This window comes from Conger conger, chromosome 5 (genome assembly GCF_963514075.1).
Source record: "Conger conger chromosome 5, fConCon1.1, whole genome shotgun sequence".
Lineage (NCBI taxonomy): Eukaryota > Metazoa > Chordata > Actinopteri > Anguilliformes > Congridae > Conger > Conger conger.
Window position 1 is genome coordinate 41,979,847 of NC_083764.1, and position 71,361 is coordinate 42,051,207.

A 71,361-nucleotide genomic window follows, 5' to 3' on the forward strand; every position below is an offset into this window, starting at 1 on the left:
CTGCTGCTTTATAAGCTGGCGAAATTTTAGTTTTGTACCGTGGTAGCTGTGTCCCACTGCACAGTACTAATGTTACTGCTTATATTTTCGGGGGATTCTACCAGTTTATTTCCTATCCTGGGCAGGGAGCTCATGTCTATATCCAAAAGACTCCCAGACTTGAGATCTCTTTATAAAAATTAAATAAATAATGAATTGATGCGTTTGTAAATGTGTGTGCTTATGATACAGAATTGTGCAGGCAGGCTAACCATTAGAACAGACTGAAATCAACTGGAAACACAAGTGATGTCACTTAAATAGCTAACTAAATGTCCTGTGTAGACTACTAAAGCTTATGTTTTACGAAACATATTAGACTGCGGTTTCTCGGCTCATTGCTATCACAACACACGATCGTCTGCAACAAAGAGGCGGGGTTGGGGTTGGTGCATAGGAATATTTTGTATACAAACGCATGAGGGAGAAATCTTACATAGTACATCTTTAAAGGTACAATAGGTAATTTCGGACTCCTAGTGGTCAAGAGAAATTTCAGCAACAAACGCACTCAAACCACAACATGCACTGTTTTATATCTAAGAATATATATAAGAATATATATCTGGTTCTAAAACGATACCAGTTTGTTATCGGTAACAACAAGCAAATTACCTATTAGTTAGCTTTCCGAATTTACAAATATCCAACGCTTCAATTATGCTCGCAACACTCGCTACTATGTTCGTATTGCCTCAGGTGGATATTTCTAAATTCATGGAGCTAATTTGCTTGTTGCCACCAATAGCGAACAAGTATTGGTATTTTTAGTTGGCTAGGTAAGCAGTATTTGGATAGTTAAGTTTGGTCACTTTTGCTTTGTTTATTTGTTTAAAAAAAAAGTATGCACTTTGTTGTACGTCGCTCTGGATAAGAGCGTCTGCCAAATGCCAATAATGTAATGTATTGTTTTATAACTAGATATGTAGTCTTTGCTTGGATAATAAGCAATAGTATACAGTTTCCGTGATTGTCTGGAGTGCAATTTGGGCAGCTACGAGCGAACAATCAGAATAAGCCCTCACGCCATTGGCTGAACCAATTTTCAACCAATGAGCTTGAATTATTGTACAGCTGTACAATGTTTTGGTGACGGCCTGTCAACTGTATGTTTTGAAACCGAAATTTAAGGACTATAAACTCAGGCAGAGGGTGAGTCAATATGTCAGTGAGCCTTTTTCAACGATAGGAGTGGTCTTGTAACAATGTTTTAACACAAAAATCTTTACCTATTGTACCTTTAAGCATGAATTTTACTTTTCATTAGAGTAGATTTTCATTCCCTTTGGATACTTATAATTAGTTGGCTATTAACAAATACATTAACTGTTTTATTCATTCCTATTCAAATTGGCAAGAACTAATTAGTAGTTGTAAACATGAATTAAAGATGTACAAATGCATAAACACAGCTGTACAGATTGACCTCTCCATAATTAGTTGGTTAACAACTACATTAGTTCATGAAAATTCATGTAAGTCATACCTAGTGGATAAGGTACATGACTGCAATCCGGGAGGTTGGTGGTTCAAGCCGCAGTGTAGCCGCGATAAAGTCTGCACAGCTGTTGGGACCCTTGAGCATGGCCTTTAATCCCACATTGCTCCAGGGGGGATTGTCCCATGCTTAGTCTAATCAACACTTTTATCTGATGTTTTGGATAAAAGTGTCAGCTGCAATGAAAAAAGCGTAACCTGCAATGTAACTGTAAAGTAAAGTGTTAATGTACAGGACTGGAATGGTAATGCCGATGGGGCCGGTGTTTCCCTCAGGCTCAGCACGGCGTGGCGCGAGCGCAGCACGATCGCTTCGACCGGTGGCACCAGGGCTGGCTGTCTGAGCATGTGCCCCCCTCTGCCGAGCGTGCCGTGCAGGACTGGCTCATGGGCGAGGAGGAGGAAGACATGATCCCCTGTAAGACCACCTGCCTGGTGAGGCAGGTCAACGGTTTACCTGTCAACAGGTACCAGGTCCGCTACAGCAGCAAGCCCCCTGCCTCGCCCTGAACACCACCACCACCCACACCCACCCCACCCCACCCTCCTCATACACGTACAGACAAGTGCGCGCACACAAAACCGACACACAGACACACACGCACAAGACTGGACTAGGAGAAACTGGTGTGGAGAGGCGCGGCCAAAGCGGAGACGCAGAGCCGGACCGGGAGTGAAACTCAGAAGGAAGGCAAAAGCTCCAGCTTTCAGGAAGTCCTCATCTTCTGCCCCACCGCTACTCTCATCTCTTCGGAAAAATCGACCTGCGAACAGCCGCACAAAAAACTCATTCAGTTTGTTCGAGGAATGTGAAGAATCTTTTTAAATGTAGTTTTTAGCTTCACGAGCCTGAGTGTGTGTTGTTTATATTTGTATATGTTTCTACTGGAAGAGACTGATAAGATGAAAGAGTACAGCTGGTGTTTGTACAGGATACTAATTCAAGCATACTTATATAAATATATGTATACATGCATATATACAGTATAGATACATGAGGAAATAACGTGATACTGTGGCATTTTTGCTGGCAGCCAGTTCCTTAATACATCCATTACTTTGTTTTCCTTGTAACTAAATGATCATATCCCCAGGCTGTGTCCATCATGTGACAACTTTTCAAGACATTTGTTTGTACTTCAGCTGTGTTAAACCAACAAATTATGTACATCAGTGATTTCACCAGGTCCTGCTTGAAGGATGCTGTCATTTTTACACATTAAAGCTGAAAATGAACAAAAAAATCAGTGGTGGAAAAGAATGTAAACCATTTCCTTACCCTGTTGAAGTTTATCATGAAATAAACCACATAGTTGTAAACTTCTAAACAAGGCATTGTCGTTCTTTGACTTTGATCTCGTAAATGTTTGAGATTCTGTCTTAGCAGTTCTCAAAAAGTCAACGTAGGTCATAAAATACAGTATGTCGAGAAATATACTGCTTACATGGCAATGCAAGTCTGTCTTTCGTTGACTGTACTATCTTGCAATTTTAAGGTTAATGATTTTACTCGATTGTCCCGGATGTAGGTCTGCTGATTGGAGACTTCCCGTGGGCGGAGTTCCTGTCACTCACATTTCGGTTCGACCAATTAGAAGGCTATTATCAAATATTAACCCAACTAGTCATAGTAAAATCAGTTGTCAATCACTTTCTAACCGGCGAAGTTTCACAACGGAGGAGGGTTCATTGTTTTGCTGTTTTCGTCGTATTGTTGTATTAGCGTAGCGTTGTACTTTCTGTTATATCAATCATTTTCTAAACCAGGAGGGTTTATTGTTTATTGTTGATTCTTCAGTCGACTTATGCTCCTGTATTTTAAAAGCCGCTGGGATCTAAATGGGATTTGGATTCAACATTTGCAACGCTTCTTCGCTAAATTTGTTATGCCTTTTGTCCTTGCCTTCGTTTGAGTATCTATTCTTAAATACCAGGATTTCCCACGATATGGCATTTTGGGATTCGGGAAAACTTCATCAGATTTAATTAATCCAACATTTCATATGCAACGCTTCTTCGCTAGGTTTCTGTTCCGACTTTGTCCTCGTCATCGTTGTAATTTAATGATCGATATTTAATAAGGATTTCGCACGATATGGTATTACATACCTCTATGATATGTGCGATATGTGAACTGGGGAAAATATGACAATAGCAGTAAATAAAGTGGCCTACATTATTCCATACATTCATAATTTAATAAGTGCTTTTAATATCCGTTACCAAATAACCTATTCTGCAGAATCAGTCTATGCATGTAATGCTATGCTATGACACTGAATGTGGATTCATGTAATCATCGGTCTCTTGGGCTGAGAAGCTGTCTGTGCAGGAAACTCAACTCTTTTCAGCGTATGCGTTGATGAGTCAATCACAGCCTCACACTCGTTAATGCGCGGGTGTGCCCGTGAACAGGTGCCTGCAGTGTGACGTAAAACCATGCGGACCAAATTGGAATTAAATAACTCCTATATCTTCTGCACTATAGCTCAGAAAAGAAATCGGGTCACTGGAGTGTAATTAGTTAGTCTGAAAACATTTTCCAGTTCAAAAGTATAGTCCAAAATAATATTTTGGCCAGGGTAAACTCAACTTTTGACTGGACTTCAATGTGGAAATTTGCTTTTTGGCACCAGAGGCTTACACAACTGCAATACCTCAAGTAACCACTGGAGTTTGCGAGCTTCTCAGAGAATGGCAAACCCTGGCCCCATCTATACATAGCCAAGATATCTGTCTGCATAAAAGTACAAAACTAGTATCTGTGCTTCAGGTGCTGTTTGGAACACAGTGAGCTAGGTTTTCAGAACACAGGGAATTTATGTCGTCATTTGTCGTTTTATCAATAAGTATTGGTCCAATTCATATAAATCAAATTGTTTTAGCGTCTGGGATAGCCAATAAGCAACCATAATCATAAACCGCATTCTGCATAAAACGGCCGTTAACTTAAGCAGCAGATTCCCCGTGTTCTGTTCGTAACAGAGTAAGTACGTTATCTCTAGCAGATACAAGCACATGTTGGCTACTGATGTCTGGTACCAGAAGCGCTGTTTAGTTTCATTTAAACCTTGGGGGAAGACACACTGTTGGACCACCTGGTCTCGCGTAATTAGACTGTCCTGTCTAGCACTTCATACGAAAATATCGGGGGTGACATGTCCCTGTCTCACCTGGGCGTATAAGTAGGGCACACACGGGTCCTAATCGCAACGCAGATCGGTGCCTCCGTTTGCAAGCTAGGTAGCCAGCTAACTAGCTAACGTTAAACCCGGCCAAAATACCAAGCGAAACGGTAACTGTTAAATTATAGGCTAAGTATAAAGTGTTGTTATTAGCTGTTTATTGTAAAGGTGACGGTAGGTTCAGTCACCGTTTTAAAAGTACCCTAAAGCACCCATTATGGTAGTTAGCAGCTTGCTAGGGTTCGCGACTGTTTTAATTACCGTTTTAACAGTTAACGTTAGTTCCAATGGCCAAGCTAGAATGTTTCTGTGCTACACGTTCTTTATCTGGAGTTAGGATAGGATCATTACCAAATTAACTTTTCCCCCGACCCGGTGTATACCGGCTTTTGTTTCCCACCACTTATTCTGGCTAAATAACCGGATTCGACGGTCATTCATGCACTTGTGAAGAAATGTTGCTGAAATGCCCAGAAACAGATAGGACACTCGTCGTCCACCTGATTTACCTAGTATTTGCTTAGCGAGGAGCTAACGCACGCGGATATCATCCAGTAACAGCGCGTCAAATGTTGAACGTAAACTAGTCATGAAGACAATGTAAACAAAGATGGTATTTGCAAGAAATGTACAGGTCGTTGATAGCTTGCCATCCACGCGTGGATTTACTATTTCGATAACTAGTATGTTTCACGAACTAAAATGTGCAATCAGTTGACTGAAAATTCAAACTATTAACAGCTGTTTGTTCTTGAAAATAGGCCGTTACGGTTTAAAATATCAAACACGTGTATCGCCCAAAATGTGAGATGTGTGTTGCTGCGCATGAAGATTTCAGTGTAGATTCTCCATTTTGTGCAAGTGTTTGAGTGTTTTCTGTGTATCTGGGAGGTTTTTCTTAACATGGTCGGTCTAATGTTGGAATCTTCTGTACGGTTCTGCGGTTTCCGTCGAGCGTTGGTGGTATAGTGGATAGCATAGCTGCCTTCCACCACTGTCAAAGCTCTGCTGTAAAATAGACATTGCAATAAATGTTCAAAGTCAGCAGCAGTAAGCAGTAGTACATATTAAACAAAGTTAGTTCATTAATATAGTGACAGAACAAACAAGATAGTAGAGTACCTGTGAGGTGTCTGTGTCCCTGACATCTTCAAAGGTGGGGGGAACAGGTGGGAAATGAAGCACCACAGGGGGTGCAGCAGACAATGGCTGGGTGGTGGAAGGCAGCTGTGTTTCCACAGGAGTGCCAGATATTTCACATGCCCCATTACCTTCTCAGAAGTTTTGTTTAAATCGCAAATTAAAACTGGGTCAAAGACTGCTGGCAGCACCACTTCGGGCTGCTTCAAGTCCGCGGCTGGAAATTCCACCTTGCCACTCCAGTCAAGCCCTGAGCCTGGAATAGCTTGTTGGAGACCAGATTACCAGTCACCCAGTGGGCCTGGTGAAAGTAGAAGCCCTCCTGCTGGGAAGTACCCCTGACAGGGATCCACACTGGAACAGTGGCTCCTTCACCCTGCACATGGTTCAGCTGCAGAGTGCCTCTGTACCTGTACAGGACCCCATCCTCCACCTCTGGGTCACTGAGACAACCTCTCAAAATGTGGACTCGCTGGATCCTCCAAACCTTGAGCATGGAGGGCTTGTACAGCAGGGTGCCATTAGGGTCCTTGGCCAGATGGAAATGACGAAGGACGTCCTCCACTCTGCAGCAGCTCTCTTGGACATGGCACCTTCATCCTGCAGTGCTCCCTGATGTGCTGCTTGGTGGGTTCAGCAGGCGCAATCCCACAGAAGGTGTCGGCCTCTTTCAGCCTCTGCAGGTCTCCCTGGTCCACAACTGTAAATGCCGCAGACAGGAACTTGCAGAATGTGCTGTGCAGTGGATGGTGCGCATGTAGTGAAACAAGTCCAGCTTGACCACAATGTCTTGGTTGAACTTTCTCCATGACACGCATGTGTTATGCAGGTTCCCAGAGGTAGCCTCTGTCAATATGGCATCAGTAGTATAGACAATAATTAGCCTGACAAGTTTATTATTGTGCTGTTTATTATATAAAATAACATACCCTGCTCCTGTCACTCTGCCCAGGGTATTGGAGGAAGGGATGAAGCCAATGCCAGCAGCTCAGGTGGAACTGGCAATGGCAGCTTTTCTGTTGTCGAAGCAGCTAAATTAAAACATTGACCTGAAGTAATACTTGAATTAAATAAAGACAGGTTTGTATTTCTACATGTATATTTACAGGCAGAAGCAGTCCCACAGGAATTGTTGGCTGGCCTGGAGAGTGGACTAGGCTCAGTAGGCTCAGTAGGTTTATCTGTTTGATAGCTACCTGTGAACAAACCCACACCAGTCATTCTCAAGGACAAAGCTGCTGGTCATTCTGAGGGGTGGAAACACCTCAAAAACAATCATAGGCTAGGCTTCTTCCAGTCAATCTGCACATGGTCACAGTATAGACAATTCAGATCAACTCCTGCATTTCTGTCTCATTTTTAAAAAAGAATTATTGTTTACTGTATGAGTTGAACTATTTACTTAATTCACAGGGGTTTAGGAGTCTAAGTGTACCATGATAGCATGGACTCCCAGTAAGGAAAATATATTTTACCTGACAGTTCAATAGTTTAAAAGTAACCGATTTTATCGGTTTGAGGTGGGACTAGATTCAGCTGCAAATTATGCTGATACAATATGACACATTTGTTGGCTAAATGGCTAAATCATCAAGGGTCCCAGGTATAAAATGAGCCTCAAACCGCCATGTTGCTGCCAAATATGTAGTATATACAAAAATAATTGTTTCTCCAAAATATTTTTTCCAGAGTTCAACAAAACAAAGAGAAACAATTATTTTCGTATCAATTTACGTGCAAAAACTAAAGGGGTCTGAATACTTTATGAATCCACTGTATCTGTCTGCACTATGTATAACACTGTATAAGCCATTTACCCATGCCTGCCTCCTGAATATAGTGTTTCTGATCTGTCGGATACAGTTAGCTAGAACAGATCAGTAGTAAGATACATGCAGAGCAGTTATGCTGTCAAATGACCCAAGGCAGAAGGGCTTTCCTGATCCGCTTCCGTCCTGAAACGGAGCTGTATATAACACACTTTTCATTTCCATGTAATGAAAAAACAGGGCTCGTCCGGGATTTGAACCCGGGACCTCTCGCACCCAAAGCGAGAATCATACCCCTAGACCAACGAGCCTATATATTGCTTTCTGTAACCTGTTACAATAATTTCTTAACAACCAATAATTGTGAGAAATATTAATAACCATTACTCAAGAGTTATTTTGACCAAAACAACCACAATTTAACCTGCTGCAGTACCCCATGATTTTAAGTAAACCTCAATCAGAACCTCGAAGTAACAATACTCTGAGCTATACTCATAACTTCCTCGTTAGTATAGTGGTCAGTATCCCCGCCTGTCACGCGGCGGCCAGCCGTGTGTAGGTGTAGAGCCCTACGATGGTCACCACGGCTCGAATCTGCCCTTTGCCCAACCATGACATAAATAATGGAAACTATTTCCTTGTAGAATTGTCCCATAATCATGTTTGTCGTGTCATTATATCTCCAGCTCGATTTCACTATGGATAGGAAATCCTTTCTGCCATCATTCTACTTAATAGTTATCTCAAATACAATTAAGGTATTTGGCTCTGTCCCCCACTGTTCACTCTGAACAATATGGGATATGCAATTTGTTTAAAGTACATTGTTTTTAATGGCTGTTATTGTAACTCTGAGAATGTTTTTTAAATTTCTTAATTTTATTGTTTTATAATTTTAACAATTGTTAAAATTAGGGATATGTTACGGCCCCCTGCTCTGTGCTACTTATTCTGGCGTTACTTCACAGGTGCCTTGTTGGTGGAGTACCAGGTCATTTGCGCAATTGGGAGCACCTGTGACCAGATGTTAAAATGTACCTGACTCTTGCCTGAAGGAGGGAACTCTCTTCCCACGTACCTGTTGGTTCTTTTTGGGTTTGCATGAGACAACATTGCTTCAGCATACTTTTCACACATCTACTCACTCACACTACTGATGCAACTGACTTTCACACTACACATTTTTGTTAACTGGTTATTTCAAATAAATTTGACCTTGTTTTTTAAATGCGTCAGTGTGCGTCTCCCTCTTTGTCACGGCCAATGAGCCAGGTCGTGACCGATAATGAAGTACATAATAATATCAAGCAGGAAATAAAATGAAAGGTAGGCAGCTGGTTGGATGTTGGGTAAAAGTTTTTATGGCAACTGAAGGACAACAATATTTACAACTTGTCTACTATCCATGCACACAGGTACAGACAATTGCCAAAATATCCACTCACTGAGAACTTTATTAGGAACACCTGTACACCTACTTAGTCATGCGATTACCTAATCGTGGCAGCAGTGCAATGCACAAAATCATGCAGATATGGGTCAGGAGCTCCAGTTCATGTTCATATCCACCAATAGTGATTTTGACTGTGGCATGATTGTTGGTGCAAGGTACGAGTATTCCTGTAACTGCTGATCTCCTGGGATTTTCATCCACAACAGTCTTTTGAGTTTACTCAGAATGGTGCGAAAAACAAACAAACATTCAGTGATCGGCAGTTCTGCAGACGGAAATGGCTTGAGGATGAGTGAGGTAATGGAGAAGGGCCAGACTGGTCTAAGCTGACAGGAAGGTGACAGTAATGCAAATAACTGCACATATCAGTGAACAGATCTCTGAACACACAATGCGTCAAACCTCTAAGTGGATAGACTACAGCAGCAGAAGACCTAATACGTCTAATAAATACCCAATAAAGTGAGTGTATATTTTCAAATAGAACATGCAAAATATGTAACTGAGGTGAAGGGTATAGCTTATTAAAGTACAGAACCGTATGAACATATTTACACTTACACAATGAGGCAACATAAAAGTAGTACAGTAGTATGTATGTGAAAATAGCAGTGTATAACAATATGTGGAAAGTTCCACATTAGATGTAGAACTGACATTACATCACTACTGACATTAGATCAATGATTGCAATTTATTACATACACAAAAAAAGATTACAATGTTATATACAGTGCCATCTGTAATGTTTAGGACAAAGACATATTTTTATTTGGCTCTGTTCTCCACAATTTTAGATTTGTAATCAAAAATGCATATTCTCAGCAAATATTGAAGGGCATGTTTACAGACTTTGGTTTCACCATATTGAAATTACAGTGTGTTTTATATATAGTAACAATAAACATCATATTTTTCTCTGCTTTTTCTTGCCTTTGGTTTGTATTATTGTTGGCATTAAACATGAGGGCCAGAATGTCCAAATTCCAATGAATGTCAAGGAAGCCATTATGAGACTGAAAAATTAAAATAAAAAGTCTGTAATGTCTGCTTTGTTATGCCAAACCTTAGGTGTAACAAAATCAACTGTTTGGAACAGCATTAAGGAGAGAGAACATGTAATGGGGCATAGGGCATGGCAAGCCAAGTAAGACCTCTACAGCTGATAGCTGAAGAATTCTCATCATAATGAAGAAAAATCCCAAACATGTGTCCAACCGATCAGAAACACCCTTCAGGAGGCAGGCGTGGATGTGTCAGAGACTACTGTCCACAAAAGACCACAGTCATGTCTCAGTGGGTCACAGACTTCAACCAGTCATGCAGACAGAAAATATGCAGTAAACATGACTGTAATTTACATCACATAAATATGTCCCAAACATTATGGTGCCCTGAAATGGGGGATTATGTATAAAAAGTGCTGTCATGTCTACATGGTGAAACCAGAATGCATAAAAATACCCTTTAATAAAATATGAGAACTTGCACTTTGAATCGTTTGTTTATGAATATAAAATTGTGGTGTACTGAGCTAAATTAATGTTTTTATCCCAAGCATTACGGAGGGCATTGCATATTACAATTCTTATGAACATATAAACACAACAACAGCAACAAAAATATCAACGAATAACTATATATTGTTGTTTGTAACAATATTAGCATGGTGGATATGCATAGGTATTAAAGGAGACTGGGCTTGGGACTGGGGCAGTTGGAATAGCCAGGGCAGGAGGGAAGGTGAAGGCTGGGTCTCCTGAAGTACTGGTATTGTTCCGATTTTGCCAAGGACTTCACAGACCTCTTCGGAAGTACATCTGCGCCTACCTGGGAGAAAATATAGACGCCTCCACATGCTGATCACCTGGAGATATCAAAGTAACATTAGTTATCAAATGTATGAAAGTAACCAAGAGACCTGTATTAATTATACTGTGTGCCTAATTATACTGCAATGCCTGGCATTACAGTCATTGTTGTACTAAACAAAGAAAAAACAGAACAAAAAGTATATGTATTTACTGTACATTCATATAATTTAAGGTAACATGGGTGTAAATATTGTATAATATAATAATTGTGGAAACTGCTCTATTATTTAAGTACTTAGCCGGGCAACTACATAACATTAACAACAACAACAACAATAATAATAATAATAATATATTAATGGAAAATAAAGGAACATATACCAAGATGTCTGAATGACAGTAAGTTAGGCCAATGTCAATAAACAATTGCCAGTGAAATACGAGCAACAATAATACATTTTATGTCTAAACCTTCACGAATCAAACGTGTATACAAATTGTCAATACTATTAATGACGGTGATATTTTAAAACCGTAATGTGATAGCATGTTAATGTAGCTGGCTACGACGTTGAGAAGCAGACATGCAGAGACATTATCCCGTTTACCTGTAATTTTCCCACATAAAAAAACGAACAATTGGAACATTCAAAATAGCAATACAACATCGGGAATACCTCAACAACATGAATATCATTCGATGACCCGTTAATGCCAAAATAATTATCTAAATAAGACTTACCAAAAGGAGCCCATGGATAATTTTCCGTTGAAAATGAATGGGAAAAGTTAAGGAATCCGCGCTGTAAGGACGTCATTGGTTTTTCTCGGAACAGCGCCGCGATATCAACGTGCGGGCCAGGGACCGGGGTTCAATTCCCCGACGGGGAGGAAAAAGCTTTTCCCACCCCCTGATTTATTTCATTTGTTAACAACAGAGCCAGCTACATCACAGATATCACTTTACCACTTGATAAGAAATGATGGTAATAATACATTTCATTTGCAAATGACTATTCAAAACTAGGTTTGCAAAGTGCTATCAAAGAATACTGAAGGAAAGCAAAAGACACTCATAAAGATCCAGTGTTCATGATACCATTATAGTTCTTAGTCCCCCTTCCTATTCATGTGCTCATTAATTATTTAAGAACTCCTACAAAAATATATCACCTCTTCCATATCAAAGCGCACAGGTATTTTTGGAATTCCCCCCTTGTTTCAATTCCCCCCTTGAAACAAGGGAAGGGAACAGCTGGGGCTTGTAAATCATTCACTCACTCCCTTTTTGCAGGCTGAATATTCTCCACAAGGGGGAGCCATTAGCATTCATGGCGCTTCACATCAATAACACTGGATCAAGGGGCCAGCTTTTGGGCTATCGATTCTGCCAACTGATGTGAAGTTGCCGCCTAGTGATACCTATACCTGAGCTCATTCCCCATTGGACACTCATGTTGACAGCAAATCATAAATACTTCCACTCATATATTGATGTTCAATCTATGCTACATATTTTGTCATTATTGCGTGTGGATAAGCATGTGACCAAGGACACAAATGAGATGAGCAGTGAGCAAAATTATTACACTCCCTGGTGCCCTGTGCGGCAGAATTTTTCCCTGTAGGTTTCTATTGGTGTTGCTGTCTGTATATACAGTAGGCTCCAGAATTATTAAAATAAAAATAATTATTAGAATTAAAATAAAGGGTGCCAATTCTGGAACTCACTGTATTATATATACACTTAAGCACTGGATGTCCTTGTTAGCCAAGTAAATAAATATGAATATTAAATATAAATTCACTGAATCTAACAATCAAAATAAATACAAATAAACATTAAATAATCAACAAATAACAACAGCTGTGTCTATAAGGCTGTCCATGGCCTTTCTTAATCACGTCGGTATCAGCTTGTTTGTTCAGACAAATTAATTAGGCCTAGGTTCACAGTAACATAGCTTTTTAACAAATATGAAGACATAACTCTTTACAACAGGCTATTATTTTGCGCTGTATATATATATTTTACATTTTTGAATGTATTATGATGTGAAAGCTAAATATATCCCAAATGTATCCCATGTTGTGACAAAGCTGTGACGCAGGTAATGTCATGACATTGCTAATATGAATACAGTTAAGATAAGATTTTCAGATAAGCTTTGAAACAGTAGATTAAGTTGAAGTAGTGCGCTACAATTGCACATTTGCCTACCTTCACAGCTAACATTCTACACAAAGTCATAGCCTGATTCATATGAGAATTACAGTTCGAACAACAGTTCCCAGACCAGCGTATAAATGGGGACTATAACACCAGGGACGTAGGCCTATATCATGTAGTTAGCAGGATAAGTTCACCTGCTGATTTTACTTCAATCCATATTCCAGGTTTGGAAGGGCTCCATGTATTACTTGATGAACTTATGCAGCAAAGTTAGCTAAGTAGCCCTGCTCCGTGACATTCGTAAACTACCCCCCACTGCAATTGCAAGTCTAATTCTAAATCGCTACAGACACAAAATATATTGATAATAGTTGCATTTGAGGAAACTGGTTTGGTGTGACACTATGTATGTTATCACTTTTTTTGAGCTTTGTTTTACAATTTTATTGAGCAAATAATAAGAAATTCACTTAACTTACTGGTGCTGTTGCATCAGCCAAGATGATTACTTGCTTAAAGTTACTTAACTATCTTATACAATTGAAACAGATTAAGATTATGCTCCTGTTTGGTTTTTGCCAAAATAAAACGAGAAAAGTTCACGAGTTGTGTAAATTAAACGTTTAGTTATACCGTCTTCTTACATAACGTTAGTTATACGTTAGCTAGCCACCCCTATGGCGTTCTGAATATAAATTTATGCTAGCCTAGCTATAGTGAGCTATAATTCGGGAACAGATAATTTAGCTATAATTAACTGGTCAAATCTTGGCAAAGCACCGAAGCATACAAATTGATTTTATAAACCAGTGTGTTTATGATATAACTACGTTCGTACGTTCGTAGTTATCTAGTAATGAATACAAGTAACTTCGTCGCTAAGATAGTTAGCTAACGTTAGCTAGCTATCAAGCTAGCTAGTCTAGCTAAGTAACGGTAAAGCCAAGCACTGCAGCAAAAACGCTAGACTGGCAAGCCCTTCTTCTCGACTAGCACACTTGAGTCATTTTATGAAGGTTAAACTAAATAAATAATAAATATTGAACGTTAAATAAATATATCACTTACCGGTAAATTGCATGCTCACTGGACGCGTAACCCACTCACTGTGAAAACGGTTCCTGCTGAGCTGCAGCCTGTAACGTTAGGGCTTCGTCGCCCCCTTGTGGCGAACACATAGCCTAATAATACTACGAACTGAGGAGCCCGATCAAGGCCGCCGCCGTAAGTATGGCCAGTATAGCCTTCGCCATACTATTTTTCATTTTAGTATGGAAATACGTTCACAAGTAAAACATTTCTGTCATTGGTAAATTATGTGAATGAGTGGTCGTTCGACTAGTATTCCTCTTCCACTGTTCACTTCTGGTCCACACCCTGTACTTTCCGACAGACCTGTGAAGTGGCGGGATCGTTCTCTTTCGGAGTGCCAACTCCGCCAAGAACGCAGTGTGTAACTATTGCCTAAAGTTAGCTATTTGCGGTCCAAGTTTGATAACATATTTAAGTATTCTATACTTAGAGAAGTAAAGTATGATTACGACTGTAAGGCATCAGCTGCTCTGGTCCGTCCACGGGTTCAGCTCAGCCAACAATAGGTGATGTGTAGCCTATACGTCTTCGCAGGCAGTTTTTATTTTATGTATTTTGATCAAATCTATCTGTAGCTACATTATTATGATAAGCTAGTTTGCTAATCTGTCGCCATTGGTTCTCTAGTTCTAAAATAAACTGCCGTCTAGTCGTCACTGAGGGAAGGAATTTAAGTAGCCTACCTTGGGCCAGTAACACAAGTCTGGTGCATTCAGTAAGGTGCTCTCGGTAATTTTATCGTCAATACCTGCGGTTATAATCCTGTGGTTTATGCTAGTCTCAAATTGCAAGGGTAATTTCCAGTAGCCAATTAAAATTAAATATTTGTGACAGAGAAAGGCGGTGGGGTTTGGAAGTAAATTACAGCAAATTGGCAATTTTGCATATTAAAGTGAGAGGCAATATACTAATGTTGCATTTTTCTAAAGCATTCTTTATTTCCAACATGCCCATGTGTCATTGTGGTGTGCTTTGTAATGCACATGAATGAAGAACTCGGAAACGGAGACAGGATACTCTTGAAGTGAGAGGTCTTTTACTTCTTCCTTCAGGCAGTACAACCTAAGTGCACGCAGGCACGCAATAATGCAACGGCAGTCCCGCCCACCAATATCCTGCCTAGCCTCCAACCTACAGGCTATTGTGATTGGCTGAACTGCCTAGTCCCATATACTACATCCCCCTTCTTAGCTAGAGCTACTTGTAAACAAAGCACTTCAAATTTATTACTGTGCTCTTCCTTTGTAGACATGTTAACATGAACAACATTCGGCCCTACATGGTAATAACACTGCCACAGAGTCATATTGAACTGTGACCCTAACATCACTCAAAATGTGTGGACGTACCACTGACTACTCAAGTACATAGTCCTCAAGTATATAGTCCTGTAGCCTAGCTGGCAGCCTTGTGCTCCTGCCTGCTCTGGTTGTCTGACCACCTTGAGTCTCTGTGACCAGGTCTGGTTCCGGTCTGTCATTTGACTCATTTGTCACGTCTTGTGCTTGCCCAATCTCCTGGTCGGAATCAGAGCCAGTGATTTCCTCATTGTCTTCATACCTGGCTACTCTGTCAGGTCTGAGATGTTTCCTGTTCCTCCTGTACCGTGTCCCTGCAGGTGTGATGATGTCATACGATCTCGGCTCATCCCTGACTCTCTCCACTGTTGCTGGCTGCCATCCTCTTGCTGTCTCCATGCACACTCTCTCACCCTCCCGGAATGAAGGCAGCGGTAATGCCGACTTGTCATAGCTCTGCTTTTGCTGAAACTGTCTGTGTCTCAGGCCCTGCTGGACATTCTCTGGTGTCACAGGTTTAAGTGCTGCTTTGCTTGCAGGTAGGTCAGAACGGAGGACACGTCCCATGAGTAGTTGTGCAGGTGAGTATCGTAGTCCTGTAATCGGTGTGTTTCGCAGGTGCAGGAGAGCCAGGTGAGGGTCAACACCTGTCTGTGCTGTGGACTTGAGCATGTTCTTCACTGACTGAATGGTTCTCTCAGCCAATCCATTTGACTGAGGAAAGGCTGGGCTGGAATGTGTTATCTTAAAGCCCCACTCCTTTGCAAACAGAGACATTTCAACACTAGCAAAGGGGACATGATCTGCAATTAGCTCAGTGGGAATACCATGTCTCGCAAAGACCGCCTTAAACTTTGCTATGACAGTACCTGATGTCTTGTCGGACAGCCTCAGCACCTCTGGATATTTGGAGAGATAATCCACTATCAGGAGGAATGGGCGTCCCTGGAACTCAAATATATCAGCAGCTATTTTCTGCCATGGGGTATCAGGCACCTCATGAGGAAGGAGGGGTTCCTTCTGGTTGGCGGGCAGCTTTTCTTGACATGAAGGGCATGATTCAACCTTCATCCTGACATCTTCAGAGAGCCCGGGCCAGTACATGAGGGCTCTAGCATGTGCCAGGGATCGCTGGATGCCCTGGTGGGCGGTGTGGAGTCGCCTTAGTACCTCAGCTCTGAAGCCTCTTGGGATTATCATGCGGCGGTTGACCATGAGTAGGCCATCTTCAATATAGATATTGTCTCTGGCGTGCCAGAAAGGCTGTGCTGCTAGTGGCACGCTCCTCTTTCTGTCTGGCCACCCCTCTTTGTGCAGTTTAATTAACAGCTGCATCTCACTGTCTCTCTCTATCGCTGCTTTCAGCTGCTCCATGACAGCACAGTCCAGTGGCTCTCTCGTTGTGACTGCATAAATGACCTTTTTGTGTCCAAGATCACAGTCCTCGTGTGTGGTTGTTGGGAGCACGGCCCTGGAGAGCGTGTCGGCCACCATCATGTCCTTGCCAGGGGTGTAGACTATGTGAATGTCATACTTCTGTATCTGGAGAAGCATTCTCTGTAGGCGTGCGGGTGCCTTCCCGATGGGCTTGGTGATTATAGCCTCAAGTGGTTTGTGGTCAGACTGAACTCTGACTCTGACACCGTAGACATACTGGTGAAATTTCTTCAGTGCAAACACAATCGCCAGAAGCTCTTTCTCTATCTGGGCGTAGTTCTGTTCAGCACCAGAGAGAGCTCTGGATGCAAAGGCTATTGGGCGTTTACCCTGCATCAGGACTGCTCCGAGCCCATCTTTGGATGAGTCTGCCTGTATTTCAATCTCCTCCTGTGGGTTGAAGAACTTCAGCAGTGGCGCACTGGAGATCGCTGCTTTCAGTCTGTCTAGTGCAGCTTGGTGTTCTGGGTGCCACTGCCATATGACATCCTTTCTGAGTAGTGTCCTCAATGGTGCAGTGAGTGTGGCCTCGTCTGGGATGTACTGGGCTAGGAACCGCGTCATGCCCAGCAGCCTCTGTAGACCCTTTTTGTCCTCTGGAGGGGGCATCTGTGTGATCGCTGCCACCTTGGAGTGGTCTGCCCTGACCCCGTCTGCGCTGATGACGTGCCCCATGTATGTGACTTCACTCACCATGTACTGTATCTTGTCAGCATTGAACTTCACATTCAGCCTGGTCGCTCTGTCCATCACCTGCTGTAGAATGTGGTCATGCTCCTCCTTTGTAGCTGCCGCTATGATCATGTCATCTGCAATGATATGCACTCCCCTAATGTCACCAAAACCCTCAGAGTTAATCTGTTGGAACACCTCACTGGCACTTTTGATGCCAAAAGGTAGGCGTGTGAACTGGTACCTGCCCCACGGGGTGTTAAACGTGCACAGATCAGCTGATTCCTCATCCAATTTCACCTGCCAGTAGCCGTCCTTTTCATCGAGAATGGTGAAAATTTTCTTGCCTGCTAATCTGCACTGCACATCCTCAGGCGTTGGTATGGAGTAGTGTTGTCGCTGCACTGCTTTATTTAGGTCTCTAGGGTCCAAACACACCCTTAGGGTACCATTCTTTTTCTCAGTTATCACTAGGCTGCTAACCCATGGTGTCGGTTTCGTTACTTTACGACACACACCCCTCTGCTCTTGAGTATCCAGTGTCTCCTTCAGCCTGTCCAACACCGCAAAAGGGATTTTCCTGCACCCATGGACAACAGGTGGGACCTTTGGATCTAGATAGATGTGGTGCTCTCCTGGGAATTTGCCAAGGCCCTTGAACACAGAGGCATAGCGCTTGAGCAACTCCTCTTTGGTGCGGGGTGGCGTTTGGCGGCATGCTAATGTCTCCACTTTTCTGATGAGGTCAAGCTGCACACAGGCCTCCCTGCCTAGTAGTGGTGTGTCAGATGCGTCTGTGACATAAAACTGCAAGCGGGCCTGTTTGTGCCGGGTCTGCACCTGCACAGACATTACACCTTTAGGTGTGATGCGAGTGCCTCCATAGGCTATGAGTACAGTCCCCGTCTTTTCCACTTTTCCTGGTTTTGGCAGTTTGACTGCTATTGCTTGTGGGAGTACATTAGCCTCAGCCCCTGTGTCCAACTTAAAGTGCACTATCTGTCCCCCTACACACAGGTCTGTGTACCAGCCAGTGTCTCTCGATCGTGCCGGGGCTTGTGTGACAGCGCCTATAAACAGCGTATCTACACCCATGGCCTCTGTCTCGATCGGTGCAACACTTGCTCCAGACCTACACATTGCCGCAAAATGGTTTCGCTTACCACATTTCCTACATTCAACATTAAATGCGGGACAGTTTCTGGGTCTGTGTGTTTTTCCACATCTATCACATGACTTTGCGTGCTGCTCACTGGTTGAGCGAACGGCTTGCTTGTGAGGCTGAGTTCTGGGATTTTTATCCACAACGTGCACAAACTGCTCTGCACCACTGCTAGCTGACATGGCTTTAGCCTGCGCTGTTGTGACTTCTTTTGCGCGGCATATATCAATGGCCTTAGCTAAGGTCAAATCTGAAATGGAGAGTAACTTCTCTCTAACTCTTCCATCCGTCACACTGAATACAATCTTGTCCCTTAACATGAGGTCCTCAGTCTCTTTGAACTCACAGTTGCGCGCTCTCTGCCTAAGTTCAGTGACAAACTTGTCAATACCTGCATGTCCATTAAACTGGTGTGCCCAGAACTGATGCCTTTCAAAAACAGTATTCCTTCGTGGTGCACAGTAAATCTCAAACGCCTTTAATACCTCCTTGAGTTTCCTGTCCTGAGGGTCCACATACTGAATTTCCAGAGTGTTATATATCTCCAACGCATCCTCACCTATGCAGTGCAGCAACACAGCGATCCTTCTAGCTTCGGATTCGGCATTTAGCCCACTGGCTAAGAGATACAAGTTCAGTCTTTGCTCCCATTTCCGCCAGTTTTCAGCAAGGTTACCAGTGAGTGACAACGGTGACGGAGGTGTGAACGACTGCATCGTCAAGGTCTTTTGTGTACGCACACCAATATTAGCATAAGAAGCCCAGTCGTTGCTGTAGCGCGCTGGTGAAGTCCGCGATCTCACTCATGCAGCTAACTTCGGTAGCTAACACTGGAAACGTTCCCACCTTACCAGACGATAAATAGTCGTTTGTACTCCAGCTTCTGACACCATGTGGTGTGCTTTGTAATGCACATGAATGAAGAACTCGGAAACGGAGTCGGCAGTCCCGCCCACCAATATCCTGCCTAGCCTCCAACCTACAGGCTATTGTGATTGGCTGAACTGCCTAGTCCCATATACTACAGTCATATTTGGACCCCATACCTTGTATCACTCTTTCAACAAAGCTGCCCAGAAACTGTTGGTACGTCGCATACACTTTTTAAACTAGTATGATTAATTGATAGATCCTGTAATAAAGTGTATATTGTAGAGTATTAGAGTGTACACTCAAAGAGCAATTTATTAGGTATTTAGGTAGACTTATTTTTAAGTCTTCTGCTGCTGTAGTTTATCCACTTTTCAAGGTTTGATGCGTTGTGTGTTCAGAAATGGTCTTCTGCATACCACTGTTGTAATGTGTGGTTATTTGCATTACTGTCACCTTCCTGTCAGCTTTGACGAGTCTGGCCATTCTCATCAGACCTCTCATTAACAAAGCATTTCTGCCTGCAGAACTGCTGCTCACTGGATGTTTCTTGTTTTTCACACCATTCTCTGCAAACTCTAGAGACTGTTGTGCAGTTTCTGAGATACTCATACCACCCAGTCTGGCACCAACAATCATTCCACTTAGATTACATTTTTCCCCATTCTGATGGTCAATGTGAACATTAACTGAAGCTCCTTACCCGTATCTGCATAATTGTATGCATTGCACTGCTGCCACATGATTGGCTGTTAAGATAATTGCATGAATAAGTAGGCAAGTACAGGTCGTACTTACTTTTTTTTTCGTAATAAAATGCTCAGTGAGTGTATATTACCATGACCTCATTCATATAGGCCTATTGTATGTCACATCTGGATAAAAGTGTAGAAGCAGATGTATAGCCTACAGTATGTAGATACATGGGCCTATACATAATTATTAATATTTGGCCAAAATATATGAGCTGCTGCCCGTCGGTGTGCTGTGGAATGTCATCTGGCTGGCTACTGCATGCAGTAACATTGCTGAACATAACGTCAGATTAGCGTTATGTTAGCATTGTGTCTTGCCATGTTAATCTATGGAAAATTCATCATCAGAATTTTGAATTTTACATGAATACAGTCATGAAATTACAAAAAACATTTATTTCTGAATTTAACACAGAATGAGCAGTCTTGTGGGAGGATCCATTGGATTTCAATTATGGATTGGACTGGATATTTTTCTGCAAAATGTTCTTAATGTTTTATGCAAATTAAGTGTATCCAATCCATAACACAGAAATGGCGCAACATAGCAATACCACAATCAATAGTTACCAAGCCCGTTGCCATGAGATATTTTGAATGGAAGTGCCAGCCAACGCAAATATATAGCTACCTCGTTCAATATAATGTCATGTCCTTACACTTGCAAATAAACTGCAATATCTGGCTATTTTTGTTGGACTGAGCCCAAGCTTTAGTATATAACCCCCAATATTACAAAATACCCTAGATTGTTGCAGACCCCCCCCCCCCCCCCCCCTTGACTCAGTTAATAGCAAGAGTTATTAATCATTGCTATGGTGGTATAATCTTACCTACCTATTTCCTATTTGTAGGACCATTGCCCCTCATTGAATCGGTATCTGGCACTTGAACTGACCTGTGCTCACCAATGCATTTCTTTGCATCCAGATTAATATCATACCACTTCTTTTTCATTTACAAAATGGTTCAGCTGTTGTGAGGCAATGCCACAAATTTTATTTTATTGATAATGCCAGAACTATTTACACCGAACCAAAGTGCCTATGTCTTCTATGTCTCACTAGAACCAGTATCTCAATTTCCACGCTCGGCCAAGCGTTTCATTTTTTGTTCACACTGCTCAGTTGCCCCTGACAGTTCATTGGAATGGCAAGCTGAATTATCAATATTCAGCTTCAGAATAGGGGTTTATGGATAATTGTGGGAGTTAACAGGGCAGGATACTAGGCTGTGCAAAATATATAATGGTCCATACAGGGGAGCATATGGACCGTTTCATAATCCAGGTCAATTTTTGCCTTGTAAAATTAATTATGAAATTTAGGATAAAGATTTGGCTCCGTGACAAAGAAGCAAGACTACAGAGTAAATGTTCCATTTTTATTATTTTTTTGGACATTCAGTTCCAGTTTTATCCATAATCTTTTACAATTTTTTTTTTTTTCTTTTTTTTTTTGCTTGAGGAATTGCATATCCATTTTTTTTTCTTAAGGCCAAGACAAAGTTTGTTGCCAACAATGGTCTGCCCAGCAACTGGAAGACAAAAACAAAAAGAATTGGACACTGACTGGGTACAAAAACAAGGAGGAAAGAAATTCACAACTGCTAACTTGTACAAGGATGACTGGAAACAATTGAGGAGAGTTGCAAACTTCAATATTTCAATGGTTGAAAAAGATACAAGGTACAGTATTTGTGCAGTTAATGTAGTATAGGATCAGGTTTCTGGAATTTAAGATAGTTACAGCTTCAAAATAAAAACAAAGGACCTGGCAGTGAGTATGCATGTTTCTGCATCTAAACTGTACCCCACCATCCCATTCATATAATCATTTGAAAATGGTTAAGCCTTATGGTAAAACAAGGCCTTTTGCTAGATTCAAACACTGCCAGTAAAGGCTCTGGCATTAACACCCACATGCCCAAGTCTTTACAGGCAGCAGGGTCTGAAGTGAACTGGCAAGCTTTTCCAAGGGACATTTCAATTAATATCATCTAAATATCGTGTAGTCACCTTGGCAACAGATTAAGTTACCATTGCGGAACATGATGGCAAATGGCAACAGATGGAAACAAGGCAACCATACTGGTGAATCACTATTTCCAGAGAAACCTGACTGTCCATAAAGGCGAAGTCCCCCCCCCCCCGCCCCACACCCCAGTATAGCATGATGGGCAGTTGACAACTGCATCCTTAACAACCCCCCCCCTCTTTTATTATCATCATAGTCTTTTTTTTTTTTTTTTTTTTTTTTCTTTTAAAAGGCCACTTCATTGGACCCAATTTTGGAACTATGGAGGTGGGGAGGACTTCACTATACCCCTAGATAGTTGATTATGTGCATTTCTTTTTAGAAATGGGGATGGTGGTCAGTTACAACCGTCAACCCAAGCAGAAGAGGGCAAATGCAGGACTAACAAGTCTGGCAGGATGGATGACAATCTTTTTCCATGTTAGAACCGTTTGGGGCCCCATGGAGAGGCCTTTGGTGCCACAGGTGCTCCAAAGCTGGGGAAATCCTCAGAGCTGCTCATATCAGGAGCCTGAGAAGTTTAAAGAACACATTTTAGTTTTTGCTAGAAAGGTAAAACTGCATTCGAACACATTTCAGGCACAATCTTTTTTTTTTTTTTTTTTTACAAGTCACCAATATTGACCAGTTGGGTATCCTAGCCCCTCACCTTCTCACATGCAGCGGCCCAGGGAGCATCCCTCACAACAAAGCCCTTTGATGCACCTGGCTGCTCCTCCACAGCGGTAGCAGCACCTCCACGTGGCTTCGTGTAAGCCTGTTTGGACTCGTTCTCCACCACATCTGACAGCTGTAGTTGGACAAAACAAATTAGCATGAGCATAGCTAGTGCAAGGTGTGGCATTCATATTGCCATTCATTTTTTCAGTAAGTGTTTACAATGAACAGTGTAAATACAGTATACCCAAAGGCAGAACCTCGTAAAAATATATAGATATGCTTACGTATTCCTCCTCGAGGTTCAGGAGGTGATCGATTGCTTCATCTACCAGCTCAGGGCGCCCAGTGACAGTCACCATGTTTGGGTCTGCAGCCCCACTCTGAGGGAACTTCAAATCAACCTGGAGAGGGGAAAGAAATAAACCAGAGCCCCAAATGTCTAATCTACTGCGGAGGAAAAGATGCGTTCATAAATTTTGTATGCAAAAAATGACATGTAGTTCACAGTTCAAAGAAGCCATTTTGCCTTCCCTTCTGCCTTGCTCACCTTGAACTCATCCATGATCTTTCGGATGCCCTTGCCACGGGCCCCAATGATGCGGGCATGGACCCTGCTGTCCAGGGTAACATCCTCAGAAACCATCTCCTCTAGTTCATCCACGATGGCCTGGATGGCATCCCGGGCAGAAACTGCGTTGCTTTCATACCCAGTTATGGTGATCTGATCCTGAAGCGTGATAAACATTGTGTGAGCACCTTACCATTGAAGGATCATAGACCGAAAGTTACGATTGAGCATGGGAGGAGACCCGCCAGGTACCTGGTCCTCGTGATTCCTCTCTGGGAACTGAATGTTGACATCGTGCTCAGTGCGGATCTGGGTGATGACAGCCCCTTTGCGCCCAATGATCTTTGGGTGATATTTGGGGTCCACAGTGATGGTCAGTTTGAAGCTCCTGAGAGCCTAAGGAAAACCATCACGGAGGCCATTAGCAGGACTGCTCAGTGGACAACTAGTCAGTTTTGGCTTCAGGTTAGTAAAACCTTCTAAGATAAAGCTGAAGTTTCATGAAATTATTTTTTACAGTACACTTAGATCTGAAAGTACATATCCAGGTCCGAATCTCCGTTCTATAATTCCAGAGCATAGCACAAGGTTACAACCATAGCATCATTACCCACTTTTATCCTGTCAAGACACATTCATTGCAACCCATTGAAAATACCCAGGTTTTAACAGTTTGTATATACAGGTATGCTAGAAAATGACTGTGCTGGGCCAAGATTTAGATTGTAATTTACTGGAACTATTCAATCAGCAGCCTGCCCTGATCACATTATCTCATTGCACCCAGTCCAGATGACCACTGGCCTGGTTGTGCCCCAGGCAGACAGACTCATACCCGGTCTTGTTGCTCCAGCTGAAGCTCTCGGACACGCTCCAGGAGACCCTCTTTGGCACGCTCCAGATTACTGGCCAGGCCAGTGATGGAGATGATGTCTGACTGGAGATCAGGAGCAGGCACTTGAATGTTGACCTGAGGGAGAGAGATTGTGCTCATTTTCATTGATGAACATGTGCCTATACATAGTGATGACTGATGTTAGATGTGATGATATTAATTATTAATGTTAATTGTACTAAATACAAATGCAAGTGGTTAATGGTCTCTAACCTATACTGGTTTATCTCCATAGGTGATGTTATATACCTATGATCAGAAATCAGGTGGTGATCTAGACCAATGAGTCCATGTATATGGGCAAGGAAATAGTTATTTTTAGTTTGACTAGACAAAGATCCACTATGGGTCAAAAAATAGTTTGATACTAATAATTATATTGAGTTTGGGCGTGCAGCCTCTACTTTAATCATCACAAACCCTCTTTATTGGCCCATTAAACCCAAAGTGAAAAGCTTGATGACCCACCTCATATTCATCCATCATTTTACGAATTCCACTTCCTTTCTGGCCAATGATGTAACGGTGAAGTTCATAGGACACTTCTACATCAATGGACACAGGAACCAACGCCTAAAAATGTTGGAAGAGGGGGCAGGGGAGTGATAATTTTGTGGTTAAAATACATGCAGTTAAAATGAACACAATCAGAAGGATAACATTAAGATGATTCAAGGCAGCTAAATGGACAGAAGGCACATTGCGCAGACCCACCTTAAGGGCCTCCACTGCTGCCTCGCATCGTTCCTTGCGCCCCGAGAGCACAATGATGTCACACTTCTTTGGGACATCCGGGTCAGCAGGCTCCTTCTCCTCTCCGTTAGTCACTCCATTCTCCTGGGCAACTGGCTCAGTTGGAGAACCTAGCACCATTTGTTAGCTCATTTAAAGTGCAGTTTCCAGAAATAAAGTAAAATTCTGCATAATGATACAAATGCACAGTAAGGGATGCTTTTTGGTGTATCCATTTGAAAATACAAGGACAACAGTTCTTTTAACAAATTGACTTGGTAAACCAAGTATAGGTTTGTGAAGTTTGCAAAACCTTACCCTGAGCATCCTCTCGGTCAGGGAACTTAATCTGCACATTGTGATCTCTGGTGATCTGCTGGATCCTGGATCCCTTTGGACCCATGAGGGAGCGGTGAAATTTCTGGGGGATCACACACTCCATCCTCACTTGGGCATCCTGCAAAACCAGAGCCAGTGTTTAAATACTGTAAAATAATGAGGAAGCCACACAAAAGCCAACGTGCAGAGGTTTTTGTAATGAATACAACCCCGACGAACAAAGTTATTCTCCTGAAAGCATTAGATCCAATGAAAGGGCTAAATGGGATTCCAAGTTGGCAGCCTCATCCTAAACCATACAGTCTCAATGTAGACCATAGATGGCAGAAGACAATTACGTTCGCTTTGTATTGCAGTTTGAGGCGACATCCATAGGAAGCATGAAATTAAAATGCTCCCTCCATGACTGGATTTTCAAGGAGGGCATTTTGCCCCAAAGAACATTCAAAACCACTGTCAAGATCCAGTATAAATAAAAGTATAAATATGTACAATAATCACCTTTTGCCAGACTAAGTATCATTCCTCATCACATTAGCTTTGGATAATTTGCAGAGGGACTCACCAGGTCCTCAATAATTTCCTGCATGCGCTTCTTGGCGGCCTCCACGCACTCCTTGGCACCCTTCAGGGTGACCTTGTCGCTCTGTGAGGCAGTGCGAGGGAAACTGACCATCACGCCGCCGTACTCATCGGCAAGATCCCTTAGCACCTGGCCACGGCGTGCTACAAAGTAGCGGTGGTGCTTTGGATCAACTGTAATGAAGTCCTCCACCACATTATCCTGTAGGAAAACCATGATGATGAGGAACTGGTCATGAGACAGAGACACTACAGTACTCATGGTAGGGAGATTGCGCAGTTGGGAGCCCAATGCTTGACAACCAATTTGCAAATGCCATTATGGAAAAAGTGATACAAAAATGCCATTATACAAATTCAATCATTAATGTGAGATCACAGTACAGAAGGCATTGTAGGGAAAAATTCACAGAACGAAAGATCTCCCTCCTAAAAGCATGATAACCAATCACAAGTCAAAATCAGACTCCGCCTTAGTGAGCAGGCTGGTTCCTCCAAAACTCTCGACGATGTGTGCTAAAAGTTTATCAATATATCTGTATTAAAGTATGATATGTACCCTGTATAGTTTCAAACTGATTAACTGCTAAATTGTGCCAGGATTACACAGTGAGCCCAGCCAGCTGGCAGGGGGGGGGCCCGTCTTGAACTGTGTAGACCAAACTGTCAAGGACACGGGCAGAGCAAGATATGACTATACAGCTGATTTCTCCGGGACTCTCAATGTTTTATGCCAGGAGTGTATCTATTTGACCTAGAACATTAATTATAGCTGAGCTTATGAAAACGCAAGAAACCACAGTGAAAACTGTCGAAATGAGAGCAAAGAATGCTACTTACATTTACTCCCTTAGAAGAGAATAATTAATCAAATGTTTAGTATGTCTGTAGATTAGAAAAGTATATTAGAAGTGAATATTAATGAAATGTTTAGTTTGTCTGTATATTTTCAATGATTACTGCTGCTTAGTTCGTCTTATAAAAGCGAAAGATACAGAGTGACGTGTATGGATGACGTGTTAGAGGGAGGGCATCCAGAACTTTCTGAGGTCTGGTAGTTTGCCAAGAGCAGGTGCGGGGTGAAGTGAGGACACGTAGTTGGCAGAATGCCCTGAACTTTGTACAGAGTTGGCAGAGCATAAGGACCGTTGGCAATTTGCCACAATGACGTTGTGGGAGGAGCGTTGGGAGGAGTTACGATAAGAAAAGTGTGGGTGATTTGCCAGAATGAGGTTTGAGGAGGAGTTGTAGGTGGAGTAACTGTGTATAAAATGGGTGTACAAATGCCAGTCGGGGTTCAGTTCTGGAGAGCTGATCCGGCTTTATGCACGTGTGCTAATAAAGTCTGATTTTCCTGAAGATCTTGCTGCCTGGTGTCGTCTTTTCCCTCGCGAAGATGTTTTTCGACAAATTGAAGATTTGGACTCTGTCGTTTCCTAGACACGACAGCATGTATATGGGTTGAGTTGGCCACCCTAAAGACCACACGCTCTCCCCAGAACGGATTCTCCACGTCAAAGTAGGACTGGCGAAAAAGATTTGGTTGAGCGGAGATGAGTTACCAGATTCTTGATGAGTCCCTCAAGCTCTTTTGCAGCATCTCGCACGGCCTCCTCTGTCCCCACTACAGTGATGAGCTCCTGATCTTGATCGTCTGCCGTGGGGAAGATTATGCGGGCTCCAGTGCTGTCCCGCACTTTCCGGATGTTTGCGCCACCCTTCCCGATGAGGAACTTGTGGTATTCCGGTTTGGCACGGAGCTCCACAGTGTGGCTCTTGGTTTGCTGGGTGGATTCGGAGGTGTGAAAGAGGGTAAGGGGGGGGGGGGGGGGGGGGGGGGCAATAAAATCAGGACCTTTAACTACCGTAAATAAGGACACCCTCTCATTCTTCATTTCGGAGGGGGGATTCCCTTCAACCATCACCAGATTAAACATGTACTTTTGTTCAAAGTACTAAACCACAAGGAGTGTGGGTTCTCTAATGATCACCTCAAATGAGGGTGGCAAATTCTCAGGCAGAAAATTGCTGCTGTAAAATCAGCCAGATGGCCTCAACACACTGCTGGGGGTTGAGGTGGGTCCCTCCCTGGAAAGCACTTTCAGATGATGTGAAAGGCAGAATTTAGACAATTAAATCCATTATAGTTGTCATTATGCCCCATTATTCCCCATGCCCACTCACCTTCTCCTCAGCCAAGGAGAGCAGCTGCTTGCGGGCCTTATCCACGTCCTCTGCAGGGCCACGGATGGTGACTGTGTCGATGCCAGACCCCTCAGAGGGGAAGTGGATGTGCACACCGCCGCACTCCTCCATGATCGAGCGCACAAATCGTCCCTTAGAACCAATTAGGGAGTTGTGCAACTTTGAGGGAATGGACACGTCCACCTCTGTAATATTAGCCTGAAAAACAAGGAAGGGTTTCAAGCTCCAACCAAAGCCACAGCTTAACCATTAAGCTTTTAAAATAATTTAGTTCTAAGAGAAGAATCATTCACACACTGCTACATTTGTTAAATCCCCAGAGAATTCAAGCAATTAACACCGCTTCATTTAAAATGTCAATGTGACTGAATGACCAACCACTCCAATCTCACCAGTTCTTTCTGGATGGCCAAAATGCGATTCTTCGCAGCCTCACAGTTAGCCTTCTTTCCAGTAATAATAATCATCTCAGAGTTACTGTTCTCAGCAGGCAAGTCAATCTTTGTGTTGGTCTCTTCACGAATCTAAGGAAGCAGTACAGAATGCCAGTGGAGTTACCTCAACAGAAGGTGGGGGGAAAAAAAGTTTAAAAAGCTTAAATTTTCCTTCCTTACCTTTTTGATATTCACCCCTCCTTTTCCAATAATATTCTTGTGAAACTGTTTGAAGATGGGGACAGACACTGAAAAACTGTTCTCCACCTAGAATGAAAATAAAATGAGTAGCATGTGTTATTTGATTACCATATATACCTTAGGCACCGAAGAGCTCAAACATAAACTTTCAACTCATTCCAAATTCATACAATACGGCTTTAAGAAGGGCTATCATTCACAATAGTCCCTTTTTGGAGTAATAAGTGGGTCATGTAAAGGGCTGCAATTGCCCAGGCAAATCAAATGCTGGATTGCATGCATGTTCGTCTGCTTCAATACCACATGCAAAGTGGACAGGAAGCCAATGAGTTTACCATTTCAGCAACGATCTTCTGCATGAATTTGGAACATTTTTCCACTTCATTCCGAGGCCCACGAAGCTGAACGATGTCACTCTTTTGGGCCGGGTCAGGGAAGTTAATGATGACCTTCAGGAAGAAGACATTAAATTCACTACCAAGGATTACTTGGAACAGATTATTTATACAGTACAGATGCGCACATATGCAGTGCAAGCCCAACGTCAAATTTCACTCACCTCTGGGAACTTATCCCGGACTTCCTTAATGTTCTCTCCTTTCTGTCCAATAATGGCCCTGTGAAAACGTTGTTCAATAATCATATCCTTTGTACGCTCGTTCTCCTGCAAAAAGAGAAAGCAAGAAATTACATTGAGGGACAAACCATGGAGAACTGCAACCAGAAGTCTGCAAGTGATGGACCCATGTTTATATCCACAAAGAGCTTAGTCAAGACAAAACCAGATAAATAATGGATAGATTTTCATCCATATACACCACTGTTTGAAACAATTCCCAGATAGCGCTCACCATTCGTGACGCCAGCTCCAGCAGCTCTTTCTTGGCTTCCTGCACACCCTGGGGGTCCCCCTCGATGCGGATAAGGTTGCTGTTCTCATGGTCGGGGGGGATGCGGACTGACACCTTGTGCTGGTCCTTGATGCGGTTAACTGAAAGACAGGAATTAATCACATTAATATGTACAATCACTTATATGTATAATCACAGCTTTGCAACTGCTCCTTTCAATGATCTCATACAAAAGGTACCAGAGCAAGTCGGCAGGCCCAAGAGGAGTTTCTAGAAAGCTGTATCCTCAAAATACTTACTGTTGGCACCGCCTTTTCCAATCAGGTGTCGGTGGAACTTCGGGTCCACACTGATCTCGGCGTAGTCCATACGGCTAACCTGTCAGGAAAGAGATGTATGCCTCAGAACTTTTGAAATATGGTGATAAAATCCAGGCGTAGAACTTATTTCACACATATTTACAGAGTAGGTAAAGCCTGTACATTTTTGCACTTGCCACATGAGGACAGCACCCCGTCAATAAAAGGTGTGCTTGTGCTGCACATTTCACATGAGCCTGTCAATGGCATACTCACCAAGTCCATGACAATGGCTTCCATCTGGCTCTGCACCAGCTGAATGTCCTTGGTGGGTCCCTCCAGAGAGATCTTATCTTCTCCCTCAGTAAACTCAATGTGCACCTTTAACAGGGATGAGAGAAGTTAAGTTCCGGAAAATTGCCATGCAGTTCCTCAATAACAGAGAGTGAAAGCAGAGCGGAAAAGGAAGCTAAAAGGTAAAGACCTTGGGCATCTGCTGAGTGACTTTGGCCAGGTTCTGCCCCTTCTTCCCAATGATGAAGCGATGAAGCCAGGAAGGAGCCGAGACGGAGGAAACAGCGTAGCTGTTGGCCTGAAGAAAATAACCAATATTAAATTAGCCACATGGAACCTGCACAAAGCCAGCAGCCTCACTGAGTGTAGCTTTAACCTTGGCTGGCCGAGTGGTCCCATACCTTGGCGTACACCTCAGTGAGTGCCTGGCCCAGCCGAGCTGGTTCTCCACGGAGGATGATGGTTTCAGAGCTGCTATCAAAGGGTGGGATCTCAACCGAGACTCCAGTCTTCTCCAGGATCTCCTGCAGGGTATTACCCTTGGGGCCGATAACATACTTGTGCTGAGACTTCTTCACCTCAACCGCGATGGTGGTGGTATTCTTCTTCTGTGTCAGGGAACAGCGAGAAACCATGTCAGTTGATCTGCTTTACTGTGATGGTGTAACGGAGGGGTCGAGGCTGGGGCACAGAGGTTTGGAAGATGCAATCAAGTTGGAAATTACATCCAGATGTGTGGCGGACTGACCTTCTCTTCGTAGATCTTTTTGATCATGACCACTGCCTGGGCCACCTGTTCCTTCTCTCCAGTGATAACAATCTCAGTCTTGTTGACACTGGGAGGGGGTACGTTTACGCGGGTACCCGTCTCCTGCATCATCTCACCCACCACCTTGTTGTAGGCCCCAGTAATGAAAGGGTGGTACACCTTGTCGATGTTCACCCTCTCCACTGCCCGCTTGTCCTGATAGAGAAAACAGGAGTATTTGCTCAATCACTTAGTCCAAAGCAATGACCCAAACAGTTTGCCCATGCCAATAAGGAAGTGGCTACATTACCTGCTCGGCGGAGATGAGAAGGATCTCATGCCGGGCCTTCTCCAAGCCCTCTTTCGTGCCGGAGATCTTGATGAGGTTGCTGGTGTCGTCGGGCCGTGGAATTTGGATCTTGGTGGCCGTCTTCAACTCCAATTCCTGCAGCTTCTCCCCATTCTTGCCGATGACAAAGCGGTGATGTTCCTTGGGGATGGCTACGGTGGCAGTAGCCTATGGGTAGGGGGAAATTACATTGCATTAGATCATAGTCATTTAGCAGATACTCTTATCCAGAGCAACATACAAAGTGCAAATTATAACCAAGGACAAGTGTGCTGAAAACCCCAGAGGGAAGTACTACAACAAGTGCTAGTGATGACATGGATAACTTGAACCCATGTAGAATAATCGGATGACTGCCCAAGTAGCAATAACACAGTTGGCAGCTAGAACAGCACTAATAGTAAAATAGTTAAACACAAGTGCGATCATTACATATAGCATACATGGCTAATTATTACAGTGAGGTAGGGCGGGAAAGGTGCAGCCTAACAAGGCGAGTTGTCAGTCTGTGCTTGAAGGTGGTCAAAGACACTGCTGTTCTGCAGGAATGTCATTCCACCACCATGGGGCCAGAACAGAGAGAAGTCGTGAATGGGATGTGCAGGTGCGATGAGGGTGAGGCGCCAGGCATCCAGAGGTAGCAAAACAGAGGTCTGGCAGGCGTGTAGGGTCAGATTAGCTTTTGGATGTACACTGGGGCTGATCCCTTAAGTGCCTGGTATGCAAGCACCAATGTTTTAAATAAAATAATTATGAAAGAATAATATGAATAAACACTGCATTCATCAAGCTGCTGCACAGCGAGATTTCTTATTTTGCAACCAGCAGAAATGGGTTTAAAAACAGTCTTGGGTCGGTCATACTGTAAAGACTGAATATGACTAATTAGGACTACCCTCAGGCACATTTCCACATACAAATCTACAGAGTAGGACTTTTCCATAATGTAAAGGCACATCATGTAAAATTCATATGACAGAATTTTGTCTATGCATTTAGATAAAATGCAAGTTGACCGCAAATAGCATATAGGTACAGAGAAACCGTTCAGAGTGGTCTATACAAATTAACCTGTAATTAATTGTGGTATTCTAGTAATGTTTGAGGATTTAAATTACACAGTTCAGATAATACTTGGTTTCTTCTGGAAGCCACTTTGATATAAGTTTATGCAAAAAGGTAGGCTATAGCCCCAGGGATCTTAATGCTGTATGCTAATGGTACATACAAACACTAAGATTTCTGCACAAAACATGAGGAGAAAAGGGACATCAAGCCTACTATACACAGCAAACTTGAGGGTCAGGTTCGGAGTACAAGAAATAAAATAATGATTTACCTGAGTCTGCAGTCGAGAGACGATCTCCTTTCGGGCCTTCATGACAGCATCCATCTTCCCAGAGACCATGATAGAGAGCCCCTGATCCTTGGCCATAGAGAGCTCCAGGTGCGCCCCAGTCTTCTGCATGATGTCTACACAGATCTTACCCTGTTCACCTTCCCCAAATTGGTTAATGTCCTTGTACTTGCGCTCCTCCAGTGGCACATGGAAAACCTGGGTGACCAAGGGACAATTAGCCTTCAGCCAGTATACATGGAGCAAACACACAATATAAGCCTGTCATTTCGACTTGCCTGCGTGACAACTGAGGACTTCAGTGGCCGCAGCTTAGATGCCCAGGCGTTGGATGATTCCGGCGCCCCCTCGGGTGACTCCGCCTTCTCAGGCAGAGGGGGGAAGGCATCCTTATAGGTTGGCAGTGCCTCTTCCTCAGATGACCCGCTAGGATCAGCAATGGAAGCTAAAGAGGGGAGGGGCAGAGGAAAGGAAAAGCAGTTGCAGGAGACATTCCAACGTGCTCAAAATGTATGATATTAGAAGCAAAAAGGAAATTAAAACTGGGGACATTTCACGCCTACATTTTGCAAAATCACGGTCAATAGCACAGGTTGTGGTACTTACAGCCGGCCTGCTCAAGCAAGAGCCCGCTGCGGTGCTCATTGAAGATTTCCTGCGTAAGTACGGCGACGGAGCTCATGGCCGAAATCCCACACGGAGTCCGAGTGTGACACTGGAAGAACAGGATGCATGCTTTAGCCTGGACCAAATGGCAATGCACATTTGCAGGCTCAAACCAGAAACCAAGAAAGCAAAAAAAGCCATTTGCTCAAAAGCAGATTTATCTGTGTCCTTGTACTCTGCTCTGTTTTGTTTTTGACAACTGAAGGAGATAAGATAAATCTCCTCCCTCAGTCTCGTTAAAGGACAAGAAAAAAATAAAAATGAAAAAATAAAAAATAAATTAAAACCTATCCTACCGGTATTTTCAAACACCCAGTTACTCCTCATGCAAACTATATGTTTTAACGTACACAAAACCAGAGTGATTGCAAGTCACAGGGAAGTTGGTTGAAAATATCATGGGAGTTGGGGATTGTGTGGTTTGGTGTGTGCTGCACTAAGGGCTAATTCTAAAGATAACTTCTTGCAGGCTGAATGAGCTGCCAGAGTAAGAGGATTTTCTTGCTAACCCCAATTCCCTGTGCAGCTGCTATCCAGGGACTACAGACACAAAGAGGGGGGACCTTCTAAGCATGCAGTTTTCCTGTACAGCAGGAGCCTTTCCTGAGGCATTCCACATGTGAAGACAAAACGCTGAATTCACCCAGCCTCTCACTGACCTCCAACTGTAGGCCATCTGCCTGCTGTTTACAATACAAACCAAATGGCTGCTGACCACATTCCTATACTAATCACAAGCCCGTCTCTACAACATAGGAGGATTCTGAAAAAAAAAAAAAAAAGTCTCAATACTCCCATGTTCACGTCACATTATACCTAGAACTGCACGCAAAATCTCAAGGCCTAAATTTGAATGGCAACTCTTTCAGCCCACTTTAAAGCAGCACAGTGCCTTGGCTGCAGCGTTCGACTGCCTGGCTTGTTGAGCTGCACAGATTAAAGCGTTCAGCCTGTGTGACGAAGCAGCCTGCTGGGACGGCTGGACGACAACTTCTTGCTCTGGAGGTAATGCGTAAGCGCTGAGACATTCCGCCACGTGGCCTCTGGCGCAGGCTGCGTCGGCAGAGTGGCAGCAGGACTGGGGCCTGCTATTCACGGGACCAGCAGAGGAAACGCCCACCCCTCATTGGGCCTCTTCCTCCTAAGGTCCCAACTCCACGCACACTTCTACAGCCCCATAAGCCCCCCATCAAAACTCCCAACAAAAGGCTTTTGATACAATCTTGACACGGAGTCTCTGAGCGAGGGGGGTGGGGCAAGTTTCTTTCCCAGGACACCAGTGAGCAGTTTGCCTTCAAACCTTCATTACACTATTGCATAACATACAGGCAGCAGACATGGTTTCTCTCAATCGGATCTTCGTTTTGTTGTTAAAGGCAGGTGTTACTTCGGGAAAAGAGAAAGAAAAGAAGGTACTGGCAGGGAGTCTGGGCTTACCAGTTAAAGGGTCGGTTACCAGATAATCCGTCCTGTGAAGCTGCCCGTCTGCGTCAGCCTGCCAGCTTTTGCCTTAAAAGTAAAAACAAGGGCAGTGACAATAAATCACCTTACCTTTAACAGTTAGTGTGACAATACCCACTTTTCGGACCATACAGCAGCCAAACCTGTTCAACCAAGCCATAGCAAAGCGCACTGTACAGGGGAATTAGACTGTACTATGAAACCCAAAGACTGGAAGATTGACCATCCTGTAATTTTCAACCATTGTAATACATGGACGAAGAAAGAAACAAATGGACACAACAAAATACAGTTGTGAAAGAAACATGTAGTTTAATGTTCTACAAGGAAGTAGAACAAAAAACACTCACTTACATTTGAATCTGTAATCAACTTTATGTAATTGATTGAGTGATGCAAGTTATCTAGTTATGAAAGATCAGGCAAGTGTATGGAGGAGAACAGGAGCAGGGGTGCGTGGGTTGCGGGAGAACTACCAAAGTTAAGAGCATCAGCAATGATGTGCAAAGTGGATGACACGATATAATTCAGAAGCGTACAAAGACTTTTTTGGGAAACATCATGCATCAAGATAGAAAATAAAGCTGGTTCTCAAGTGCACTTCCTCCATGACAAATAAATTAAAAAGCAATAGGAAGGGGGAAAGCAATCCAACAAAGTTATTGGTTTTGCAAAGTGGGATTGCATATTTTCCCCACTTACAAAAGCCTTGACATACTTCCCAAACTCCAATCCATTTCACTGTCAGGTGCTGTGACGAGTAAGTTTACTTGCTGAGCTTTTCACAGGTTCACATGAACATGTGGTTCACCAATTTGAACACATTGGGTATTTACTCTACCCCCACAAAGCCAGAGTGTAGATTGTAGGGGCATTGTGAACAAATACGACCACTGGTACAAGGGTCACTCAAATTTAGTTAGGCATTTTGAATAGGTTGTGCAAGGCAACAACTCCACCATGATGCTGAACCACTTCTTGATATTTGATCACCTCAGTTCCAACTCCCAAGAACATGCAGCAGGCTTTTGAATAAGAGCACTAGGCTTGAATTCCAAGACCATTTCAGTCCAGTCTACGGAACATGTGTATTCACAATTTAAAATTAAACACAGTGTCTGTCTGTAAACGTCTGTGTTTATCAAAGCAGCTAAAGCTGTTTGCATTACCATAAGCCACCCGCACATTAACCTAATAAAGGAAACATTTAGGACTGGCCAGACAAAATCATAAAGGAGGAAACATCAATTCTGTTCCACTACAACTCATTACTAATGAGACTAATTGGTAGTGCAATGTGCTTGATAAATTCTGCCCCTGTATGAAATTTGCTAAACAGTCTGTAGACACATTTGGCATAGATATTCAGTCTTGTTTTCCTCAACATAATGACTACTTACGTAACCTGCATTCTGTGACAAGTTGACTTTCAAAGTATCAACCACTTCTTTAATATAAAACATGAGTTGCTTTGGGTTATGGCCAAGAAAAGGAATACAGTACCTGGGGAATGGATTCCTCTGATGAACGCTTTCAAGGTACGAGGTGCTCGTCCGACTTTAGCAAGGTTTTTATGTTTGTATAGACAGATGTATAGCTGTGTGGATAAGGCGTGCTGTCTGAAAACGTATACGTCACATATCGCCTGTGATGTCGGCGTACATACAGCTACGTGCTATAGGTACTATGATGTCATGTAGTTTCAAGACATCGAAATGACCAGTTTAGTTCACGCCACCTAATGGAGTATACGGCTTGGATGGGATTATCAATGAATAAAATTAATGACTAGTCGGTCATCTACCCATTAAAATCCGTTTGCACAAATACAGATATGAATTACATTATACGGTCACAACTTTGCCTACAAAAACACCGTTGCCTGTAGCTCTGGCTCACATATGGTAAGAAGGACAACAGTTTAAGAAATAATGATATTAAGCATTTTGACCACAAGGAGCACTCATAAAATGGAAAGAATGGGGGTGGGGGGGGTCTTTAGTAAACTTTAACTAACTTTTGACTGGCGCGTGCGCTGTTGTGACACGTAGCTACGGATCACCTTTTGGAAACTTGAACATACCAAATGCGTAAAATAGAACATGCGTAAAATTAAAGCCCGATCGGAATTGTATATTGTATATTGAACTGTATATATTTCTAGATGTGTAGTAGCCTATCATTGCATTACATTACACACTTTATTGTGCGGTGTTGGCGGCGATAAGCCCCCGTCCCCCAGTCTAACACGAAGTCCACGTAGGCAGTAGGGCTGAGGTCTAAACAGAATGGATAAACTGACATTGTGTCGTGCCTGTGCACCTCTTCTCACGGCGAAGATCATTCTACAAGAGCTATCCTAGCGAATAGCACTCTTTCCTATACGAGGCGGAAGCGGCATTGTGCGACACATCGCAGTGTCGTAGAAGGCGTTTGGTTGCATTTTCTACTTACTTGTGATGGTGTTCCTGTCTGCCCGGTATGGTGCAGAAGCTGACAATGAAACTCCAGTAGTGAGCTAGCGTCTGGCGACTCTGTCATATTTATACCAGAACCAGGCTTCCAATCGCATACAGCCACGTCAGAACATGGGTGGCATCAAAAAAAATATTTGGGAAAATGTGGAATACCATACGGTCGCGAGAAAAACGTTTAGCTACAGTATACGTGTATCTACTTTAAGGGGTAGCGGTATTTTACAGGGAAGGCTTGAGTATAATCTAGTCGATGGCTTTAGGGCGGTGCAAGGAGAAGAATCCGGAGAAGCGTAAGGGGCTTTACATTTAAATACTGCTAGGCCAACAGATCGAATCTTAACGGTAAGTTGATTTACTACAGTAAGCGTTTTCCTCATAAACATTATCCCAATACAAGATATTCTTTTAACTTTTCTCGTTCTCTGTGATGCACGAATTGAGTTTGTTGACATTCCATTGTCAACTGTTTGAGAGGCGGTTCAATGTATCATCGGGAAGCAACATTGTTTCACAAAAGGCACAATGTGACCACAGTATTTTGTTAATTGGCAACTTCGGGGTGAACTTCAATGAAAGTAAGTATCAAATCAATCCTGTACTAACACTGCCAGCGTCCCGTATTAGAATAATGTAATGTTTGCATGTGCAGTGCTCTGCGAACTGGAGTGAATTAATGTATATTTAAATACCAATGCCAAGGTGGCCATTATTTTACAATTACCTTTATTATACCCAGCCTTCGTGTGGTGCATTGACTTAATGGCCGCCCCCAGGTAACTGCGGTTGCGACGAAAATGGCCATTTTAACCACATAACGCCGTGGGCCAGTGTCGCACAGGACGACGACCCCTCCCAAAATAATACCTGCATTTTTTCTGTCAAATATTTGATTGTCTTTTTATACGTGAATTTGGTGGAATAAAACAAATTAATGACTATCAAGGATGTTTTTCATAAAATGTCAATTTCAGTGTGAATAGGCAGCTGCAGCTAGCCATGTACAATTGTTTGAGGGTAATTTCAGAGGAAATGGCTCCTTTTCAATCTTGACCTATCCACATTTTCTAATATTTGACACCCATAATGTAGCCTTGGAGTAATGGCCATTGGTATACTTTTCTTTCCATTTGTATTCAAAACTATGAATGTACCCTGGCGAAATTATATTATTTTGGACAGTACATTTAACTTTTAATATTTCTTCACACTGAAATGCTTACTCTCCAGGGACCTTTTCTCTGAGCTGAACAAAATAAGATATAAGATTTCCCATTAAGTACCCAGTGCACATGCTCAGGTGCGCATGTTATAAAGCCAAAAAAGTCCCATAGTCCAACACGGCAGACTCCATGAATTGGCTTCTTGCACCATTGAGCAGCTCCCCTGGAACCAGTAAGAGTAAGCTGTCCAGAGCTGTGTCCGAAACGGCTGACTTGCTTATTATTGCATATGTAAATTGACTGGATGAGAAAGTTGTGAAGTAGGCAAAACATTTCTCTAAATGTAGTATTGATTATATTTGAAGTCAGACGTTTACATCTTCTTGACATTTAATCCAAACATTCCCTGTCTTAGTTCAGTTAGGATGACAACTTTATTTTAAAAACATGAAATGTCAGAACAATAGTAAAGAGAATGATTTATTTCAGCTTTTATTTATTTTCATCACATTCCCAGTGGGTCAGAAGTTTACATACACACGGGTCAAACTTTTGGGTAGCCTTCCACAAGCTTCTCACAATAAGTGCCTGGAATTTTGCCCCATTCCTCCGGACAGAACTGGTGCAACTGAGTCAGGTTTGTGGGTCTCCTTGCTTGCACATGCTTTTTAATTTCTGCCCACAAATTCTCAATTGGATTGAGGTCAGGACTTTGTGATGGCCACTCCAATACTTTGACTTTGGAAGTATGCTTTGGGACATTTGGAATAGCCATTTGCATCCAAGCTTTAACTTCCTGACTGATGTCTTGCTTCAATATATCCACATAATTTTCCTTCCTCATGATGGCATCTATTTATGAAGTGCACCAGTTCTTCCTGCAGCAAAGCATCTCTACAACATGATGCTGCCACGCCTTTGCTTCATGGTTAGGATGGTGTTCTTTGGCATGCAAGCCTTACTCTTTTTCCTCTAAACACAACAATCTTCATTATGGCCAAATGGTTCCGTTTCTGTTTCATCAGACCAGAGGACATTTCTCCTAAAAGATCTTTGTCTCCATGTGCTGTTGCAAACTGTATTTAGGCTTTTTTTTATGGCGGTTTTGGAGTACTGGCTTCGTCCTTGCTGAGCAGCCTTTCAGGTTATGTCGATATTGGACTCATTTTACTGTGGATATAGACGCTTTTGTTCCTGTTCCCTCCAGAATCTTCACAAGGTCCTTTGCTGTTGTTCTGGGATTGATTTGCACTTTTCACACCAAAGCACGTTCATCTCTAGGAGACAAAACACGTCTCCTTCCTGAGTGGTATGACTGCTGTGCGGTCCCGTGGTGTTTAAACTTGCGTAATATTGTTCGTACAGATGAACGTGGTACCTTCAGGCATTTGGAAATTGCTCCCAAGGATGAACCAGGCCTGTGGAGGTCTACAATTTCTGTGGAGATCTTGGTTGATTTTCCCATGATGTCAAGCAAAGAGTTTGAAGGTAGGCCTTAAAATACATCCACAAGTACATCTCCAGTTGACTCAAATAATGTAAATTTGCCTATTTTAAAGCTAAGGCTGTTTTAAAGTCTCTATTGTGTTTCTAAGCGCACCAGCCACAGCCACAATAATCTGAATCCACTCAAAAACATAAAATCTTTTCAGTATGCAAAAAGCTTTCACTTTCACTGTGTTTGCACTTCTGTAACTTTGTTTTAGTAATATTTAGAGTACGTCTTACTCAAACCCCAAAGGGTTACCTTTCAGAAGAGACCAGGTCACCAGGATTATGTCTGTAGTGCAAAGGATTCAAGAATAGTAACCATTTTATTTTTGGTATGTGACATGCCTATATGACATCAAAACAGACACCAGGTTTAATAAAATATATTTATTAAGCAGACGTACAAACACAGAACCGATATGGGGTTGAACTACTGGGAAGTTAGTAGGATAAGGAATGTGCGCAAGCGCACGGGAAAGGTAAAAGTAGCTAGCTTGGGTTAGCTAGAGTTCTGGGTGTGTTAAAGAGTATTAGTGTTAGCTGTGAGAAGAGCGACTACTTGCATAGTTTACTCCATATATGTGCAAAAGACGGCAAATCAATTCACGTACATAAACGTGTCCTGGGCAGATGCACAAATCTGGGAAGTTCCCGTGGACTGCGTGTTGTCGTCAGGTCCTTTCGGTTCTGAAAAATGTCAGCTGGTCCATTTTCCGTGAGGAAAAGTTTGTTGTTGTAGTGTGTAGTGGTAAGCTGATGTAGCGGTTTGCATATACCAGTTTCCACTCACTATAGGCCACTAAGTTACGGCGAAGTAAACTAGGTGTGTCTGTAGGCCTGGTGGTGCGCTGTAGAGAATTTTGCCTCTGTCCAAGTGTCAGCGGCAGGGCGTAGTTGTGGAAGCTGGAGGCCAGATGAGGTGAAGGAAAGGGCAAAGAGAAGGGCCAAAGAGCAAAGAGGAAGTCCTGAGAGTGTGTCTTGCTCTTATACTGGGAAAGTTTATTGCTCCCGCCGTTATGGTATTGGCTGAACCATAACTAGACATCATGCTGGGGTGGACATCACGGAAGTGTCCTGTGGGATTAGGGAAATGTGGTTCCTACAGAGGGTCGGCCGATATGTAGATGCTAAAACCAGAGTGGACATGTGGAAAGGTTGTGTGGAACTAATACTGCTAGTTATAATTTAAACTGACTGATCCTGCTGGGGGCCAAGGGGTACTGAGCGGGAACTTTCTGATTGGACATTGCCCTATGGTGGAAGTGTTGTTAGGGGGCATTAAAACTGCATGCCTAATTGATACTAGTTCTCAGGTGACTACATTGTCAGAATTTTTTTGACCGGACTGGGATTTCCACCTTGGGCAAGAAACAAATCCTAATTGCCCAGATTCACCACTGAACTGTTGGATCTCTTCATAAGAGGTAAACACCCGTTTCCATGACAACCACTCTGCTTCACCCTCATTCATCATTCGCTATTTGGCACGTAGGCATGAGCTGTTGCCGTCCCGCAGCAATATAGTCTCTCTCGCGCACATGCTACATTTCCTCTCTTTATGCCGTCCCTTCACCTATCACACAGGTGCAGGCAATTAAACAATCCAGACAATTGTCAATTATATAAGCATTTTCCCCGTCCGCACGCTGCAACAAACTACCCTTTTCAGTTTCCCATGCTATGACAAAATGTGTCCACACTTTTACTCCCATGTGTGTCCACGTTATCTTTATTATTATTCCCATTTGTCTTGCAACTTATTATGCAATCGTGACTTTTTATTTAGGACCAACACCATTTCCCCCAGTAATAGGCTCCCCCTTCACACGAGCAAGCCTCTTCATAACTCCTTTTCTGAACTTCTGCAGCCCTTTCTGCATGACCCTGCGCATGTTCATAAGCACTGCGGCGGGACACAGACAGCTCATGCCTACGTGCCAAATGGTGAATGATTACCTGCTTTGTGTCTGATTATTGCAGGGTTATTTTGGCTAACTGTGATCTGTGGATTCAGTGGGATATGGTAAATGAATGTTGTAATGTGTTGTTATTGGCGTTACTGTCACCTTCCTGTCAACTTTGACCAATTTGGCCCCTCTCCACTGACCTCTCTCATTAACAAGACGTTTTTGCCCGCAGAACTGCTGCTCACTGGATGTTTAGAGAAACTGCTGTGCATGAAAATCCTAGGAGAAAGTGCAATCATCCCATGGTCAAAGTCACTTGGATCACATGTTTTTTTAGTCTTTAGAGTGTCCAGCTATTAATTGTCTTGCTATCTAACTGGCCCCGATGGCCTCAAGACGTGGTTCAGCTGTACCATCTTGAGAATGGAGGCAATTAATAAAACATTGGCCGCTGGTCATTTACAACAGTATGTAATGTTCGAAACAAATGGCATAAGAAGTTAACCTACCATAATGTCATCCTTTCGTTGCAGTTGCTTATAACGTTCCAAGCAGAAGGTACTGGGATTACAGTACAAACCGAATCTATTATTAAGCAACGACACCCAGCATTCTCTCCCGTGTTACAACCTGTGTCGTCAATTTGGTTGCGAGGAGAGTGACACTAACATAATCGCCGTTGTTTTACTAGTCACCACCAGGTGGAAGTGTTGCATATAACATTTTATTAAGGACAGGGAAAATGTGTTGGGGTTGTTTTGTAGGAAGTTATGTGAAATATATTATATCTCAAATTAAACTTCTTATACATTTCTACTTTGTACTCAGTTTTTATTGATTTTTATTTTTTTTTAACCTTTGTTCTTAACTGTCTAAAAAGCTACTTTAGAATTGAATTGTTGACATAAAAATTATATTTACATTATTTGCCCACTGTTTTAAAGATTCATTATAAAAGATTAACCTGAAATTGTTAGGCCTTCTGTGACTGTCGTTTTGTTGTTGTTTGCCAGCAATGGGGACACATATTGTGTTTGTACTTAACTTGACATAAAGCTTTCAATTATGGGCGTGTGGTATTTGGAATTAAATGAAATTCTAATTGCTGCCTAGTATTTTGGTAGTTCCTATAATTTTAATGAGCAGGTAGATATGTAGGTCATATATAATTTACTTTCAGCTGGATCTACACTCTGAACACAAGCACCTGTATCTGTCTGAGGGCATGTCACAACAAGTTCAGCACGATTCAACTTTAAAATGCTTCAGGGGACTGTTTTTTTTTTTATTAAATGCACCACAGATTTATAAACAGATATAACTTCATTTTACACTGCTTCAGGCTCTGTCTTCATGTTCATCAACAGTCATATGCCTATCGGCTGATTTTTCTTTCTTTTTTTCACAGCTCACTACTTCATATGGATTTATTGTAGGGTAATCTGTGATTTACCCTTACAGAGCCATGTAACTACTCCAATGCTCTGACTCGCAATGAATGAAATATGGCCTCCCAACTCTGGGCTAACCACCTAATCATTGCTTTCCTCTGTGCTCCATCAACACTTCAATAACACCTGAATTAACCCATTAGCCCCCGGAATGGGTTTAAACTGATTAGCACTGTAAGATTGACCACAATTGGGGTGGCCCGTAGGGGTTTGTAGCGTAGTGGTTAAGGTACATGACTGGGACCTGGAAGGTTGGTGGTTCAAGCCTCGGTGTAGCCGCGATAAGATCTGCACAGCTGTTCAGCCCTTGAACAAGGCCCTTATTTATATTTTTTATGGTGTGTGCCTTGCTCAGGCACCAGGTTATCAAGTTTTGCTCTTCAGTTTGGGTGTTGGGGGAGTTGTTTGCAGCTCCCTGCAGGGAAGGCGCGTTAGTGTCTTGACTCACTGTGTTTTTACTCACTTTCCAGGTCCCAGTTTCCCACTGCTTTGTGAGTTCACACTGGGTCTGTCGGTAGTGCTGGAGTCTAACACATTTTTACAAAGAATTGTTTTTTATCTTGACATGGCTGGATATTTTAATGGGCTGGCATGCAATTGAAGGTCACAAAAGTTGTTCAGACACAAAATAAATAAATAATGAAAGTCTATAAATACTCATTTTAATTAAAAAATAAAGTAATAGAAATATATATTTTTTTATAAAAGGATATTAGGTTCTCAGAAGTTAATCACGGTTATTATCTCTTCCAGAGTTTTTATTTTTATTTTTTAAAGCAGATTTTTTAAACTAGATTCTGTAAAATAACACAATAATAATCATCACATATCTTCAGACATTTTTTAAAAGAAAATTTGAGAGATCGCAATGCATTGTGGGCCACTGTTGGAGATCGCCGGTGTGTAGTCTTCATTCGGTGTGCCTGAAAGGCGGGCGGTCCGTTGCTACTCCGGAATTTGTGGAATTTCGCTTTCCAAATTAGTCAGCACAGACAATCGTCTGGCTATTCACAAGAGATCACAAACTTCAATAAGGTAAGGTTTGAATGGATTCCTTTATTTGTCTGGTTTGCCGTGTATAATGTAAAAACAATACCTGAAATAACAGCTCCCCTGCTTTTCCGGGTGCTCCATCGCCGCACACAGCTAGACCAATCTCATATGGTTAGCAAACTCAATCATTAGCTAGATAGGTAGTTAAAATATGCTACCGCTGTCGCAATTTTAGATTGTTACAATTATATGCTTAGTTTGCTGCCTGTATTTTTGTGTGGCTGGGTGTAGACTTGCTATTCATCCGATAAATAAAGCCAGGTCTGTCACCTAATTCGTGTTATTTTTGGTGTGCTGTACTTGCTATTGGCTGTTAGCTAATGATACAAGGCTGGTACAGTACAGTAGCGGTCTGACGGCATTGCAGCAATGCTAGCTTGAAATAGAGGAGCAGGGCGAGCCCTTATTCTAAACGCATAGTTTCTCAGCCATATTCTTTTGCGCGCCTGCTCCCTCCCCTGTGTTGGCTAGTGTGAACGATTCATTCTAATCGGAAATATCGTGACTATTGTTAGCTAGCTGGCTAGCTACATGTTTTATTGAAACCATGGACTGGTTTAATGTTGCACAACTTGAAGCTGGCTAACGTTGGTTAGCTCTTGCTCCTTAATCACACTAACGTTCGCCAGTGAGCTTGTGATGGGTAACTGTTAGATAAGATAATCTTTAGCTGCTTGTTTCAGCTAGCTATCGCTAATGCAGGAAATGCCACGAGTTCACTATCCCTCGGTAACTTACTCGTCAATGCAAGCCTGTATATTTGCTTAATATTAGTAAAAATAAATACATCCAACTAATTTACCATTTTGCTAGCTTGCATCAGTCAGAGCAATGCCCGATTTAAGTTAGGTCCCTTGCAAGCAGCCCAGTAATTTAAGTTAAACGTGTTGGTCAATTTAATAAATACGAAGTGATTTGGATGTGTCGTGCCTAACCCAACTAATTAGCGAAAGTTCGTCGTTCAATACTAAGTTAATGGTGGGCTTGTACTATATTATCTCTGGCTAATCTGGAAAACTATTTTGGTACTCGCTATTGAATATCGTCAGCTATATCCGGTTGGCTGTTCAGCAATTTCAATCTAATCACTTTACTGGTGTTTTATATTTTTAGTCTTGTAGTGATTCAATCAATTTGTATATATTCCGTGATGGAATAGCATTTTAAAATCCATCATTACGGTTATCTAGCGAAAGAAGAGATTCATGCCAAGGCCCATAGTTGCGCTCGGAAAGTTTTGTATAAAATTTCGTTTGTAAAATGCGTTTGGTGGTGCACGTTTGGACGCTTACTGGCAAAGCTAAAGGATGTGGTCAGACATGGCTGTTCTCTTGTCTGTCGGTGCGCAACTTTCCAACTTATCCTCGCCCCATCCTTCCTGTCTACAGACACCATTCTCGCTGCTGGGCCTATGTTTTGTCAGTATTGTGATGGGGTCTGAGCACTTGGATGCTGCTTTTTCCTTTGCGCTTGCAACACATTGCTGGTCTCCCGGGGCCAACTGTATTCAACTTGCTGTTGAGAAGTTTAAACTAAGAGACCTATCTTGTTTAAAAAATGCTGGCTGTATCTAGAAAATAAATTGCTTTGGCACATGCTGTTTTAATAGCACTCTTTGCACGCAGGCAAAAAGTGGCTTTGAGATTCTACCGGAAAACTTAGTTTCACAGTTTTTTTTGCTGCTTGTCTCATTGGGGAGGCATCAGTTCTGCCATTTTGTGGTAAAGTAGGCTGCCACATGTTGCTCTTTCTGTATGCTGAGAGCAGACTTCCTGTCCTAAGTACCTTTCAGTGTCTTTTCAATTGTAAACTGTCAACTGAATCAGTTTTGTTCTTTTAACGAGTGTCCACTGTACAGCTGTGGTCTCTTTTTTCATTAGATATCATTTTCATACTTTTCTTGTTCCCCAGCAGGTTCCTCAACATGTCTCAAGCTGACAAACTCAAGGTAGGCTGTCAGGCTCTCCAGCATTTCAGTGAAACACCACTGATCGACATTATGTGCACGGGATGGGATATACGAATCCAATATCATGCATTCAACCAGTAAGCCTATGCTTGCTCAGGGGAACAACAGTTACTGAAAAGACATACTGTATAAGGGTATTTAGGCCTATTCAGTAGGACAACAATAGGAAAGGAAATGTTGCTTCCAGCTGTACCTATAGTGCAACCCCTCCTCAGCTTTTGTGTCCTTTGAGATCAAAGTACAGCAAATCTTATTGCCATTGCTATGTATACAGTCTTTGCTTTGCATGCTGGGTACAACTTGAGTAACCCTTGAGCAGAATTCTCTCAATGTTGGAGCAGTGAGTCAATCGCTAATAGACTGGTCTTTAACCTTTTTACTAAATATGTATCTGTCAGTTGTTGTATTGTGCTCTAGATCACATTCTCACTGTGCTCAGATATGAAGTCCTGGAGATAAAATATTCATGTTTATTTGAATCCTTCACTGGACTGCAGATTGCACATTGGCCTTTAAAATGTATATTTTTCTGTCTCACCTGCCAGTGCAATGTTAAAATACTGAAATGCAAATATTAATTCTGAAAGGCTCGTTGAATGGTGACACGTTTGTCTGTAATGTGTTCCACAGCAGGGTCAGTTCACCAACCCAGAGACCCCTGGCTATGTGGGCTTTGCCAACCTTCCCAACCAGGTCCATCGCAAATCTGTGAAGAAGGGCTTTGAGTTCACCCTGATGGTGGTTGGTGAGTTGTTGCTGCCTCTTGCAGTAATACATGTTTAATGCTTGCATGTCTGTTTCATAAGCAACTCCAAATTTCAGATAATACCCACCACAATATTTCTTCACCAAGATACTGCACTTTTTAAAATTCTGTGTAATGGTGCATGCTTGCAGTACAAGTAGTAATACCTCTGGTGTGGCCAGCAGAGGAATGCAATGCCTGTTTGCCTATTGCATGGCCCCGTTCTGACTTCCAAAATAATATACTTCCATATACACTCAGTGAGCACTTTATTGGTTATTTATTTTAGACTTCTTGCGTCTTCTGCTGCTGTAGCCTATCCACTTAGAGTTTTGATGCGTTGTGTGTTCAAAGATGGTCTTCTGCCTACTACTGTTGTAATGTGTCGTTTTTTGCATTAATGTCAGTCTGGACCTCTCATTAACAACGTGTTTCTGTGCACAGAAAATGCATGAAAATCCTAGGAGATCAGCAATTTCTGAGATACTCAAACCACCCTCTCTGGCACCAACAATCATTCCACAATCAACCTAAGTCACTTAGATCAAATTTTTTTCTCCGTTCTGATTGTTGATTAACTGAAGCTCCTGACCCGTATCTGCATGGTTGTATGCATTGCACTGCTGCCACACGATTGGCGGATTAGATAATCGCATGAATAAGTAGGTGTACAGGTGTTCCTAATAAAGTGCTCAGTGAGTGTAGCTTAAGCCTCTTTTAAGAACCCAGCATTGTAGCCAAGTGAAACAAAGCAACACACTGCCGGTTGAGTGGCTAGTTCTTTTGAGTTGTGGCAGAGGTGCGTGATCCGGCAGTGTGTTTTGGGCTTTGTGTTTGTCTGGTCACAGCTGGGTTATTTCTGTGAGTCCAGCTGCAGCCAGTCGCTCAGTTTGCTTGCTGCTGGCTGTTGTGTAAAATGGGCTCCTCTCCCGAAAGGAGCCATGAGAGTGGGGGAGGGGTGGCTCTCAGAAAATAGCACTCGCCCAGTCATTCCTCTGCCTTAACTGTGTCGCTGTGGAATGCAGCCGTCTGCCTCGGCCTGAAGCCTCACTCTGCCTCAAACGGGATTCCTTCTGCCCCTTTAATGTTGTGAGAGAACAGGCTTTTTAATTAAGCCAGCAGAGCAAGTTTCTGGAACGCAACGGAAACAAGAATATAATGTTGGCAGTAGTTATGCATAAAGCGGCAATTTCAGGAGGCTTACCAAAAAACCTGCTTCAACAATTGAAATTACATTGTGTCACCAAAGGCAGAGTGCTAATATTAAGCTTCACTTAGGCTGGTTTTCACCAATGTGCAGTTTTGGTAAACTAATTACTCGGGGCCCACATCCAATTTGAAATTGAATCATAGGTCAATGGCACACTACTTGCATGTTGTCAAATTGTAGCAGTTGGGTGCTGGAGAACAGGACTGTATATTATTCTGAAAACGCTTTTGTGTTTCTCTTCTCAGGCGAATCTGGCTTGGGGAAGTCCACCCTGATCAACAGCCTGTTCCTAACAGACCTCTACCCTGAGAGGGTCATCCCAGGGGCAGCAGGTAAGCCCTGCACAACCCTGTGCTTCCCGTATGCTAAACCACGTCGACTTATCCCAGTCATCTAATAGCTACTTTCTACCTTTTTCTGAGAGTCTGAATTTATCCGGTGAACACAGACGGTACGTTTTCTGGCAGATAAGAAGTTGAGACTTCCTCTGAACGTTGTGAAATTGTCAGCCTACGAGTGTGGATAGCAAAACTGTTGAACCTGTACTACTGGATGCCTTTACCTGTATGTTTAAAACTCTGCTACATCCTTTTAGCCTACTGCTGTTGGCTAGTTAACGTATGCAAAATTGTTTTGACATAATGTATAAAAATAAGCTACGTTTATGAAGCATGTTTATTGACTTTTGATGTGTAATAATGGATGAGTCAGCGGCGGGGAGAAAAGTGATAAAACAAAGAGAAGAAAAGCTGCTGATTCTGTCTCTTTCCTCCTGCTGCTGGCAGAGAAGATTGAGCGTACCGTGCAGATAGAGGCGTCCACCGTGGAGATCGAGGAGCGGGGCGTGAAGCTCCGGCTGACCGTGGTGGACACTCCCGGATACGGGGACGCCATCAACAGCCAGGACTGGTACGGTCTACCGTGCACGCACATATCTGAACACTAGCCCACAGAGGACAACTAGCTAGAAGCTCACACACCTGATTAAATGACCAAACATGCCACCAAAAAGTGCCCTTGATTAATTAAATCAGTTGTGCGTGTTCCTGGTTACAACAAAAATCACACAAGCGTTAAACGCCCTCTGTGGTCTTCCCGAATGCAGAAAGTAGCTCAGCCTCTGATATAGTAGCCTAATTCAGTGTTTCTCAACCCCAGTCCTCTGGGCCCACTTTCCAGAAGGTTTTTGTTATAACCAGGAACTCACACACCTGATTTAGATAATCAAGGTCATTTTTTGGTGGTTTGATTGGTTCAGTCATTAAATCAGGTGTGTGAGCTCCTGGTTGCAACAAACCTGCCAAGTTCTTCCCGAGGACTGAGTTGAGACACTCGTTTTTAAACTGCTTTGTTATTTCATTATAAAGGCCAGCGTTTCTTGCTTTAAATGTACTGTAATGTCACCCTGTCTTGCCAATGTAAAGTGGTTTACTGTGAAGTGCACAGAAGTATTTGTGCATGCATAACTTATGTTGTCAGTTTAAAAATGGAAACGCTAGGGGAAGTTCCCTGTTGGTACTGTCACGGTTGGTAATCATGCTATTATGCATGTTTCTGCCATCCCGTCTTCAAGCTTGTGAGTCTGCGTCCCTTAAACTTGCCACCAAAAGCCAAAGACTCAAATATGTAGAGGTCTAGTCACAGTTCAAGGAAAGCTGAGGACAAAAAGCCTTCTCAACCGATGCTAGAATGAGATGAGCCTTTTTAATTGCGGTCTGGAATCTGAAAGATGGGGGAGGGGTGTAGAAAATGTATTCAGTACTTCCTTTTTTATTGTTTAAGTTAAAAAAATAATCAGAAGCGTCTACATTTCTACAACCACAAATATGTGTGCGGCTGTGCTAGCGGGTGACGTGTAGCTGTGCTGATTTGTGCTGGTTTTGGGAACGCTGGAAAATGGTACTGGTGTTGCTAACCAATTCTTATCTTTTGGTTTCTTGGTTGTTTGAAATGTATTTGTGATCAAAATACAGGAGAATTCAATTTGTTTGTGTTTTCATTGCTGCCAGATGCAGTCAGATGATGCAGTCAGATGTAGGCATTACCTACTTGTAACAGCTGGCATGTTGTAGCTGCCCCGGTGTCCCTGAAAGGAAGGGGTCAGGAATGCGGAAATGCAACAAAAACAGACGGAGCCGCCCTGGGAACGTGTTTTTGAAAGACCCGGAGCTAACAGTGTTCTGGTTGCTTATCCCCTGTTCTTGGTCTGTATGAACGAGGCTGTACAACTTCTGAAACGGACCCGAGCCAGTGTCTTCCCATTTCCTGTTCAGTGTGGGAGAGGAGAGGGCTGGAAGAACGGCAGGAAGCCCCAGTGACCTTCTGCTGGCTGGATTCCCCTCCTCCCCATCCCCCACTTGGGCCCCCAGGTCCTCTCGAAGAATGGAAAGTGCTTGAACTAGAGCCCGGCGCTAGAAATGCTGCAAATCTAGTGTCATTCACAGAGCAATAGACAGTGGAGTGGAGTGTTCTAGTACAGCTTGTCCAGTTTTAACAGAGTTAGGTTACAATGCTTTATGCGCAATCATTTTTCACAAAGAATGTCATGAATACTGTGGTATATTTTCCCTCCCTTGAGATTAAGTCGAATAATGACCCTGCTACTAGCCAACAATACACTCGAGGGCAGAGCTTTTTCCGTTGTTCAATTCGTCATGTCAGCCACGCCTGCTCAGCCTCCAGGCTTGGAAACGTCATTATCTGTCATAACCCCCCACCATCCTGAACAGAGAGTACCGCAGAGTCTAAATGAAAGCCCTCCTATCACCAACGATAGCTCCTTGTCCCACACAGTCTTATGCAGATGTGTATTGGCGATGTTCTTCGATGCTTAAGCCGAGAGCTGTAGTAGAGGCCCCAGCTCGTCTCTGCACGGCGTGTGAACTTGAGCGTTAAGAGCAGGAAGGGGAAGTCGTAACCCGCAGCTCGGAACAGGGCCGTAGTAAAGTCTACACAGGAAGCAGCTGAAATTGAGCTGAAAATGACGCCTGCCAAATTAGTACCTCTCCCCTTGGGTGCGCGTCACTCCCGACTGCTGGGCTCGTGGTCGTTTCCGGTCGGACACTGCGTTTCCCGCGGGTGTGGTCGCTGCAGGGATTTGACCGTTCCGCTGTCCTCCCCCTACCCACCCCAGCTTCAGCACCATCATCGCCTACATCGACGACCAGTTTGAGCGCTACCTGCACGACGAGAGCGGGCTGAACCGCCGGCACATCGTGGACAACAGGGTGCACTGCTGCTTCTACTTCATCTCCCCTCTGGGACACGGGTGAGCCGGGGCGTCAGCGCCACCTGGTGGCGGAATGAACCGCCTTCTCAGGAGCTGCTTACTAGTTCCACATCGATTTAATGAGCAAATGTCATCTCCTTATAAATATGTAGGCAAAATTATCAGATGAGGAATTAAAATGGCTCCAGTATTTCCAAAATATATAACTTTTCTATATCTGCATGTGACGCTGAAAAAATATTCCTGCTTTACATAATAGTAATAGTAGTTTGAACATATTCGTAAGGAATTGAGCATGACAATGCAAAGTATGCAAGCAGTGAATTATTAGCCACTACAAAATGGCTGACTCTCACCCCGTGCTCTCTACTCTGCAGTCTGAAGCCCCTGGATGTCCAGTTCATGAAGGCCATCCACAACAAGGTGAACGTGGTCCCTGTCATCGCCAAAGCCGACACGTTGACCCTGAGGGAGAGGGAGAGGCTGAAGCGCAGGGTACGGCTTTATCCGTCCGCCATTTTGTGTGTCAGCACAGAGCTCCACTCTGTAGCCTCCTGTGAGACAAAAAGGGTATTCTCTGCACTGCCTCAAAGATCAAAGCAAATTGCACACATGAAAAGGTTGTTTTATTCCGCCAGCTCATCAGAGGAAAGGGGATGAATTTGCTGTAGTGTTTAACACATTCGGATTTTTGGCACAAAAATGGAACAATTTGCTATACCTACACAATGTAAACTGAAATGAAAGTATGTGCATGGGGAGGCTTGCCTTGGATTTACTTACAGGGTTTGAGGGACAATGAGGTGACCTGTGGACCATTATTCCTCCCCTCTGTAGATTCTGGATGAGATCGATGAACACGGCATCAAAATATACCACCTTCCCGACGCGGAGTCCGACGAGGATGAGGACTTCAAGGAGCAGACCCGGATTCTGAAGGTAAACAAATCTCCCCTGGGCGCCTTAATACCTGACTACGCTCATCAGCTGCGGAGCTTGTCTCTTGTTGAGCTACGTGGCTAGTGTACGCATCAACAGCATGCAGAGCTGATGGTTTAACCAAGCAGTCAACTCACACTGAGGTAACATCAGCCCTGGAACAGGAATAATAGACCTTAGATCAGGGGTTGACCGATGGAGATATAGCCTTCCCCATCTTTTTTCACATTTAAATCATTTAGACCCAAAAAAAACAGGTAAGATGAGTAATCTCTATCATAACCTGTTTTAGCTGATTAATTGGGAGTAAGTGACAACCAGCACAGTCAGCGCCTGTTGTTGGTCTTCAGGACCAGTGCTGACCACCCCTGGCCTACATGGACCTGAATGAACACATGACTGTAGCAAATTAACAAAGGAGCACAGTTGACTGTAAACTAGCAGACCTCCATTTGCAGTTCACAGTCCCAATTCCCTGATAGTGCCCTGTTAGCCTACATTGGATTGCATGAAAGGAAGCAGAACTTCAGATATAGTGTGGAGTGCAGTGCGGAAACGTCAGATCTGTCCCCAAACTGTTCCTGTTCCTGTGCAACCCTCCCCCAGACCAGCATCCCGTTCGCGGTGGTGGGATCCAACCAGCAGATCGAGGCCAAAGGGAAGAAGGTGCGGGGCCGCCTGTACCCCTGGGGCGTGGTGGAGGTGGAGAACCCCGAGCACAACGACTTCCTCAAGCTGCGCACCATGCTCATGTGAGTGACGGCCGCTCCTGCAGAACCCAGCATAGGAAGGTTTCTGTTAGCGTTAGCGCACTATGCGTTCTCCTTCTCCCAGCTGCCGCTAGTGCAGAACCCAGCATAGGAAGGTTTCTGTTAGCGTTAGCGCACTATGCATTCTCTTTCTCCCAGCTGCTGCTCCTGCAGAACCGAGCATAGAAAGGTTTCTGTTGGCATTCGCGTACTATGTGTTCACAACTGCCGTTTGTGCAGAACCGAGTTTGTTGTGTGAATATTGAACTTTTCACCAACCAAATGTCAATGTATGAAGATATGATTTTTACTCAAGTTTTATTTGCTGTGTGTAACGGGCGCAAATAGTGCATTGGAATTCTCACTTCTGCCAAATAACACAATATAAGCTTGAAATCACTATTAATAAATAGTTGTAGCCAGAAAAAGAAGTAATTAAGTGGATTGTGCAGTCATGTACTGTGGCTAGTAAAATATTAATCTCTGTAGTAGGAATCCTGGCAACCCTGGGTCTTGGTTGTGGGTTTAAGCATCATGTGGTGTCTGTCGTTGGATGTAATGTTTTGACTGATGCACGACTCTTTCCCCCTCCAGTACCCACATGCAGGACCTGCAGGAGGTGACCCAGGATCTGCACTACGAGAACTTCCGCTCAGAGCGCCTCAAACGGGGTGGCAGGTTGTCCTCACATGGTTACGTTCTGCCTCTGTCTCCTGCGTACGTACCTGTCTGCCTGTCTGCCTTTACTGCACCTCCCTGACCTCCCTGGGCCCCAGCGCTTACACGTTCGGTCTGCGATATCAAAATGGCTGCCGGAGCAGCAGTCTGACTCCAGTCCTGGAATACTGCAGTGTCTCCAGGTTTTTGTGGTTTCCTTTAGTCTGAAGCCAGTCAGTGATTTAAATGAAGCATTTGGGTCCAGGAGTACACTTAATCCAGCAGACACTGCAGCCTTCCAGTATTTCAGTTTGTGTTCTGGAAAGCATCAAAATACCTTTTCAATACCGTATAACGAATCATAACATCCTTCAAATCAGTATAGAGTCAAAATTGTATTCAAAGAAAGTACTGGGTATATTACTATTTAATAGAGAATTGGGTCTCTTGTCAAGAAAGTTACAGATTCAAGTCATTCTACAAATGTAGTGAATGTGAAATACCATTCATATGCAAAATTAAATCGCAGTACTGAGAATCTGCATTCAGTTACAGTACAGAGAATCTTAAGTACCATATAAATGCACTGTAGTGAGTCAAGATGGCTGGCTAATTCAGAAAATGATCAAAGCTCCTTCCAGATTCGGTGTGGTAGATCGAAACAGCATTCAAAACTGTGCAAATAAGGGAAATGGTCTGAATAAAGTAAAGATTTAGAAATACCTTTCAGATACAGATTCAAACCTTCTCATAGAGTACAGGTTTTTATTGTATTTTTTTTGGACTCATTCTGAAGGTTGTGCACAGGACCATACAAAGTCTGAAATAATGTCTAAAAAAAGAATACAAAGTCGTGTTTATTATGCTGTTGAACCGTTTATAATTCTGGATAAACGTCTGCTTTGTGCATTTTTGAAGAAGATTTAATTTCTGAAGTGCGAAAATTCCTTTTTGATGTGGCAGATGGTCAACTACTTTGCGGTCGCGGAACTGAGGCCTTCTGAATCTCCGACACCACAGTGCAGTCATAGCAGGCAGCCGTTATGAAAACATGAAGCCACACACAGCATCTCATCATGTGGGCTTCGTACCGGTGTAATTACCGAACACTATATAGAAGTTATAGTTATGAAGCTGTATGGAAATTGGGATTATGAAGCTGTATGGAGCTCTGTGTATGGGAATTGGGATTATGAAGCTGTATGGAGCTCTGTGTATGGGAATTGGGATTATGAAGCTGTATGGAGCTGTCTGTTTGGAAATTGGAGTTATGAAGATGTATGGAGCTCTCTATGGAAATTGGGATTATGAAACTGTATGGAGCCTGTGTATCGAAATGATAGTTATGAAGCTGTATGGAGCCCCGTGTATAGAAGTTTGGTTTATGACGCTGTATAGAGTTAACGTATGGAAGTTATCTGTACAAGCTGGGCTGAGGGAAGGGTCCCGTCCGTTGTCATCACGAGCCTGTGGCCCGGCACAGCACAGCTGGCAACAACAAAGCGGCCTCTCATAGCAACATACTGATAAGATTCATGCTGCATCCTGCCTTCGAGATCCTGTGACTGGCTGGGAGACAACATGGGCCCTCTGGTGCTACTGAGACCCAGGGCAGATTACTCTGTTTGTTTTGATAAATAAGAGAACCTCTGGTTCATTTCTGAATAACCATACCGGCAGAATCCAATGCTGAACAGATTTGAAAACAAAGTTTCATTCGATCTCCCTGTTCAAAGCCCTCTAAGATATCGCGGTCATTAGGGCAGATTACTCCGCTAATGTAGTCACACCCATTAATTGGCCTTTAGTTTAGAGCCTTCGCTAGGTAACCAGCGTTAATTGGATGCAGGGTGTGCTGGCTTTTGTTGTCATGCACTTGATGAGCAGTTGATTACACGATTAACTTGTGGATGCTATGTAACAAGTCACTTTGGATAAGAATATTTGCTAAATGCCAGTGATGTAATGACTATATGATAAAGTGTAAAAAAATTCTCCCTGGTGTAGACAGCATGTAGCACATCAGTGATTTAATGCAATTAAACGGAAATTGAAATGTGAGTTTTGGGTCGTATAGTCCAATTCCTGAATCTCTCCTGAATCTCTCAAGATTTCAGCCCCAAGGAGGGACCAGCCTTTTAATTGTTTTGTATTTGTCGCACGCGTCTGCAGAACATGACTCGTGTTTGCTACGTTGTGTTTCCCAGGGACCGTAGAAGCCCTGGAGGGGGATTGTGTGTATTTTTAATCCCTGGCGTTATGTCTGCCAGCTCGTATGAATCACCAGGTCTGTGCCAGCCCAGCGGGGAGGCCGTCTTCCCAGCGTGCCCTCGGGCGGTAACGGGCGTGGCCCTCTCAGCGAAGCGCTGGCCTGTAACGGGCCGAGAGCCTGGGAGGGGGGGGAGGTACCGCTTGGGGCTTCGTCGAAGCTCCACCCCTCTGCCTGCCACCGCACTGCAGCTTCCTCTTTTGCACCTGCCTCCTCTTCCTCCCTCACTTCTCACACTCACTCGCTCCTCTCTTCTGATTGTGTGTCTTTTTCTCCCATCCTTCTCTTCGGGCCCCAGCATAACACACCGCCGCCAACGCCATCGTAGATCCTAATGCTTGTAGAGCTGCTAAACTGTCAACTGTCTGCTGACTGCCGTTATGTTTGCTAAAAAACAATGCTTATGCTCTTTATGTATTAATTTAAAAATTGGAAACAAATGTGTGCTTCTTTAAAATGTTGCGCCTAGAACAGCGCTACTCAACTCCTGAGTGTCTGCAGGTATCTGCTTCAACCCCCCACCACCTGATTTCATGAATTAGCTTATTACCCGAACCAGGCAAGGAAAATAATTAGTGAAATCAGGTGGTGTAGCGTTTGGAGTAAATATCTGCAGACACTGCTGCCCACAGGAGGAGGAGTTGAGTAGCGCTGCTGTAGAATTTCACTCTGAGCGGCCTCTCGATGATGACTCACAGCCGCTAACCGTTAATAATGCGGTTTAATGAAGCGAGGGGCAGCGATGGCGCCCTGGGCGTCGGCCAGGACCTCACCGTCACTCTGCCTGTTTCAGGAAGGGTCCGGAGCCGGAGGAAATGGACAAGGACATGATCCTCCAGGAGAAGGAGGCTGAGGTACGGCCACCGTCACCGCCGTGTCCCTCACAGTCCGCTGGACTGGGTGTTTTAATGCTGGGCCAGAGCACACATTCTTGGACTAATGCGCGTCACTTTTGGAGAAGTTTTGACAAAAAAAATGTATTAAGCCTAGTGTCATTCTAGACAAGTTCAATACATCCTACATTCTCATATGTACTTTATTATAATTTTTTGAAAGCTTTTATTTGACTCATTGAGATTTTAAATCTCTTTTACAATATAGAGGTATAACTTTCTTTTTTTTTTTGTCAGCGCAGTACCAGCTATCTCTGGCATGCGGTGTTAGATTTCTTTCAGTGCCTTTTATTTTAATCATACCTGATGCGGTAGCAAACCTCCCAATTTTCTGAGCCAAAGTGGGGAAAAACCGTCACACAACTGTCTTTTCTATGTTGATTTGACAGCAACAGGGCTATGCTATTTTCATGTGGTCGATAAAAACATGACTACAAGGATAAAGAGTGAAAACATAACCTATGTGTTCTTTCATAACTAATAGGTAAGCTACCCAACATTGAATAGATACAAGTGATGTTTTTTCTCCCCCGGAAGCATTTTCCTGAAGCTTGGAGATCTTACCGTATCAAGTATGATTAAAGACAAAAAGAATGAACGAAACCCGCCAGAGGTGGTTCTTATTGCGCTAAAATAACTATGATGTACCACGCTAGCTAGCTATATCGCGCAGCCCTAGGTCCCAGCCATGTACCTTAGCCACTATGCTACATGCTCCCCCAGTTTCCCTACCTGACCCTTGTGCTCTCTCTCCCCATCAGCTGCGACGCATGCAGGAGATGATCGCCAAGATGCAGGCGCAGATGCAGAAGCAGGGAGACGGCGAGGGAGACAGTCAGCAAATGTGAAGAAAATGGTAGGTCTGCTCACCTCTCTCTAATGTCTCCGACACCTGCTCGCTTTCTGGGTATTGGATAGGAATATCTGCTTAAATGCCAGTGATGTAATGTATAATGATAAAGTATAAATATTCTGCTTGTTCGCACCAGATGTTTTAACATTACATTCATCAAGAGGCGCATGCTTCCGCCAGGTGTCGACGGTACGTCGCACATCAGTAATTTGTTGCACTTCACAGGGAAAGGAATCTAAGTAGGAATGTGATGTTTTTGGTCGCATACTCCCATAACACTTTACTTCAAATAATCAAGACAGTGCAAAATCCTCACTTGCATTTATTTCAGTGTTGATCATTTGAAGTATGGCTGGTTTGGGAAGAATTTGTCTATATCATATAAAACTCTTTTTTTTTTTGTTCTCCATTTAATATGTAGTGTGGATTTTCACCAACAGATGTGCAATAGATGAGTGGAATTGCTTTCTATTTCACAGACAAAGCTTGGCTAGCTGACTGCTATTTTTAAATACTTTTAATGACTCCTGAGACTATTCTCTACCAAATAAAGTACTTATTTAAAATGTCACCTGTATTTTATCTGTTTGAAGTACAGAAGAGTCAGTATTTGCCCAGTGTAGCCTTGGGGATGCATTTAATTGGATGTGATAAATCGAGAATAAGGTTGGACACATGAGCCCCAAGTCGCACATAAGTGGTAGTTATGCCGTGTTTTAATCTTCCAGGGTCAATATTTCACTGACAAGTGTGAGAACCCCAACAGCAAAGCCTTGCTTCAAGTTTACGTCAACGCACAGCACCGTGTGAACATGGCCCATGGTGTGCCCTTATTTGTTGTCATGAGTTGTGACGGATGCCTTTTAGCTTTGCCTACAGTGCGCTGCTAACAGTCTTTGAAGACTTCAATTGTTTTGTTAAAACTGGTACTCACAACCATGGACCGGGAGAGCTGCAGGGCCTGCTGGTATTCACTACTACTCCACACTTTAATGTTTTTTACAATTCATTTACAATCGGTCTGTTAAACCAGTCAATTCTGCAGCTAACTCACTTCTTTGATTTCTTGGGTTAAAAATCGGTTGCTCGTTTTATAATGGAGACACAGGCCGGCCGAGCCTGTGGCTCTGTGGGGCCATGTTTTTAGTAACACTGGGTTACGCGCCCTGTCCTCCCTGCAGTGCTGACGGTCTAATCCTCCCCCAGGTCTCGGACTGCTGTGTCGGCCAAGCGAGAGAGAGCGCCACGCACAGGGAGAGACCGTTCCTCGACCGCTGCCAGTGCTGCCTGCCACCATTTCTGTTATTCCACTCCTTTTAGCAACTCGTCTTTTATAAGCAGTATTGTCTCACGTTTTTATATTCGCACACGTCGTCGCTACTATGTTAATTTGTACCATTATATTGTGCTAAACCAGTTATCGATGTGAAGCCCCCAGAGAGAGGTGCATGTTGTATTCAAGTTGTTTTTCAGTTGTTTTTATTTTATTTTTTAAGCAAGCCAAACTCTGTTGCCATTCTTAATCAATGGGACAATGGCACTCTAGAGCTTACTGTTCAGCTTTGTTCTGTCAGCACTGCTGGTCCCAGTGCCCAAATGTCATGCGTTTCCTTGGGGACGTGTGGCAGTTTTGAGCAGGTTGTGCTCACATAGGGACTTTAACAGCAGTTGTGCTTTGCTTCTGGATGCAGGAAAGTCCAGTGACGGTCATCAGCTGCTTTATCAGTAGGATAAAAGACCCCAAGCTGGACCGCTAAAGTAATTGAGAAGTGGGTACAAAACTGTATTCGTATGTATCGGGTATACTTTCTACCAACATGTAGTTGTACATGATGCTGCAATAATCTACTCAAAATTTATGTGCCACAAAAATAGGACTTGAAGCATAACAGACTGCTGCCAGAATTCAGCAGAGGGAAAATAATGTTTTCAATGACTGGTTTACCTTACTAACATGTAGGGTGTGTCTTTTGACTATGCAACATCAAAGCCGTTTTAATTGCCACAACTAAGGGCTCTTTCTCTTTTTATATGTATAAATGCATAACAAATGCCTAGAAAAACTGGTTTCTGCATTATAAATTATTCATGTTTCTGGTTACATTTTAGTTAGAGAAGATTTTTGAAGGATTCTTCTTTTATTTCTAAGCATCATTTTCTGGACTCCACAGTGCTGTTCTTATCACATTTTGGTTGTGTCAAAATGACTGATATTTTTCACTGAGTTGTGTCTGTGTCCCTGGATGCTTGATCAATGAAGGAGATATAGCCACAGCTTTCACACAGGTCTTTGGCCCCTGGGAAATGTAGTTCTTCCACAAAGCGTGTGGCCCATTTTAGGTTTGGAAGCGGTTGCCATTGACTGGGAGCATCAGGTCACACCTCCACAGGCCACACCCCCTCCTGTGTGGTTAATATTCCACCATCTCCATTTTCATTAACTTTCTCTCTTTCTGTGATGAAGAAAAAATCTTTATTGAATACTGTCTTATTGTAATAAAATTTCTATTAAACCCATGTTCTGGCTGTGATTGTTGCCAATATATAAAGTTGAAGAGAATATATAACAACAACAACAAAAATTCCTCAGCATAATGACATTACAGTATTGCAGAGATAAGACTGTGTATTTATCTAATAAAGATACAGGAAAATGAGAGCAGTGCTCTCAATATATCAATATGCTGCCATGTAAATGCACATTGGAAATGGTACATCCCAGACTAAATGGGGACTGCATCAGAAAGCCTGTCCTAGCAACAGTGTTTTTCCACAAAACCAATACAACAATGTACAATTTCTTCTTTGGGGACTAGTCCACATGTTCATTGGGGGGGGGGGGGGATTGGATGTACTCAAATTATATTGTAAGGGTTTAGACTTATAGAATTATACTAATTCTATTACAAGTTGCACACCAGAAATGGCTTGATCCAGAGGTAAATTTGTTGGGTCTTTAAAAAGGCACTGAAATGGCAAGCTATTTTTGTCTGGCTCTAATGTTTTAAGGTTAATCTGAAGAAATGTCCAAAAGCACTCTTGTTGATTATTTTGTGGTCCACTCTGCATCCTAATTTTTTTTTTTTCTTGACTGCCCGGGTGGAACATTGAGACCCCAGTCATTTTCTGAGAAAATTGAGCATATGCAAAAATATTGATGAAGATTTGCCCTCTCCCTATGGTCATTGTCTTGGCTCCATTTTACATCATTATCACAGAATTTAAACCATGTCAACATATTTTTGCACGAACATGTCTCTCACATATGCAATCTCACAAATAAGGTCATGTGAAGTCATTTCACTCAATACCCAGACACTGTGAGGGGAAAATATAGCATTATGAATGTGTACACCCAAAAGAGTAAGTGCTTTTAAAACATCTACACATTTCTAACGTACTGCGTAGAATGAATCAAAGGAAATAACGAGATTAAAAACTGAATTGCTATCAAATAGCATAGCCCACAACATTTCATGGTTTCAGGAACACCGTAAGAATGCATTGTACCAGATAATACTGTAAGGGAAAGCAATAGGAAAAAGTCCATAGATCATAAAATCTGACCCTGGAATCTAAACCCAGCACTGGTAATTAACTGAAAAAGGAGTACTACTGATTGCCAAAATCTTTGCACCACACTCCCAGGTAAAGGGAGGGTGGAAAACCAGCCGTTCTTGGTGCTTGAGGACTGATTTTATTATCTCTGCATAGTGCTACACATGCTACACTACAAGTGCATAGCATGCCTTTATTAGCAACACATGGATTTTGTTTCACACAGAGACTCTGTCCTGGGCTCTGTTTCAAAAAAAGCAATGTTACTGAGTACCCCAGTACCCACATAAACCTGGAACATGGACTGAAGTAAAAAAGGCTATTCCTGGTTTAACTTGGCACATTTATGTAGCGAACTCTGTAATTCTGCTTTGTGAAATACCCCCCTGCTTTCCAAACCCAGGTATCCCGGTTTCAACTGTACAATCTGTGCTGCTCTGCTTTTTTCTGTCCCATCTCCATCTTATTTATTTGCCTGTCCCTCTGTCACTAGCGTTTTAGTCTGAATACCTGCACCATTTTTCAATCCTGTCAATCCTCAGGCTTGGGACAGGTGAAAATACTGAGCTATGGGACAGTTTGGGATTAAAGGGGGATATCAACAAATATATAACTCTGTATAGCAGTGTCTCTTTTGTTGCTAGGTATAGATACAGTGGTGTGAAAAAGTGTTTGCCCCCTTCCTGATTATTATTTATTTATTTATTTTTTTGCATGTTTGTCACACTTAAATGTTTCAGATCAAACAAATTTAAATATTAGTCAAAGACAGCACAAGTAAACACAAAATGCAGTTTTTAAATGAAGGTTTTTATTATTAAGGGAGAAAAAAAATCCAAACCTACATGGCCCTGTGTGAAAAAGTGATTGCCCCCTAAACCTAATAACTGGTTGGGCCACCCTTAGCAGCAACAACTGCAATCAAGTGTTTGCAATAACTTGCAATGAGTCTCTTACAGCACTGTGGAGGAATTTTGGCCCACTCATCTTTGCAGAATTGTTGTAATTCAGCCACATTGGAGGGTTTGAGCATGAACCGCCTTTTTAAGGTCATGCCACAGCATCTCAATAGGATTCAGGTCAGGACTTTGAGTAGGCCACTCCAAAGTCTCAGCCATTCAGAGGTGGACTTGCTGGTGTGTTGTGGATCATTGTCCTGCTGCAGAACCCAAGTTTGTTTCAGCTTGAGGTCACAAACAGATGGCCGGACATTCTCCTTCAGGATTTTTTGGTAGACAGCAGAATTCATGGTTCCATTTATCACAGCAAGTCTTCCAGGTCCTGAAGCAGCAAAACAGCCCCAGACCATCACACTACCACCACCATATTTTACTGTTGGTATGATGTTCTTTTTCTGAAATGCGGTGTTACTTTTACACCAGATGTAATGGGACACACACCTTCCAAAAAGTTCAACTTTTGTCTCGTCAGACCACAGAGTATTTTCCCAAAAGTCTTGGGGAACATCAAGGTGTTTTCTGGCAAAATTGAGACAAGCCTTAATGTTCTTTTTGCTCAGCAGTGGTTTTCGTCTTGGAACTCTGCCATGCAGGCCATTTTTGCCCAGCCTCTTTCTTATGGTGGAGTCATGAACACTGACCTTAACCGAGGCAAGTGAGGCCTGCAGTTCTTTGGATGTTGTTGTGAGGTCTTTTGTGACCTCTTGGATGAGTCGTCGCTGCGCTCTTGGGGTAATTTTGATCGGCCGGCCACTCCTGGGAAGGTTCACCACTGTTCCATGTTTTCGCCATTTGTGGATAATGGCTCTCACTGTGGTTCGCTGGAGTCCCAAAGCTGATCCGGCTTTATGCACGTGTGCTAATAAAGTCTGATTTTCCTGAAGATCTTGCTGCCTGGTGTCGTCTTTTCCCTCGCGAAGATGTTTTTCGACAAATTGAAGATTTGGACTCTGTCGTTTCCTAGACACGACAGGTCTACTTCACTTTGTCAGGCAGGTCCTATTTAAGTGATTTCTTGATTGAGAACAGGTGTGGCAGTAATCAGGCCTGGGTGTGGCTAGAGAAATTGAACTCAGGTTTGATAAACCACAGTCAAGTTATGTTTTAACAGGGGGGGCAATCACTTTCACAATCACACAGGGCCATGTAGGTTTGGATTTTTTTTCTCCCTTAATAATAAAAAACCTTTTAAAAACTGCATTTTGTGTTTACTTGTGTTGTCTTTGACTAATATTTAAATTTGTTTGATGATCAGAAACATTTAAATATGACAAACATGCAAAAAAATAAGAAATCAGGAAGGGGGCAAACACTTTTTCACACCACTGTAGCTTTTTAGTTATTGATATACATTATTCATTCCAGCCTTTATTTGTAGATTATCTCACCTAGCTGCATGTTCATGGTGGATTGTGAAAGTACATATATTCACCATAATTAAGTAATGCAAATATATTTTCCTTCTGTGAAGGATCCAAAATGTAAATATTCGAGCTGCAATGCTACTTAATTCCAGATTTTTTACTATGTTGCAGGTTCTTGCCACTAGAGGACGTGGAAGCCAAATTCATTTTTATCAGCAAAGGTTTTAACCGCTGCGCTCGTGTCAGACAGGTGCCGAGTACAGTCCGCTCAGAAGCCCGTACAATTGACAGCTGGGAGAATATTCAGCAAATGCCACTCAAATAGCCACTGAGGGTACATGGTACATATATCAGGACACAGACAAGGAGCAGGGCTGGTTATAACTGCACTGACAATCTAATTCCAGGATTTTTGGCAGCAATAATTGCACAGTGAACAAGACCAGGCAGGTAAAACCAGGCATCGTGAACCAGACTGGCCCTGGTTTTCAGTCAATTTAATTACAGTACTTGATGAAAGTTCTTTATTGGATTAAACATACAAATTACCTCTGAACCTGGGTCATGTACCTGGACTCATGCAAAGGGACAGTACGCACAATATGAACACTTCTTCATGTATATTTAGTGACTGTTTCAATTATGAACTGTACCCATGATGGTTTATAAAATACAATTCAACCTCAGACAGGCTGATTGACAAGCAGTTAGAACACATTCAACATGTTTTGGACTTGGGTCACATCCCTATCTTGCTCTTGCAGATGTGTTATGTCTTATCTAGACATTGTGACCTCTTAGCTGATAATTGCACTACACAGAAATTCTAGTGTTGCCAAACTATTGATATAACACCAGACATTTTGTGAGTATGTTTTTATTAGGAATATGAGTTTTTTGGGGAAAACCTGTTCAAATATACAGCTACATTGGTTGGTGTCAATCACATTCATTTTCAATGAGTCCTGAGACATTTATCCTGTAAGCTAAATATGATGATAATTTCTGCCATATAAAATGACATTCCTGGAAAGGAGGAAGCATTGTATTGTATTGACGAACAATTTAGGTAAGTAGAGCCAAACCAGTTTCATCCTGAATGCAGCATGTTGTATTTTTCTTCTCATCAAGCATTAACTTAAATTAATTAAAAGGACCCAATTCCTTGCACAACTCATCCATGCAGAATACAATCAACTTTCATTCAATACAGCTAGACTGTCATTGAAGTGGTTCCATAATTACCCACAGGGTTGCTGATGTTATCTAATGGTGTCTGACACTCTGAATTATGTGCTTGCGTGGTCAGCAATTACTCCCTTTCCAAATTTCATTCCATAAATTCCCAATTTCCCCATCGGTGAAACCCTGTGTTTATGTTCTTCTGTCATGTATGTACTCTAGGCTTGAGGAAGCTATTTTTGGGAGTGGGGAGCGAGGGTGTGTGCTGGAACAGTGGCTCTTTGTTGCCGTGGTCTGAAATGCTGAACTCTCAAAAGAAGGGTGGAGAACAGGGCTGTGACACAGGAGCCGGGGAGATTCAGCAGGGAGTAGCCTTTTTAGCTACACCTCACAAAGCGAGGTTATATCCCCCATTTGTCATGTTAAAGTTACAGACATAAGTTGTATAGATGCTGGAATCCATGGACACATCAGAGCTTGGAAACTTTGGTTCTGCATATGACCAGACCCAGTTCACAGATTGCAATGCTGTTTTCGTGAAACATATAATAATAACAACACTTTCATTTATTAATACCAGAAATATGTCTGGGAAAGTTCATATTGTTTCACATATCAAATGTACCTTCACCATAAGTGTGTAAATAACTTAAACTTTACATTTCAGCTTAAAAGAGACATATTTTCCACATTTTCTTTATACCACATAAACCAAAGTGATTATGGTATTCAAATACAAAACTTTTTTTAATTTTTTTTTTAGAATCAAAACACCTCGTAAATCTTGGCCTCGACCCATTCATTTTAACAGCCCTATTCAACCAATCAAGAATCATCAGCAGGTAACACAATTCACCTATCATACATGAGGTTGTGTTGTACTGCGAACCAATAGTAATTGAAGAGGGAATTGGTCTTGTCCAATTAGATTGCAGCCTAGCTTGCGCTATGTTTGCGATGGTCGTCTGAAAGAGTCGCTCGGGAATTTCAGGAATAAAACAAGAAAATCAGGTACGATGTGATCATATATTAGTGATTTCATTAATATTGTTTGGAAATGTTATTTGTAAACTTGTTAATGAATGCAATTATTATGTAGCCAACTTAGCAAACCAGTTAGATGTTTATATTGAAAGGCAAAAGTGTATAAAACACCTTTTGTGTGCCATCTAACGTTAGTAAGATGGCACACAATTTAGCTAACTAGCGTTAGTATAGTTATTCGTTTAACTTTTCTGTGCCTGTCTCGGTCGCTATTTCAGTGACTTTCAAAACGGCCTCGATGTAACGCATCTGAAATCCAACAGTGGAGCTTGTTGCCTCGTTAACTTGCTGGGCATTTAAACGCAAGCCCCAACTGTATGGCAACTTTTTAAGTAAAGAAAAGTTTATGTAAGTTCATTATTTTGCTAACGTTGCACATTGCATCGTTGTCGCTTGCTAAACATTGCACACTTTGAATTAACGTTATCTCACGTTAACTTTTGCCAGTTAGCTAGCTAACATTTGTGTGCAGTCGTGCGTACTTACTAAGGGCTCACTAGCTAGGTACAATAACGGCAGCTAAAGGCTTAATCGAGGCTTGCATGACCGAGGCGCTGTGATTGCATTGCGTTCCTTTACAGAGATTCGGTAAGTTCTTGCAGAGAAAAATCATTGTGCATCTAGTCCATGAAAAATGGTGCGTTATCTGCGGAGCCTTTTTTCAAAGCTTTTTCCAAATGGTTGACTGCCAGCTAGCTAACATTGGGCTACTTGTTGAATAGTGGCAGTCTGGCACATTCACTCGGTGTTCGACATGCTTCAGAACAGTGGGTGGTAGCTAGCATGGCTATGTTAACGTTAGCTCTACGTGTTTTCTATATCCTCATATGCTTTGTTTTCAGCCATGTGAATTAAATTGGAGCTGGGTTACTGCATTTACATGTTTTATTATTGAAAAATCTATATTACTATCGTTATATAATTTGCTGAAGTAAAAATTATTTAAAATCCTAATGATCAACACCAGACCGGGTAGTTGGCATATAAGTTAGCTGGCTAACGTTCTTTTACAACAATATTGAGCTCAATATGGTTCGCTCGCTAGTAACTTTGTGTAAATGTTTTGACAGTGTTATTGTTTGAGACCCTTACTTGAAATGCACTAAAGCGGGTGCACGCTGTCTAGCGGCACTGCATTCAAGTTCCTACTGTACCTTACTTCATAGGGCATTTTGGGACGCGTCAGTGCTTATGTGCATTGTTCGAGTTCATTCAGTTTTTAATCCCCCCCTTTCTGAAACTTGGACATACTGTTTTTCAATCTGATATGAATGCCCATTTCGGGTGATTCTACTGCCACTACTCTATTCCACGTCTTCAGGTCGACCTAACTGGCAGTATACACCCTTTCAGATGTCCAGTTAATGTTTTCTTCAACCAGAAAACCGCTTGCCACAAAAATGCAGAGGCGGAAACAATTAAAATGGATGAAGATCCATTTTAAACCTTTTTTAAAATTATTATTATTTTTAGAAGAATGGGACATTCTGATGAAACCGTTAAAGTGTAAGATAGCTTGAAGCAGGGTTCTGTAACGAAAATGCTATCCTTGACACAATATTTTTGAATGGCGACTAGGCTAACTTACACAACTTAAACAGCTGATGTGCTGCTTATGTTAACGTGCATACATTTTAAGAATGTACTTGTGCATATATAGTTATGGGTCTAGAAACATTGTCCTTCACAATAAAACGGCAGACGGTATTGGTAAAGCCATCAACTTCTCTTATCGAACCTATTTCTGTGGGTGGTCTTCAATGATTTACCAAATCCAGAAATTTGACTGGTTTTCTAGAATATTCAGTTATTTATTTTTTATTTATTTTTGTTTTGTTTTGCATATATAATTAATTTTAATGAATTTAGGTTTAGAAGAATTTATATGGCAAATAGTCAGTTGTCCAAACTCCTCGTGCCTTGTCACATGTGTTCTTCCCAAATAAATACCTAGTTTTGCTACTTGGAACATAGGCTTTTATTATTGGCTCATTTTACAAGATAAAGGTGAAGATTCGGTTTTTCTTCATGGGTACATAATTTTAATTAAGAAACAGACAACTGAAAGGGTCTGTAACGTCGCCACTGTGTATTCTGTGAACTCAATGCTTCTATTAAAATGTTCTAACGTGTGGAAGTGAAGTGTCAGATTTGTTTTAGGATCTGCTGAATGCAGTGTTGGTGAAAGGCAAATTCCAATGCTACACTTCTCTACTCCGATCACCAATTGTAGCTTGGGGATATTTCTGGTTGCAACACATTCCGAGCCTCTTTGGCTTCACGTATGCCCAAGGGCATCCTCTGAGAACTCTGTAACAGTCATTAGTATTCAAACAAAAGTAGTATTGTTTGCTTGATTTAAGAAGTATATCAGTTAATTGAATATTGCATTGACAATGAAAGTTAGGTGTATTGCCTATCCTCTTCTCCACGAATTGAGAAGATTTGACTCGCTAAAAGTTCAGTTCAGGAAACCCAATACAATTATTTAAAAGTATAAGCTACACAAGAGGCAGGTCTAGATCCATCTCATGATGCACATAATGGTCATTGTTGTCAATATACCTTGAATTTCAACTTGGAATTTGGAGAACGAAGAGTAGCCTGCATTTCTTACTTTTATCTTCTGGTTCCTAGGGTCAAATCAAATTTAGGAAAAAAAAACACTTTTAGACCAGACACCCGGAACTGCTTTTAGCAAACCCTGAAAATAAATATATTTGCCCATAAATGAATTTAAATTGATGATGAATAATTTGGTTAGCCTGAAAGTTATTTTGTTTACTTTTGAATATGAAATATTTATTTGACTTATTACTTTTTCCACTTTGAAATTGTTGTATTTATGTCTACATTAGGCACAGTTGTAAAAGGGGTGCTCTCAATGTGTCTCCAAATTTAAATGAATCCACAAAATCAGCAGTGGTGTATACCTTTATGATGTAAACATAATGGAATAACAAAATCTACAATATATTACTTTTTCTCTTACATCAGCATTTTGCGCTGACTGTTATCAGAAACGCCTTTGAGACCTGCTGACCTGTAGCCTCTGGTGTAATTACTTTTCACATGACTAGAAATGAGATTCCAAATCATTACTACTGCTAGTGATCTGAAGCATTTCCCAGGTCTCAAGCTACATCAGAATGGTAAGGATTTCAGTTGGGAAATGTACAATTGAGGAGATGCCATATTTTTACATTGATTAAAAAAATTTATTTAATTTTTGTTTCATAGCGTAAAGACGCCCTGAAGAAATGCAAATCATTGGTGTGCTGCAAGTATTTTACCTCTTTAAAAAAAAGGATAACAAGAAACGTCCCTGCAAACACAGCATTATGGTTTAACTTTATTAGTTGTTTGGCTGTTGGACACTTTGCATTATGTAGAGCAGGTTGTGAAGTTGGAAAAAACGAATTTCAGTTTTCAGTCTGAACTCCTGGTGTTTGGCAGTGTTTTGTGAGACCTCTCCTGTCTGTGTGGCTCCGCAGGGCGAGGGCGGGCCGTGGGTGAGAGATGGGCGAGATTGAGGGCTCCTACCGGGTCCTGCAGACCCCTGGGACCCGCCTGGGCGCCCAGTTCAATGCCGGGATCAGTACCCTGGAGCCTGGTCAGGCCCTCAGCACCACCGGGGGCAAAGGTCAGGACAAGGGCCTGCAGGTCCGGGTGCAGGGGCTGGACGACTCTCAGGACCTCTACGACTTGGAGGTGAGTGAACGCGTGTTCCAGCAGGCCCCTTGTGTGCCTCGGACTAAATCAGGGGTTGGGTACTCCTGTCAAAGTAGGTTAATTACATAAGAACAGTGTTGGCATGATATGGTTAAATAACCTGATAATAATAACCTCTTCTATACAGTCACTGGACCTATGCTCAATCAAGGGCTTTGAAGCCCGTGTTGTACACTTCACTTTAAACGCCCAACTGAATCGTGCCCTTTTAAAAAGGCTAACTTTCCATTTTCTGTTTTTAATGTTATGATATTGCTAACCGTTTTCTATGTTTGCAAATGTCTGTTACACCCCTGAGGGTGAAGCTCTTGTTGCGCGGGCTGGGTTTGCGTGCTTGTGTAGGGGCAGCTGCCGTGTCGATCTGGCTTTGATGAGCAAATCCTCCTTGAAGACGACTTACTGAGGCAGGCGGTCAGGCTGGCAGGACACTAGGAGCTAGGGGGGCCTCGGCTTTCAGTGCCCTTGACACGTCAGCTGGCTGTGTCATTGCCTGAGGGGAAAGAAAATAGAAATCCCTGCGAGCATGCACATGGCTTCATCTTGTATTTGGCGCATTGCAGGGCTGAACCTGGAGACCATTTTCTTGGGTGGATCAGTAGGTATCAAGGTTGCTGTCCTCCACCTCTGATTGTTTGGAGCCAAACTGAGATTCCACATCCATGTATGTTTTCTGGCTGTTTGCTGGGTTCCATCAAGTTTCCTTCCTAAGTTTATGTAGGTATCAGGAGCACATAATGAAGACTAGTTGACCACCTGTTTTGGATGCCAGTCTACCATAACATGGCTGTCAGACAGTTTGTAAATACTGCAGTCACAGTTGAAGTACTTTTATTGTCTGGGGCATTTGTTGCACACCTCAGTCTAAACATGGTATGCTTCGTCAGTTTGAGCAAATCGGATTGCTCTTCGATTCATTTTGATGTTTTCTTTAATGCTCATTCAGTTTGTAGCTGCTCAACTCCTGATACAGTGCAGAAAAAGGAACTAATAAATTGTTTAAAATGGGGGGAGGACTTCACCTCCCACTCTTCCTATATCCTCAGCCACCCCTCAGTTGGAGCAGGTCTCCGGTCAGCCGTTGTTTGCCTCGAGCAGATGACCCAACGACAGGGTAGGTGGGCCATCTGGTTTAGGAGGCACGGAGCCCCCTCCCCGCCTGCTTTGAAGTCGGCGTTTATTGTTCTTTTTACACGTTCCCGGCGAAAGCAGGGGTCGGGATCCAGCTTGCTCGGTTTCACGCCGACTGACGAGAGGGGAAAACAAACCCGGAGACCGAGAACATCCCGCCGTGTTGGGGGGAGAGAGAGGACGGTCTGTCTGAATATCCACAGGCTCAATTACGTCAGGTCACATCTGTTTCTCGCACGGATACCCGGACAAGTCCGTGCACACAGGTAGAGGGAATGACGGCTGTGAGAACATGACTCATCTAAA

General features: G+C 42.7%; 4 protein-coding genes and 1 non-coding gene across 12 annotated transcripts in view; 3 read left to right on the forward strand and 2 right to left on the reverse strand.

Annotated features, from left to right (window-relative positions):
* Positions 1-2,867, forward strand: part of sin3b (SIN3 transcription regulator family member B) — a 27,146-nt gene extending 24,279 nt beyond the window's left edge. For both annotated transcript variants that reach the window (XM_061241785.1, XM_061241784.1), the window contains one exon: positions 1,813-2,867. In XM_061241785.1, coding sequence (XP_061097769.1) covers positions 1,813-2,046 — 234 coding nt within the window. In that variant the 3' untranslated portion in view covers positions 2,047-2,867. The remainder of the gene's footprint in view (positions 1-1,812) is intronic.
* A 5,002-nt stretch (positions 2,868-7,869) lies between these two features.
* trnap-ugg (transfer RNA proline (anticodon UGG)) lies at positions 7,870-7,941 on the reverse strand. Its single transcript has one exon. It is a non-coding gene; the product is annotated as a tRNA-Pro (tRNA).
* A 13,787-nt stretch (positions 7,942-21,728) lies between these two features.
* Positions 21,729-37,546, reverse strand: LOC133129052 (vigilin-like). Its single transcript, XM_061242872.1, has 29 exons — positions 37,491-37,546; positions 35,013-35,084; positions 33,516-33,624; positions 33,188-33,354; positions 32,892-33,107; positions 31,514-31,720; positions 31,204-31,419; positions 30,857-31,063; positions 30,646-30,753; positions 30,438-30,542; positions 30,162-30,240; positions 29,863-30,002; positions 29,571-29,675; positions 29,347-29,460; positions 28,991-29,077; positions 28,769-28,900; positions 28,356-28,574; positions 27,734-27,955; positions 26,155-26,373; positions 25,569-25,707; positions 25,233-25,381; positions 24,987-25,091; positions 24,459-24,593; positions 23,876-24,019; positions 23,603-23,782; positions 23,340-23,456; positions 23,045-23,185; positions 22,782-22,906; positions 21,729-21,895 (listed from the first exon to the last, which is right to left on the reverse strand). Exons 3-28 carry the CDS (start codon positions 33,589-33,591, stop codon positions 22,817-22,819), a joined length of 3,819 nt encoding a protein of 1,272 aa, XP_061098856.1. The 5' UTR covers positions 33,592-33,624; positions 35,013-35,084; positions 37,491-37,546; the 3' UTR covers positions 21,729-21,895; positions 22,782-22,816.
* Positions 37,547-37,830: 284 nt separating this feature from the next.
* Positions 37,831-60,605, forward strand: septin2 (septin 2). 4 transcript variants are annotated; one of them, XM_061241186.1, is made up of 13 exons: positions 37,831-37,855; positions 46,490-46,523; positions 47,175-47,289; positions 48,745-48,831; positions 49,285-49,408; positions 51,633-51,767; positions 52,106-52,223; positions 52,566-52,667; positions 53,274-53,419; positions 54,011-54,133; positions 57,136-57,196; positions 57,997-58,091; positions 59,295-60,605. In XM_061241186.1, exons 2-12 carry the CDS (start codon positions 46,500-46,502, stop codon positions 58,081-58,083), a joined length of 1,122 nt encoding a protein of 373 aa, XP_061097170.1. In that variant the 5' UTR covers positions 37,831-37,855; positions 46,490-46,499; the 3' UTR covers positions 58,084-58,091; positions 59,295-60,605. The 4 variants fall into 4 exon arrangements, with proteins under 4 accessions (XP_061097170.1, XP_061097169.1, XP_061097168.1 ...); XM_061241185.1 differs by lacking the exon at positions 37,831-37,855 and adding an exon at positions 44,399-44,557 and having other exon boundaries at positions 46,487-46,523; XM_061241184.1 differs by lacking the exon at positions 37,831-37,855 and adding an exon at positions 44,399-44,557.
* A 5,445-nt stretch (positions 60,606-66,050) lies between these two features.
* Positions 66,051-71,361, forward strand: part of LOC133127977 (FERM, ARHGEF and pleckstrin domain-containing protein 2-like) — a 49,868-nt gene continuing 44,557 nt past the window's right edge. Inside the window, exons 1-2 of one of the 4 annotated variants that reach the window (XM_061241132.1) lie at positions 66,051-66,162; positions 69,690-69,906. In XM_061241132.1, the coding sequence (XP_061097116.1) occupies positions 69,715-69,906 (192 nt within the window). In that variant the 5' untranslated portion in view covers positions 66,051-66,162; positions 69,690-69,714. Of the gene's footprint in view, positions 66,163-66,462; positions 66,784-69,689; positions 69,907-71,361 lie in introns of those variants that run through there. The other 3 variants (XM_061241134.1, XM_061241131.1, XM_061241133.1) reach the window with 3 other exon arrangements.

Coding starts and splice junctions, on each gene's coding strand:
- LOC133129052 (XM_061242872.1), bottom strand. CDS start 33,591: ATGAGCTCCGTCGCCGTACTTACGCAGGAAATCTTCAATGAGCACCGC. Junction 31,420..31,513: donor TTCTCATCTCCGCCGAGCAG/GTAATGTAGCCA, acceptor TTTCTCTATCAG/GACAAGCGGGCAGTGGAGAG. Junction 22,907..23,044: donor GGGCCGCTGCATGTGAGAAG/GTGAGGGGCTAG, acceptor TAAACTTCTCAG/GCTCCTGATATGAGCAGCTC.
- septin2 (XM_061241186.1), top strand. CDS start 46,500: ATGTCTCAAGCTGACAAACTCAAG. Junction 49,409..51,632: donor GCCATCAACAGCCAGGACTG/GTACGGTCTACC, acceptor TACCCACCCCAG/CTTCAGCACCATCATCGCCT. Junction 53,420..54,010: donor AAGCTGCGCACCATGCTCAT/GTGAGTGACGGC, acceptor TTCCCCCTCCAG/TACCCACATGCAGGACCTGC.